Source organism: Zalophus californianus, chromosome 12 (genome assembly GCF_009762305.2).
Source record: "Zalophus californianus isolate mZalCal1 chromosome 12, mZalCal1.pri.v2, whole genome shotgun sequence".
NCBI classification, from domain to species: Eukaryota; Metazoa; Chordata; class Mammalia; order Carnivora; family Otariidae; genus Zalophus; species Zalophus californianus.
Window position 1 is genome coordinate 95,051,768 of NC_045606.1, and position 72,089 is coordinate 95,123,856.

General features: G+C 38.4%; 4 protein-coding genes across 4 annotated transcripts; all 4 read left to right on the forward strand.

The window, feature by feature from the left end:
• Positions 1-4,106: 4,106 nt before the first annotated feature.
• Positions 4,107-5,060, forward strand: LOC113911546 (olfactory receptor-like protein OLF3). Its single transcript, XM_027574268.2, has one exon. The coding sequence runs from the start codon at positions 4,107-4,109 to the stop codon at positions 5,058-5,060; it is 954 nt and encodes a 317-aa protein (XP_027430069.2).
• Positions 5,061-18,684: 13,624 nt separating this feature from the next.
• LOC113911832 (olfactory receptor-like protein OLF3) lies at positions 18,685-19,740 on the forward strand. Its single transcript, XM_027574702.2, is given in 1 exon segment — positions 18,685-19,740. A coding segment is annotated over 1 exon segment (1,056 nt).
• Positions 19,741-51,866: 32,126 nt separating this feature from the next.
• Positions 51,867-52,802, forward strand: LOC113911549 (olfactory receptor-like protein OLF3). The gene has a single exon (XM_027574271.2). It carries the CDS (start codon positions 51,867-51,869, stop codon positions 52,800-52,802), a length of 936 nt encoding a protein of 311 aa, XP_027430072.2.
• A 12,658-nt stretch (positions 52,803-65,460) lies between these two features.
• LOC113911548 (olfactory receptor-like protein OLF3) lies at positions 65,461-66,402 on the forward strand. The gene has a single exon (XM_027574270.2). It carries the CDS (start codon positions 65,461-65,463, stop codon positions 66,400-66,402), a length of 942 nt encoding a protein of 313 aa, XP_027430071.2.
• Positions 66,403-72,089: the final 5,687 nt, after the last annotated feature.

The following is a 72,089-nucleotide window of genomic DNA, read 5'->3' on the forward strand; positions in this document are numbered from 1 at the left end:
AGACAAATGGAACAAATATTCCCACATTTTCCCTTTGTTTTTTGACCTCAGTGAAAAATACACATTCAGAAAGAGCTACAGATCCTACAAATTAGTTAGATCTGAGAAGCCCAAGCTCTGGCTTTCTGATAGGAGTGGTGAGATTTCATCTGGCACTGAGTCCATTTTCCACCCTAGGCCAGAATAGGAACCCAGCTAAATTTAAATGGAGCTGCTCCCAAAGTAATAAGGTGATGGTATTAACTGCAGGGCATGCTAAAAGCATCTGATGAACACGTTTCCTCCTGCATTTGCCTTTCCAAAGGCCGATCTCTTTTCTTTATCTACCCTGAGTCCCAAAAATGACTCTATGAGTGTGGACAAAAGGTGTAATTGGATATTAATGATTTTGAACTAAGGCAGTGGTCTTTGGAAATGAATAGCAGCCTCGGTGGGTTAAAAATAATCAGCTAACGTATCACGGAACGTCACTTGAGTATTAACAGCTTATTTTAGTAAAATACTTTGCTGTAAAACACACAGTATGATAATAAATGCTAGAGATAATAAAATAAAAGTTAGAAATAGAACAGGACCAGACCGAAGATTGTGTGGAAATTCTTCTGTGCAGGAAAACCTTAATTCTGTGTACATGGAGACCTCATAGATCTGTTTGTGTGGGGAAGTGATGGGGAAACACTTGTATCTCCTGATGAACTTGGAGGGAGCATGTAGGAGTGTGGAGTGGGTGGAGGTGGCATCAGGGAAATTTACAAGGACACCTTGCACTCTATGGCATGGGGTGATGAGGGCAAGTGTAAGTGTGAATGATGCTGCGGGGAGATGGGGAATACGCAGTAAAGGAAATGAAGAAAGAGGATTTATTCCAGAGGAGGGGAAAGTCAAACACGAAGTGTTGGGAGAATAGGAGAATTTTTGTCGCATTGACAGAAATGAAGGAGTCAGGAGGGACCCCATGTGTGGGGAGGTGAGTGGAGGCCTTGGTGAGACATTTATGAGATGGACATTCATTGTGGTGTTGGGGAAAGCATCTGGGCCTTCAGAGGGAAGTCCAGGAGACAAATGTAGACTTGAGGGTGAGCTGCACACAGTTGATTACAGTTTTTGTCGTTAGAAATTACAAGCCCTTCAAGGGGGAAAACCACAGAAGAGTACAGTTGGTCAGTACAGAACTGACCAGATGTTCACAGCAGTGGAGAGGGAGGGTTTGGAGAAATCCCTCACGAATACAGATAAGGAATAACAGATCAGAGGCTAGTCAGAACAGAAGCACAGGAGAGAGTCAAGGGTTTGAAGGAGTAACTACTTGACGCTACTAAAAGTTAAACAGTGAAAGTCAAATGAAAGCCTGTGCATTCGATATGAGAAAGTCACCAGGGATCATTAAGAGTATAATGTCCGTGATTTAGTGAAAGTAAAAACCACAGTTTTCTGGCTCAAAGGATGAATGCTATGAGGAAATAATTCCAGCAGGTAGACACCAATCATTTGAGAACTCTTGATGTGAAAGAGGAAATAATTAGAATGATAAATAGCAAAGATTCCTCTCCCCATATTGAGAGGTTGTCTATATTTTTTTAATGAGGGAAAAGTGGTCAATGAGAGATGAGAGAAACACAAGGGTGGCAAAAAGAGGGAATAAGTGAAAGAATAACATCCTTATTGAAAGAAATAGATGAAAAAGATGATGAAAGAGATAGAGAGTATGAAATCAAAGGTTTAGGTCAATTATCATCACCAAATAATGGATACCGGCCCTGATTCTGTCATTGGCATAGGAAGGTTAGATCTTCAACTCCTTAATTTCAGCAATGGCCCTTTTAGTTGGCCAATATTATCCACATTGTGCCATTGAAAAACTAGAGACAGGGCTGGCTGGGTGACTTGCTTCAGTCCCAGGAAGCGGAAGAGAATGGATTCAGAGCACAGACTGTTAAGTTTTGAAGCTTGCACCTACAGTGAGATGTGATACTGTTGTTCATTTGTCATGAGACAAGGACTGTAGTAGAGTGATGTGGGGGGTGGGCAGGAAGACTAGAGTGAGTCGTGGGCTGGCTTGTTCTCCAGGCAGCTTGTACGTGCAACAGGGGGACAGTGATAGGATGACAGTCTGTTCTGTGTCTTTTTCATCCACGTGAACTCTAAGTGTAGGGAAGTGTAATATTTACTTTGAAATCTTAGCATCTAGCAGCAATGGCACTTCATGGATGTTTGCCAAATGAGTGGAAAAAGAAATGTCTACTTTCTGTTGCAGATTTGTTAAAATTCAGTAACAGTTAACAGATTTTTTTTTCTTGAGGTTTTAGAATTAAATTTGAATGTCATCTTTGAGGCATTTGATCTGACCATGATTGAAGAAAAGCCAAGTGAGGGGTGGTGGTGGGAGGTTTATGATAGAGCCAAAGAGGCGTAACAGTTGAAAGGGGAGGTCAGTTAAGAGAAGGGCACCAGCAGAGTTTATGAAAATGTATGTGGCTGAACCATGAAAGAGATGGGCATTTAGGGGAACTGCTTGCTTTGTTTCAGCCTTTATCAGGTAAGAGAGTAGAGGCATAGACAGTCTTACCTTTCTGCTCACAGACCCTAGCAAGACCCCTTTGGATTCTAGGACAAGCAGCTCTGTTCCTGTCCTCAAGCCCCCTTACTGCCTTTATCCTTTACTTTAAAAATTTTTTAAAAATTTGAACAGTTTCTGTTTAGTGTTCAACATTGATATTGTAACGTACAGTTCTACTTAAGAAGCCTTTCTGGGATGAAAGAAAACACAGAAGAAACTCCATTCCAGCATACATCTACATACATTCATACACATATTGTACTCTGCCTTGGTCAATGATGAAGGTTCCTTAAACAATTGTTTCCCTTCCTCTTTTTTTTTTTTTAAGATTTTATTTATTTATTTGAGAGAGAGAGAATGAGAGATAGAGAGCATGAGAGGGAAGAGGGTCAGAGGGAGAAGCAGACTTCCCACCGAGCAGGGAGCCTGATGTGGGACTCGATCCCGGGACTCCAGGATCATGACCTGGGCCGAAAGCAGTCGCTTAACCAACTGAGCCAGCCAGGCTCCCTTCCCTTCCTCTTTTGTAAATAGAAAGTCAAACATCCATACTGTCATTTCCTTTATTTTGAGCCCATATGCAAAGGATAGATTCTTAAGAACATCAAGTTGAGAAGAAAAATAAAAAGAACAAGGTATGATCACAGTTCCCTTTCCCTTCTGATACCACTGAAGGCTGAAGAGATCAGGGCTATAAAAAAGACAAATGATCCCCAGGTCCTCAAGGTGACCAGTCATCCTGAATCCCTCAGTTCTATTATAGAATGCCTCCATTTCATTTATATCTGAGTTTGTGGAGGTTATACATGGGAAAATCCTTTGCTATTCTAACTACTCCAAAGCAGAAGTCATGTTACTACTAATACTCAGACTAGTATAGTACTATTATTACTAGTACATTCTATTATAAAGTACTTTCTCCAAAGTTACCTACATTTCAGCTTGAAAGTATTTGTGAATTGTATAATACTGTCTTGTTTCATATATAAAAGTTTGTCACTAAACCACAGCTACTAAACAAAATCAGATTTCAAACCTGGCTTCCCTGATTCTAGAACTTTCCACAAGGCCCTGCTTCTTCCCAAAGAGTGAGTGCCTGCCTCTTGTAATAGATTTATCCATTTTATCATGATGAGGCTAGTTGGCAAAATTAAGGTAGTTTTTATAACTTTCCAATGAGATTTTTTTCATTGTTTGTCATTTTACCTGCTACTATCACCTATGAAGCTCCCCTCACTCTCAATCTGAGGTAAGTTGGTAAAGATGTGAGCTCCTGAAATTGCACTGCATTATTGGCAGCCTTTAACTGGGTTATCCTGACCACCTCATGTCCTTATAAAAGTGCTGGCCTGACTCTGATGCAGAATAGATGTAATACATGTTGGGATAAAGCCTATCAGCTTGGCCAGTAAATGGTCTGAAACATCTGGTTAAGGCTGGCCAATTGTATACAATAGATATTCATAAAAATTATTTTTATAATTCTTTGATTCAACAGTTTCTATTGTTTCTGACTTTCTCTGCAGATTAATAATCTTCAGTTATTTTAATGGGAACGGGTAACCAGACTTGGGTGAGAGAGTTTATTCTCCTTGGCCTTTCCAGTGATTGGGACATGCGGGTTTTCCTCTTTGTCCTCTTCTTGATCACATACATGGTGACAGTGCTGGGGAACTTGCTCATCGTTCTCCTCATCAGACTGGACAGCCGACTCCACACTCCCATGTACTTCTTTCTCACCAACCTCTCCCTCGTTGATGTCTCTTATGCCACAAGCATCATTCCTCAGATGCTGGCAAATTTTCTTGCGGCACATAAAGCAATCCCATTTGTGAGCTGTGCAGCCCAGTTATTTTTCTCCCTGGGCTTGGGTGGGATTGAGTTTGTTCTACTGGCAGTGATGGCCTATGACCGCTATGTGGCTGTGTGTGACCCTCTGCGATACTCAGTCATCATGCATGGAGGCCTCTGTACTAGGTTGGCCATCACATCCTGGGTCAGTGGTTCTATCAACTCCTTCATACAGACCGCCATCGCCTTTCAGCTGCCCATGTGCACAAACAAGTATATTGATCACATATCCTGTGAACTCCTAGCTGTGGTCAGACTGGCTTGTGTGGACATCTCCACCAATGAGATCGCAATCATGGTTTCTAGCATTGCTCTGCTGATGACACCTTTCTGCCTGGTTCTCCTGTCCTACATCCAGATCATCTCCACCATCCTCAAGATCCGGTCCACAGAGGGAAGAAAGAAAGCCTTCCACACCTGTGCCTCTCACCTTACAGTGGTTGTCCTGTGCTACGGCATGGCCATTTTCACTTATATCCAGCCCCACTCCAGCCCCTCTGTTCTTCAGGAGAAGTTGATCTCTCTCTTCTATGCTGTGTTGACACCCGTGCTGAACCCCATGATTTATAGTGTAAGGAATAAGGAGGTAAAGGGGGCCTGGCAGAAACTATTAGGGCAATTTTCTGGAATAACTTCAAAACTGGCAACTTGATGAATCCTGAGCATCACTTAGAGAAAGGAATTTTGCCTGTGTTTTCTCCCACTTAACTCAGATATGGCAGGCATCACCTGCATTGCCCTGGCAACCAGGAAGGAGATGACGACACATGTCCTGGTGATGCTGGGTAGGAGGCTGGAGGTTGGTTTGGGGTGTGGGTGTATTTTTATGTCACAGCAGTATGTTCAGTGGAGTTGAGCACTGCTGTAATAGAACTTCCCACACTTTCTCTATCTCCATTCATATGGCCTGAGAGTAATGAGAAGAAAAACACACTGTTTTGATTTGTCACATTGTAATCATGGACCTATTTGTGGATCTTATTTTCGACCACTGGTTCTTATTCATCCAAATTTTGTACAAAGTAATTATGTTTCCACTGGGAACTGAAACATTTTCATATTTTACACTCACTTATAATAATGTGTGATGTATGAAGCCACATCCAGTAACTGTGTGAGTCACTGTTCTGAGAGAGATGCTAGGGGGGCTGTTAAGACATCCTTGTGCTGGACCACTAACTGTGCACGTAGCATCTTGTCTGAGTGCTGAAGGTACCTCAGGAAAGGAGCATCAACTAAAGGTCTTATTTTATAGATAGGAATATAACTAAAGGTGTTTGTTTAAGGCTCCTACTGACCAAGGAAAAACCATGTCTGGGGCACTACTTGACAGCATATAAGCAATTGGAGAGGAATTTTACTGCATATGTATGAGTACCATTTAAATGTTAAATCTGTCCAATTTCTGAAAAATCCATAGCCTCTTTTCTGAGACTTTAGAAACAATAAGCACATAAAATATGAATTAATATATAAAATATAAGAGGTATAGTTAATCTGAGAAAGGACAGATTCCTGAGCCAAAGCCACTGAAAGATAAGACAATTTCAATGTGTCTTTTGGGAATCAGGAGAGTTGGATCAGCTGTGCAGTGTTTCCCTCTAGTCTCTGTCTGAACACCTTCTCCCATCCCTCCTCCCCCACACAACAGGGCTCTGGCTGATCTTTGTAAATTAGTGAAATTGAATGTGTGCGACTGGGTCTCATCTCTGAGAAAACACCTAAGTAAGGAACAAAAGGAGGAAGGAATATTGTACAATAGGCACAGAAGGGGAAAGAGGAGAAAGAATGGATAGTAGCTCATCTTCTCACTCCCTTGGAAAAAAATCTCAAAGTCCTTTCTCCCTTTTTTAAAGATTTTATTTTATTTTTTGACAGAGAGAGAGACAGTGAGAGAAGGACACAAGTAGGGGGAGCGGGAGAGGGAGAAGCAGGCTTCCCGCCGAGCAGGGAGCCCGATGTGGAGCTCGATCCCAGGACCCTGGGATCATGACCGGAGCCAAAGGCAGACGCTTAATAGCTGAGCCACCCAGGCGCCCCTCAAAGTCCTTTCTTCCTGTGTCTTGTGTAAGTCAGGGGATTCACAGTTCTTCCATTTGTGAACATGTTATCACACATTCTCAGTGTTTAAGCAGAGTTGAAGTTTCATATAATCCAAAGTTCATTTGACATTTTAAATCTACCTAAAAATAATCAATCCTAAATTTTTCAAAATTGGCATGTGTCTCAATAGATGTCAGTGGTACTGGGCTAAAATTCTCCTTAGGTATTCAGATATCAGTGGAATATCTGTGTTATCAGTGACAGTGAATTGTTGAGACACAATAGTCGATATGAATCAGTCCTGACAATATAATGGCATAGCAAGGATGACAGTAAAGCAATTAAAATGTAGGGGTAAGAAGAGTCACAGAGAGTAAGACTTTGTGGGTGATTGCAGAAGTCTTCCTGTATGGAAGGACCAGAAAATATCTTGTAGGAGGCCAGGAAAATGATTGCGAGTGATCCAGGTAACAAGGAACTCAAGCAAAGGAGCACCTTGCGAAGTGTGCTGAGCTGGAAGAGAGAATAAAAATTCAAAAATATCCAAAGCTGGACTTATGGGGCAGAGAGGATGAGGAACTAGTGAAGATAAGGCAGGTGGTAGACAGGGGCCAGGTCTTGGAGGGCACTGAATGCCAAATTCAAACCAGTATATGTTTTTAAGTCAGTGGTAGCTTGATAAAATTTACATTCTTGAGGTATCATTTTGGCAAACAAGTCAGAGGAAGAAAAGATTGGAGCAGAGGAGACTAGCTAGGGAGCTGTTCCATAATCACTATTGAGACATTAGAGGAACCTGAATTAAGATAGTGGCAATAGAGAAAAAAAATGAAGTCTTGTGATTTAAAAGTTATTTCAGAGGAATACTTCACCTGCTCTCAGTTTGGAATTCCCATGTGGATCTCATTTGTCTTCTAAAATATTAATATCCTGTCTAAATATTCTGTAAATTGTGGAGTCAACTGAAAAACTGACCACTATGAACACATCCTATATACAATGTAGGAGAAAGATAGAAAAGAAGGAAATTAGTCAAATATATACAGGACACTTCAAGGAGGAGAATATGTGAAGGTGCTGCACCTCATTTCTGTGACTGATGTGTGGTCCCAGTGTGACTTTTCTCCATCTCCCATCCCATGATCCCCTGGCTTTCACCCAGCAACTTAGCTTGTTTGGGTTCTCCTGAAAGGTTTTCCAGATCTGCATTTCTCAGGAAGCAGAAATGTTGAGAGTGGGCTTCAGATATGTAGAAACAGATGAGTGTCATTTTATATTCCATGCATTAAATTTCTACTTTCATCTTTTTCATATTATAGACTTTTTTTTCCAGGACTGCCTTTTCTCAGAAATTTAAATTTTAATTAATTAATATACGTGAATACCTTGAGACAACTGGCATTCCTCATTAATAGCTGTTTGCGAATGACATTCTCAGTATAAGGGAGGAAAGTACTATTGATTCAGGGGCAAAATAAGATGATTTTCTAAAACATTAAAGCCATTAAATATAACTCCTTAAAAATATTGGGCACTGAAAAATATTTGAAAATTAAAATCTTGTTCGTTATTTAATAACCATAAAAATATCACAGGTGTTTTGTAAGAAACAAAAAACCTGATATATATAAAAGTTACAATTTGTTCAAATAAGAATCCAAATAAAATCCATATATTACCATTGTCTCCTATGTCTCTGAAGACCTGCTTAATGTATAGGTTCACCTTCAGTTTCCTTTTTTCCCCTCGGAATTATTTGTTGAATAAAACAGGATTGTTTTTCCCAGTTGGATTCCCATGCAGCTTGGATTTTTTGATGACATCCCTGGAGTGTAGTTTTGCATGTTCCATTGACCCTGTAGCTCCTTTTAGATCTGGAGGCTTGATCAGATTTAAATATATTTTCTTTTTTGGCAAGATTTTTCAGATGGTGGCATGTACTTCTATCAAGAGGCACAGAGTGTTCAGTTTCTCTTCTCTAGGGTTTATTATGGTTATTGCATTGCGTAGGGTTTCTCAACAGCAGCCAATGTCTATTGACATTTAGGGCTAGATAGTTGTTTCTTCTTCAATCTTCTGCACATTGTAGGGTATTTTTCAACATTCCTGACCTCTACCCACTAAATGGCAATTGTGTCCCCTCCCCACCTCCTTCCAGTTTTGACAATCAGAAAAGTCTCCAGATACTACCAAATGTCCCTGGGGATAGCAAAATCACCCCTGGTAGAAAACTACTAACCTAGATCCATTAATTTATTAGGGGTTGCAAGGTGGGGATATTCTATTGTCCCTTTCTCTTTAGTATTTGAAATGTATTTATAAGTAGAAACTTCCTCCTCACCACCTTTTTATCTTCCTGAGGTATAGTTAATAGAGGAAAGGCAGGATAAATGTTTTATTTTTTCCCTTTCTTTACCACTTTTTAAAAAATTCAACAAAAGAGATGTTTTAAAAAAAAATCATGATGAGCTCATCAATGTAAACATATTTGCTGTATTTTTATTTGTTGCAGCTATTGTCTTTATTGATGTTCAAATTGTATTTATTGAGTGGGAGTCTATTTTAATTTCCTTTTGGTGCTATAACAAGTTTTGTGGCTTAAAACAACACAAAATGATTATCTTACAGTTTTGGAGCCCAGAAGTCTGAAATGGGCTTCACTAGGCCAAAATCCAGATGTCCACAGGCTGTATCCCTTTCTGGAAGGCTAGGGAAGAATCTGATTTCTTGCTTGCCCCAGCTTTCTAAGGGAGCTTCCACTCCTTGGCTCATGCCCCTTTCTTCCACCCTGAAGGTTAGCACAGCTCCTTCATACCTCTCTCTGACTCTGATTCTGCTTCCAATCTCATATCTCTTTTTCTCCTGACCCTGAGCCTTTCTCCTTGCTCCTATACAGACCCTTGTCTGGGATCACACAGATTATCCAGGAAAATCTCTCCGTCTCTCTTGAAGATCCTTAATATAAATGCATCTACAGGTTCCTTTTAACAAATGTATGGCAGGTTCTGGATATGAATATGAATAACATATTCATAGGTTCTGGAGATTAGGACATGGGCATCTTTAAGGGGTCATTACTCTGGCTACCAAAGAGCCTATTCAAATTGGCTACTTAGGTTTTTGTTTTTGTTTTTCCCCACATGATCCTAGTATCTTCAGTAGCTCCCTTGCTTTCTGGTGTGATACAACGTTACAGTCTTTTATCTTTTATCTTTCTAGCCTTATAATTGGAATTATTTCTCCAAGAAGCACTGATTCCTTCTGATGGAAAATGGAATTTGAGAACACAGTCTGAGTACTGTATTCTACTGGCTGTTGGTAAGATGGATAGTCAGTAATGGTTGTAATTGAACTAGTATTGGCTAAATGAAATCCAATATTTTGAACCCATAGATAGTCACCGTCATCACCATGACCACTGGTGTGCTTGGGAAATGAGGCTGATTGACTTCTGAGTATGCCAGTATTCTTGTCCACATGGAAACCGAGAACCTCCTTTGTCATGAGAAATCCTATGGAACACACATGAATTTACTCCTCTTTCTTATTTAAAGCTCTGTGGCCCAATCCTCTAAATATTTTCTTTTATATCAAGGTAAAAGATTATGTGTGGCCTTTAAATCAGTTCATATCATGGCTTCCAATGATTTTCCTTCCATGCAAAGTTATGGTGAAATGTACTGTATAAAATTCTCCTCTTTAGGAAGAACACTTTCTCCATGGTCTTTCTGGACCATTAACCTTCTCAGTTAAATAGTCATAGAAACTACGTAGGAGACCATATTATGGGTTGACGATTCAATGGCAGGATGACAGGAACAGACATGATGGAAGTATAAATCAACTATTTATGACAGTTGTTTGAGTCTTTAGGATCTGCTCAGGCCTAGTCTCACATATACTACTTTATGATTTGTTCCTCAAAGCAGGTTTTGATGGACAGCTCCAGGTTCATGGTGATCTGGTTTCCCATGGCCAGGCATTCCCATGGCCTACTGGGCCCAATAGCAAGTAAAAGTTGTTTCTCAAAACATCAGGTAACTTGACAAAGGCATTTTCCCCCCAAAACCCTATGGACCAGCACTTTGATTCTTTAATCAAATCTTCCCATAGGGTCTATTCAGCATTTCAATCTGCCATAGATATTTCAAGGATCAGTGAGAACATGGGGTCATAAGGAGCAAGGAGAAGATTGTTTGCACTGCAGATGAACCAACTGGAGAGTTTCTTTTGCACTGTTCTTGAAACTGGCATACATGGCACCCTAACCTGGTTGGCCTTCTAATGGTAAACCCAAAATGGACAAATATGGAAAAAACTGAGTCTTGAAGAAAACAGATGCAGATAAAGAATAAACAATAAATTGCACTGGTATTACCACAATAGAAGCTTCCAGGCTGGATATTCAGATATTAGGCCTCAATGACATAGTTCATTGATTAGAGAAGTTATTTCCTTGTGTGGTACAATGTTGTAGATATTGATTTGATGTTCCACTGAATGGGATGCAGGGATCACTGTCTTACAATGAGTTTCTATATGGAATATAACCTGTTCTCCACCTGCTTCTACAAGTATTCTCTAGGAGTACCTGGGTGGCTCAGCTGGTTAAGCATCCAAGTCTTGATTTTGGCTCAGGTCATAATCTCAAGGTCGTGAGATTGAGCCCTCCGTGCTAGGTGTGGAGCCTGCTTAGGATTCTCTCTCTTTTTCTCCCTCTGTGCCCCCCCCCCCATTCTCACTTGCTTGAACTCTCTCTCTCTCAAAAAAAATAATAAAATAAAAAAAATATTCTTTTACTACTTATTTCTTGGATCAGAGCAAACCAGCTTTAGAAGCAGACTGGATCTCCAATCTGGGTCAGATTCGTTGGTCTGGTCTGTGGAGACTGAAAACCACATGCTGCTACTGGGTCCTTCTCCTGAGAGACACTGAGGGGAGGAAATGATCAAGCTATATGTTCCTTAGTGCATACTCATTAGCATAATTCCAGACTTCTTACTATCAAGGGCTTTCTTCTATGGGGTTTGAATATTCTAAATATCCCTTTAAAATTGTAGAGTTCTGGAAGTAAACAGGGATCTCAAATGTAGTCTAATCAAGTCAGAGTCCAATGCATGTGGCTGAAACTGGCTAGCTGCTCATAAAACATTTCCTCTACTTCACAGTGAGGTGAACCATGGAACCAAGTTCTAACTTCTGAAAATGTAGATGCGAAGTAAGACAATATGCCACTTCCAGGCCTGGCCTGTTGAAATCTCCCAGCCAGCAGGCTCCATTAATCATTGTTTCACTCTGAAGTCACCCATACACAGGGGATCCAGCACAAGACTCTGGGGGGCTCAGAGGGTAGAGGAGGCTGGATCCTGAGTCACTGACTGGAGAGGAAAGGGCAATTTTAGAGCATGGACTACTTTACTGGAGGGCAGACCTTGGTATAGGGAGTTAGAGATGGCATGAAAGTATTTGTCTATAGATGAAGGGTTAGAAGGTAGACTCAGATAGAGGGAGTCAGGAATAAGCTAAGGCTAAATTTTATCTACTCCATGGAGATAAAGGCCAATACTGATTTTAACATCAGCAAGTGCCATTGTCTGAATTTTCCCTCTTCATCTTCTTCAGGTGACATATACTTTTATCTGAAGGTGTTATCAGGTTGTAGGAAATTAAAACAACAGGAAAAATAATTGTGGTTCAATTTATGGAGATAGAATAGGCTGAAAAATAACATTTACTCTGTTTACAATCTCAATTTTTATAATACAGAAATGTAACATTTCCATAAGATCAATGGATGGATTTGCTTTACTTAAAAAAAGATCATAATGATTGACTAAAATTTAACTTTTAAGTTAGGTGTATTGTGTCATGTAAAAGAAGGCTTTTTTGAGAAATCTCAACACCTATTTTTTTTAATTTAAATTCAATTAGCCAACATACAGTACATCTTTAGTTTTTGATGTAGTGTTCAATAATTCATTGCGTATAACAACCAGTGCTCATCACATCATGTACCCTCCTTAATGCCTATCACCTACTTATCCCATCCCCCTGCCCACCTCCCTTTCCACAACCCTCAGTTTATTTCCCAGAGTCAAGAGTCTCTCATGGTTTGTCTCCCTCTCTGATTTCTTTCCGTTCAGTTTTCCCTCCATTCCCCTATAATCTTCTGCACTATTCCTTATATTCCACATATGAGTGAAACCATATGTTAATTGTCTTTCTCTGATTGACTTATTTCACTTAGCATAATCCCCTCCAGTTCCATCCATCTTGATGTAAATGGTAGGTATTCATCCTTTCTGATGGCTGAGTAATATTCCGTTGTATATCTGAACCACATCTTCTTTATCCATTCATCTGTTGAAGGATATCTTGGCTTCTTCCACAGTTTGGCTATTGTGGACATTGCTGCTATGAACTGCTATGAACTGCTGCTATTGGGGTGCAGGTGCCCCTTCTTTTCACTACATCTGTATCTTTGGGGTAAATACCTACTAGCACAATTGCTGGGTCTTAGGGTAGCTCTGTTTTTAACTTCTTGAGGAACCTCCATCCTGTTTTCTAGCGTGGCTGTACCAGCTTGCATTCACACCAACAGTGCAAGAGGCTTCCCTTTTCTCCACATCCTCACCAACATTTGTTGTTCCCTGACTTGTTAATTTTAGCCATTCTGACTGGTGTAAGGTGGTATCTCATTGTGGTTTTGATTTGTATTTCCCTGATGGCAAGTGATGTGGAGCATTTTTTTCATGTATCTGTTGGCCATTTGTATGTCTTCTTTGGAGAAGTGTCTGTTCATGTCTTCTGCCCATTTCTAGACTGGATTATTTGTTTTTTGGATGTTGAGTTTGATAAGTTCTTTACAAATCTTGGATACCAGCCCTTTATCTGTTATGTCATTTGCAAATATCCCATTCCATAGGTTGCTGTTTAGTTTTGTTGATTATTTCCTTTGCCGTGCAGAGCTTTTTATTTTGATGAAGTCCCAATAGTTAATTTTTGCTTTTGTTTCCCTTGCCTTTAGAGACGTGTCTTGAAAGAAGTTGCTGTGGCTGATATCAAAGAGGTTACTCGCTGTGTTCTCCTCTAAGATCTTGATGGATTCCTGTCTCACATTTAGGTCTTTCATCCATTTTAAGTTTATCTTTGTGTACGATATAAGAGAATGGTCCAGTTTCATTCTTCTGCATGTGGCTGTCCAATTTTCCCAGCACCATTTATTGAAGAGATTGTCTTTCTTCCATTGGGTGTTCTTTCCTGCTTTGTTGAAGATTAGTTGACCATACAGTTGAGGGTCCATTTCTGGGCCCTCTATTCTGTTCCATTGATCTATGTATCTGTTTTTCTGTCATTACCACGCTGTCTTGGTGATCACAGCTTTGTAATAGAGCTTGAAGTCAGGCATTGTGATGCCCCCAGCTTTGGCTTTCTTTTTCAACATTCCCCTGGCTATTTAGGGTCTTTTGTGGTTCCATACAAATTTTAGGATTGTTTGTTCCAACTCTGTGAAAAATGTCGATGATCGATGATATTTTGATAGGGATTGTATTGAATGTTTAGATTGCTCTGGGTAGTGTAGACATTTTAACAATGTTTATTATTCCAATCCATGAGCATGGAATGGTTTTCCATCTCTTTGTGCCTTCCTCAACTTCTTTCATAAGTGTTCTATGGTTTCTAGAGTACAGATCCTTTACCTCTTTTGTTAGGTTTATTCCTAAGTATCTTAATGGTTTTTGGTGCAATTGTAAATGGGATTGATTCCTTAATTTCTCTTTCTTCAGTCACATTGTTAGTGTATAGAAATGCAACTACCTACTTTTTGTTTTTATTTCTTTGTCATAGTGATAAGAACATTTCTATCCTGATATCTGCAGTAACTAATAATTACTGGAAATTATGAGAAGATAAATGAAGCTACTTTTAGCTAGAGTCCAACAATGATAATATTTTATTTGTTTATTTATTTATTTACTTTTAAAGATTTATTTATTTATTTTAAAGAGAGAGAAAGTGGAGGAAGGAGCAGAGGGAGAGAAACTCATGCTGACTCCGTGCTGAGAATGGATACCGACCCTCAGATCATGACCTGAGCCCAGATCAAGAGTTGGATTCTTAACTGACTGAGCCACCCAGGTGCTCCCAACAATGATAATATTTTACATAAAAAAAGTTTTTCTTCACACTCCAGACCTAACTTTGCTTGCAACTTCAGGGTCATTCATGAAACTTACCATTTTCTACCCCTTTTAAAAAAAATTATTTATTTATTTATTTGACGGGTAGGGGCAAGTGGGAAAGAGAGGCAGAAGGAGAGGGAGAAGCAGGCTCCCTGCTGAGCAAGGGGCCCAACGCGGGGCTTGATCTTAGGACCCTGAGATCATGACCTGAGCCAAAGGCAGATGCTTAACTGACTGAACCACCCAGGTGTCCTGGATTTTCTACTCTTACATGACTTATTTTTAAGAGTCAGTGTAAGCGGGTACACTAGTTTACAAGATTAGGTACTTCATACAAAACTCCCATTTAATATCATTTCATTTTAAAAATATTATTTCATTTTAGATCATTTCATCAAAAGGACAGGGATCAATATAACACTAATAGATTTCAGGCATTACTGACAGTGCTTTAAGGAGTTAATTTTTCTTGGACTATTTCAATGATATCTATTATATCACATATTGTGTTTTATTTGTTATGGCCCAAGTAATTACCCTACATCTACGACAATTCATAAAATACAAACATGAGGAATTTCTTCCTTCATGGTGCTCTTGTCCAAAGAGGAATCACAGGGGTATAAAATTGTTTAATATGATGTTCTGAGTAGGCAGCATGGATTATTTGTTTTTGAGTAGACAAATAAAGCTCAAAACATATATAGGGAGCTGTCACTTGAGTTTTGATGAGTATGAGTGTGATATGACACAAAAATGTAAAGTAGGATTTATTTTCTGTCTGCCTGTCTTATTAAAATAAAAATCATATTTAAGCTGTACAACATGAAGATTTTATATACATATACATAGTGAAATGATTACTATCGTAGGGGCAATTAACATATTCTCTCACATAGTTACCTTTTCTGTGTGTGTGACGAATACCTAAGATCAATTCTCTTAGCAGATTTCCAATATAAGTATTACTACCTATAGTCATCATGATGTACATTAGATCTTAAGACTTATTCATCCTAAATAACTGCAACTTTGTACCCTGTAATCAACATCTTCCCATTTCCTCTGCTCTTGGTAACTACCTTTCTACTCTCTTGTTCTATGTATTTGACATTTTAGATTCCACATATAAGTGAGATCATGTAGGGTTTTTTTTCTGTATCTGGCTCATTTCATTTAGCATAATGTCCTCCAAGTTCATTCATGTTGTTGCAAATGGCAGGACCTTTTTTTTAAGGCTGAAAAACATTCCATTGTATGTATATATATCATAATTTCTTTATCCATTCAACAGATATTAATTTGTTTCCACATCTTGGCTGTTCTGAATAATGCTGCAATGAATATGGGAGTGCAGATATCTCTTCAAGGTACTGAGTTCATTTCCCTTGGGTATATACCAGAAGTGATCACATGAGGGTTCTATTTTCAAATTTTTTAGGAAATGCCATTTTTTTTCCATATTGGCTGCACCAATTTACATTTTACCAACATGTACAAGGGTTCCCTTTTCTCTACATCCTGCCAACATTTGTTTGTTTGCTTGTTTGTTTATTTTTTGATAATAGCCATCCTAACGTGTGAGGTGGTATCTCATTATGGGTTTGATTTGTAATTCCCTGATGATTGGTGTTGCTGAGATATCTTTTCATATACCTGTTAGCCATCTGTATGTCTTCTTGAAAAAAATGTCTGTCCAGGGCTTTGCCAGTTTTCAAAATCTGGTTGTTTGTTGTTTTTGTTATTGAGTTGTATGCATTCTTTATATAGTTTGGATATTAACCCTTTATCAGATATATAGTTTGCAAATGTTTTCTTCCAGTCCCTAGGTTGCCCTTTCATTTTGTTGATTATTTCGTTTGCTGTGAAAAAGCTTATAGTTGATATAGTCCCACTTGTTTATTTTTGCTTTTGTTGTTTGAGCTTTTGATATTAGTATAAAAAAAAAAATCACTGCATAGACCAATGTCAAGGATGTTTTCCCCCTGATTTCTTCTCAGAGTTTTCATGTCTTACAGTTTAGTCTTTAATTCACTTTTGAGTTTATTTTAATGTATATGTAAGATAAGTGTCTATTTTCTATGGACCTGGGAGACTCTAGAATGCTGAGCCCTGTTGGGTCAGAGAGCTATGGAGTCTTTCCCTCAGGTGACAGCCATAAAAGTTAGGGTGCTGGATATGCAGTCCAATTACTTTATTCTCAGAGAGAAGCTGGGAGTTGTGGGTTCTCTCCCAGTTACAATTGTGTTAGTAGTGGGGATTGTGCCACTAGTGTGTCTCAGCATCTTCAACCTGTTTCAATGTGGGTATTTTCTCAATCATCCTATGTGTAGGAGTTGCTCAACTACTTTTTGGATTTCTCTTAGAGGGATTTGATCTGTATATCGGTGTTTATTTGGTGCATCAATGAGAGGAGAGAGTCAGGAGCCTCCTATTCTGCCATCTTGCTGACCTCCTTTCCCAGATTTCATTGTACACTAAAGGAGAATTTGGTACCTAGCAAAAAGGTAAAGTAGCCAAAGTTGTAACAAATACTGAGAAGAGACCACAAACAAATTTATATAGAGGGAAAGCTAAACAGGATCGACTCTTAACTGTGCTGATTGATCAACACTGGTTTTGAGGCAAATAAATGTTTTCTCAGACTAATCATGATTAAAGAAAAGCAAAGTGAAGGGTGGTGGTGGAAATATCGTGATAGAACAGGAAAGAAGAACTGTTGAAAGAACAGATCAGGTTTTGAGAAGGAAATTAAAGAAATTTATAAAAATATATGTGTCTGACTCATGAATGAGAAAGGCATTTCTGGAATGACTTGTTCTGTTTTATTGTTTAAGAGATAAGAGAGTTGAAGCATAGAGTCTTCATTTTTCTGCTCAATGACTCTAACCTGATACCTGTATGGGTTCTGGGATTGGCAGGTAGCTCTGTTTCTGTCCTCAGTCCCTCTTGCTGCCTTTAGCACCTATTTTCCCTTATTTTGCACACTGCAAGAAAAGGAAAGTTAGTGAAAAGACAGGGATTCAAATATTTTTTTAAATTTTAATTATTCTTGTTTAATGTTCAAAACAGATATAATAACAAATTAGGTCTATGGAAAAGGCACTTCCTGAGTGGAGAAACAGGAGGAAACTCCATTCCAGTGTACATCTACATGAATTCATACTTTCTTCTCTGCCAAGGACAATGAAGAAGGGCCCTTAAACATTTGTGTTTCCTTCCTCTTTTGTATCAAGTCTTCCTTGCTTTCTTTTGAGCTCATATATGAAGGGTAGATTATTAATAGTAGTAAATTGAGAAAAATAAGAACAAGATACCATTACAATACCTTTCCCTTTGTGATCCCACCGAAGGCTGAGAGACCAGACGCCAAGAGGATCAAAGGCAATCAAAAAGCAGAAAGTCTTCAAAGCCTCCCACACATTCCTAAACCCTTAGTCCTCAGGAAGATTGCCTCCAATTTTATTTATGTTCTAATTTGTGGAGGGGGTGCATGAAGAAAATCATGTTTGCTACCTTATCTACCCCAAGGCAGAGGTCATGTTACTAATACCCCTACTACTATAGTACAACTACCAGTATTGGTTCACAAAGTACTTTCCCTGTAAGTTATCTACAGGTGAGCTTAAATGTACTTGTGAATTATATGATATTCCTCTGTTTTCTATATAAAGCTTGTCACCTAGCCCAAATCACATAGCTATAAATAAATAATAAATAAAATCATTTTTGAAATTTAGGTTCTCTGATTCCTGTTCTTTCCACAAGGACCTCTTTCTAATATTTCCTTTTGTAATGTATTTCCCCTTTTCATTATGATGGGTCTAGTTGACATATGTAAGGTAGCTTTTTAAAAACTTTCCAACCAAGTTGTCTTCATTGTTTATCATTTTACCTACCATTATCACTTACCAAACTCTCCTTGCCCTGGAATCTGAGGGTAAAATGTGAGCTCCTAGAACTGCACTGCATTATCTATAAATGGTTCTTTGTTTCAACATCTTCTGTTATCTCTGACTCTTTGCAGATTAATGATTCTCACATTTTTAAATGGGAACAGATAATGAGACATGGGTGAGAGAATTTTTTCTCCTTGGCCTGTCCAGTGACTGGGACATGCAGGTCTTCCTCTTTGTCCTGTTCTTAGTTATGTACATGGTGACAGTGCTGGGGAACTTCCTCATCATTCTCCTCATCAGACTGGACAGCCAACTCCACACTCCCATGTACTTCTTTCTCACCAAACTCTCCCTCGTTGATGTCTCTTATGCCACAAGCATCATTCCTCAGATGCTGGCAAATTTTCTTGCAGCAGATAAAGCAGTCCCATTTGTGAGCTGTGCAGCCCAGTTATTTTTCTCCCTGGGCTTGGGTGGGATTGAGTTTGTTCTACTGGCTGTGATGGCCTGTGACCGCTATGTGGCTGTGTGTGACCCCCTGTGATACTCAGTCATCATGCATGGAGGCCTCTGTACTAGGTTGACCATCACATCCTGGGTCAGTGGTTCTGTCAACTCTCTCATCCATACTGCCATCACGTTTCAACTGCCCACATGCAAAAACAAGTATATCGATCACATATCATGTGAAATTTTAGCTGTGGTCAGACTAGCCTGTGTGGACACCTCTTCCAACAAGATCATAATCATGGTTTCTAGCATTGCTCTGCTGATGACACCTTTCTGCCTGGTTCTCCTGTCCTACATCCAGATCATCTCCACCATCCTCAAGATCCGGTCCACAGAGGGAAGAAAGAAAGCCTTCCACACCTGTGCCTCTCACCTTACAGTGGTTGTCCTGTGCTACGGCATGGCCATTTTCACTTATATCCAGCCCCACTCCAGCCCCTCTGTTCTTCAGGAGAAGTTGATCTCTCTCTTCTATGCTGTGTTGACACCCATGCTGAACCCCATGATTTATAGTGTAAGGAATAAGGAGGTAAAGGGGGCCTGGCAGAAAATATTAGGGCAGTTTTCTGGAATAACTTCAAAACTTGATGAATCTGGAGCATCACTTAGAGAAAGGAGCTTTGCCTGTGTTTTCTCCCACTTAACTCAGATATGGCAGGCATCACCTGCATTGCCCTGGCAACCAGGAAGGAGATGACGACACATGTCCTGGTGATGCTGGGTAGGAGGCTGGAGGTTGGGTTGGGGTATAGGGTGTGGATATATTTTTATATCACAGTGGCATGTTCAGTGGAGTTGAACTGCTGTAATAGAACTTCTCATTTTTGGCGAACTGTAAGAGACTCTTAATCATAGGAAACAAACTGAGGGTTGCTGGAGGGGACGGGGGTAGGTGGATGGGGCAACTGGGTGATGGACTTTAAGTAGGGATGTGATGTAATGAGCATTGAGTATTATCTAAGACTGATGAATCACTGAACTCTACCTCTGAAACTTATAATACACTGTATGTTAGTTAATTGAATTTAAATAAAAAATAATAAATTCTAAAAAAAGGAAAAAAAAAAGAACTTCTCACTCTTATTCAATTTTCTTTCATATGGCCTGAGAGTAATTGAAGACAATACCATTTACTCTTTTTATTTGTCACATTGTTTGTAATTATGGACCTATTCATGAATTTTACCTTGGAACACAGTTTTTTATTCATCCACAGTTTGTAAAAGGTTATCATGTTTCCACTGGGAACAAAATCATTTTCAATTTGAAGACTCACTTAAAATGTGTGGTATATGTAGCCATATTCAGTAACTGTGTGAGTCACTATTCTGAGAAGAATGTTGCTGTCAAGGCTGATGAAGATATTTATTTGTGCTACATTCACCACTACATGTGGATATAAAGACTATTTTGAGTAATGGAAATAATTAGGTGGAGAAATATCAACTAAAATTCTTGTGTTACCCTAGTGAGGATATAACCAAGGATTGTTTGTACACAATGACATTATTGGCTAAGGCAGATCTGAGATCCAGATACTGCTAATTTATTGTGTATACGTGGGCATTCATTCAAAGGCAAAAATTCTCAAATTCTGAAAATTGAACAACCTTTTTCTCTGAAACTTTAGAAATAAAGTAAGCAAATAAGCCATGAGATAAATGTGTAAGATATCAAAGATGTAGTTAGTGTAAGAAAAGCACTTTCCTTAGGCAATCGAAAGATAAATGCAGCTCTGATGTGGAGTTTGGGTTATGGAGATAGGTCAGTCTGCTGTGCAAATGTTACTTGCAAGTCTCCATATTATGAGCCTTCTTGTATCCCCCCACCCCAACACGCACCCACGAGGCCCTACTCAACTTTTGTAAATATAGTAAGCTAGTATCATTTGTGAGTGTACCTCACCTCTGACAATAAACCTAAAAAAGGTAAAAGAGGGAAGAAATGATTAAACAAGCATATGTAGGAGATGGAAGAAAAATAATATATAATAATAATAATTATATATAATATATTATTAATAATAATTGTGGGTCTTCTCACTTTTTTCAAGAACTTCAGAATGGTGCCCTCTTTCTGTCCCTTTGTCTCTCCATTGAGTCTGTTAATTCTCATTTGGTTGATTTGTATTTGGGAGTTAGTGATCAGGAGTTGAAGGGCTTCCACGGGCACCTGTTTTCCCTGTGAAACAATAGGAGATGTCCGTTGCTGAGAGTGCAGAGGAGGAAAGGCAGGAGGTGTGGGAATGGTGAAGGTCAAAAGCCCATTTGGGGTCTAGGATAATGTGACCCATTAGCTGTGGATGCCACTGTTCGACATTTCATGTAGTATCAATTACAAGGCCATAGTGGTCAAACTTTCCCTCTGATACGAACAACTTTATTCTTAGCCTTTTCTAAAATAAAGTCACAGATGATCATTTTGTGGGCATCAGCTTTGTTAAAGACACTGCTACAGGCATTGTGGGGTAGCAAAGTTGTGTTTAGATATGGCCACTGCCTCTGGAAATTTTTAGTCTCCTAGGGCAGGGGTTGGGAAACTTTCTGTAACTGGCTGGATTACAAATGCTTTAGGCTTTTGGGGCCATATAGTCCTTCACAGCTACTCTGCCATTGCAGCACTAAAAGTCATAGACAACACATAAAAGAATGAGTGGGGCTAGTACAAATAAATCCCAGTTTATGAACACTGAAATTTGAATTTTATGTTATTAAAATATTATTCTTCTTTGATTTTTTTCAACCATTTAAAATGTAAAACACATCTTTTTCTTGTGGGACATACAAAAACAGGCAGCAGGCCAAATTTGGCCTCTGGGCTGCAGTTTTCTCTAGTATTATAGAGGAACTGTATAAAAATGTAAAATTATAACACAAGGTATGCACAGAAAGAGCTCCGGAAATTCAAAGAGAGAGAGGATTGTGTTTTTCTGGATGTGGAATGAGGATCATATAGGAGAAGGTTTCTAAGAGAAGATGAAGTAATTCTCATTTCAGTTTCCATTTCATAATGCATCTCATTTCTCATAGTCATTTAGGTTCAATTACCCAAGATCTAAGGACTCCACACTAATGGGTGAATGGAGGAGATGAATCATGCATTGAGCACCATCTTAGATATCTGCTGAATACTAACTGGATGATTTGCCTTACTTCTTTGTCCTTGAAATATTTAACAACAGTGGCAGGTCTGTAGTGAACACATTCTCTTATATTCAAGCCGAAGCTTTCATTCTACTGTCCCTTATCCTGATAAATGGGACCATCAGGTGTTCCCCCATTCCATTAAAATCCAGTATTTTAAGATCTAAACCTGCCCCTATTAAATATAGGTGCACACGACCAAGTCAGTGTCCATATGGTTTGGTTGTCCCTTCTGCTCCATCATTGGGTTGGGCTGCTCTCTGTGAAATCTGATCTTCAATATCATTTTCCCTCATCTTCTAGAACATTTCTTTTATCACTTGTATGCACGTTACTCCCTGACGCCTTTGAGCCTTCTATATCTTCCTCATCAAAGTGCAACAGCATATTAAACAATAAGCGCAATCCTGGACAAGTTACAAAACTTAAATAAGACTCAGCTTTATTTTCTACGGCATGAATAATAATAAACCCCTGATGAGAAGTCTGAGAGGATGGAATGAAATATTATTTGTAAAGCACTTAGTAAAATGCCTGACACACAAAAAGCACTTGATAACTGTTAGCTACTGTCATTGTTTTTTTCTAATAGAGCATCTTTCCCATTCCCTCCCCACCTCTTGCCCTCCCCGACCCTCTAAAAATGTTTTAGCCCTATTAGCTAGCCCACCCAAAGCAATGTAAAGAGTCTGACATAAGAGTAGATACCAGAAAAGTGTTTAGAAAACAGACCTCTGATTTTTGGCAACAAAAATCTAGTTCTGTCTCATGCATTCTTAATGGGAGGAATATTATCCTCAAGGGGGTGAAAATTGGTCCTCGTAGAGGGAATAAAAATATCTTAATTATTGTAATGATTTATGGTCCTTCAAAGGGCCATGGTACATAAACAGACATACACTATATCTCTGGTGTTAAAACTTCATGGGGTGAGTAGTTAAGAAAAAGATATCTAAAAACTTTCCTTCCTTAGGTGAACAATAGTGAATAAAAGATTGAGAAATGCTGCTCTATCTGTAGAGAACTATTTCTTGTTTGGGGCACAAATATTCGTGAGTTATAAGCGCAAAGGACAGAAGACAAATAGTCTAGGGTTAATTAACTATGGACTTGAAGATTGCCTCATCTGTATTTGCCTATTTTAGTTCCCATTCCTAGACCTTGCCTACTCTAAGCAAATTCTTCTGCCCAATTGGTTCCTCCACCTATTTTGGACTTTTATAATAACCTCATGGGTATGGACAATAGGATGTTGCTTAGTGAGTTCATCCTGCCTTAGCACCTGAGTCACTGGAGAGTCTGTTGTGTTCCCGGCCATGTGCCTGATGTCAGTGCTGTGATACTTCATCAAGCCCTTCCGAGCAGCCTAAACCTGGTCAGCTATTCCATAGATATATATTATATATATATTGCTATGTTTTGTGGGGTTCTATTATATGATAGCGCTGTTTCACACACATTTATTCACTTTTGGGATCCCAAATATCTAGGAAGTTTTATAGGGAGTGTTAGAATTCCCGTAAGTATATAATATAGGATTTAAGTCAGATTCATAAAAATTTGAAGGAATAGAGCAATCTTAGCTAGCACCTGTGCTGCACTTACAAATTATAAGTTTTAGAGGCCTCCTAAGTCTCATAAGTTTGTGTTGACACCTCTCCTCAAAATATGAATATTAGTATCCACACGGTACAGAGGAAGAGGTTGGGACTCACACATACATAACCTGTGCGAGTGTAGACAACTGGCAGTCTACACTTAGATCCTGGATTCAGTACAGATGTGACTTGTATGATTCCAAAGGCGTCATAAATTTCAACAAGGACACTCCTCTTGGGATATCAGCTGTTTGTGGATCATTGTTTAGCTGAAGATGTGAAAAAGCCACAGAGCCATAATGTTACTATTATAGCTAGGATGGTTACAGTTCCAAGTAATAAAATCCAAAACAAACTGATATATGCAAAATTAACAACTAAGTGTAATGAACTGGTATCTGAATAGTGAATCTAGAATCCAAAGTTTTTTGAAGTATGTCTATCTTTTTGTTTTCTCCTCTTAACTTTGCTTCTTTCTGTGGGCCTTATTCTATTCTATGGTTCATAGATTTCCTCCATGAGGTGGAAAAAGTAACTTGGAGGTCCCAGATATACATTATGACATGAGAAACAAAATCCTAACTTGGCCAGCTCCAACAGAAAAGCCACAGAAATGGGTTTGAATTGGCTTAGCCTGAATAATGTGGTCTTCCCTCATACAACTAAGCTCTCTGTCAGAGTTAGGAGGCACTTTGACCAGGGATTAACATATTTTGTTGACTTGAATCATTTTGACTTATGGAAACTTGTTTTATCTTATCATATACTCTATTTTGATAAATGTTCCATGTACTCTTGAAAAAATGTATTTTCTGTTATTGATTATTCTATAAATGTCAATCACATTGAGTTTCATAATGTTCAAGTTTTCTATTTCCTTACTGATTCCTTACTATTTCCTTCCTTATGCTTTTTCATCAGTTATTAAGAGACAAGTATTGAAATTTCTTACTATAATTGTGGAGTTGTCTATTTCTTCTTGCATTTCTATCAGTTTTTGCTTTATGTGTTTTGAAGCTCTGTTGCTAAGCATCTAAATATTTATACTTGTTCTGTATTCTCCATTGATTGAACCCATTATCATTAGGAAATGCCTTTCCTTGTCCCTGGTACTATTCTTTGCTCTGAAATCTACTTTGACTGATAATAACATCGAAACTCCAGGTTTCTTTTAATTAGTATTAAAATGGTATTTCTTTCTCGTATTTCAGGGATCACTGTGCTTCATTGCCTGATATCCAATGAAAATTGTTGTGTATATTTTGTCCTGATCTGTAGTTGTTCAGATGGAAGGGTAAATCCAGTCCCAGTTTCTCTGTCTTGGCTAGAAACAGAAGACTTTTCTTGGTTTTTAAAGCTTACTAAAACTAAATTTGTGTTTGTATTCTGGAGTCATTTTTCTTATTCTGACAAATATCATGAGGAAACATGTCTGTGAACTCAAAATACTTATCAAGATTCTTTCACTTTTCTCTGTTGGAACTCAGGTTATCTGGCTCTAGAGGTTGTGCTCTGAACCATTGTCCCACACTGCTTCTAAAATGTTTTATTATTTTTAGTGGTGAGAAGATAGAGGTCTCACAGGAGAACCTCTACCTTTCAGGGCTTCCTAGGCCAACCGCTTTCCAGAGATTTTTTTTTTTTTTTTTTTTTTTACCTTATCTGAAAGGTGAGGAAACTGGACTAGGAGGGAATCACTTCCATAAAGCTATGTTATTCTGTGAATTTGTGGGACTCCTATTTCCTGCAGAAGATTAATATATCAGATAAGTTTACCCTAAAAAGTTCACCATTACTTTTTGAAAAACAAATTCTGTTTGGCTTTGATTTTCTTAAGAATCAGAAGCTGTAACTGTAATAAAGAATATTTAAAAACACAAAAATTTGACTTGATTTTATTGTGATACAACAGAGAATTTTATGTAATAGTGGGTAAAGATACCATGTTGTTACTTGGGAATTTTTAATAAAGGTAGGCATTTTAAATATGCTTCTGTTGTTAATTAACAGTCATTAACAAAAAATAAAAATATTATTTTTAAAATAATGTGTTCTACAAAACCTACGATTCAAGAAAGAATGGTGATTCTGGAGCTGACTAGATCTAAATCCCTAAAAATCCCTGCATGATTAGGGGCAAGGTGTTCCATCTCTCTAAACTTTTGTACAGAAAACAACTTTTAAAAGAAAAATCAGTGCATATAGATATGGGTATCAGCATTATTTTTGTTACTGTTAATTTGGGCAATATTACGTTATGTTAGAGTTTTAATTTTTGAAGTGTTTTTTTTTTTGTAACTATCATCTCATTCTATTTTTTTATTAATTCCCTGTAAGGATTGCAATTACAGAGTACCACAAACTGGGTGGCTTAAAAAACAGAAATATACTTTCTTGCAATTTTGGATTCTAGAAGTCTGAGATCAAGATGTTGGCAGGGTTGGTTTCTTCTGAGGCTTCTGTCTTTCTGCAGGTGGGTTTCTTTTCCCTGTGTTTTCACATGGTCTTCCCTCCCTGCATGTCTGTTTCTTAATCTTTTCTTATAAGGACACCAGTCATATTGGATTAGGGCCCACCTTAATGATCTTATTTTAAGTTAATTACTTCTTTAAAGACCCTGCTTCCAAATACAGTCACATTCTGAGGTTTTGGGAATTAAGATTTCAACATATGAATTAGGAAGGGACCCAATTCAGCCCATAACATTCTCATATTCAACAAAGATTATTGCTATGGCGGTGATAGCCCCATTATTTATACTTTATCCACTAAAGTTAGGAGAGCTGGCATTATTATTCCCGCTCAAAATATGAGAAAACCTATATCAGGAGAGAATTTGGGAAGGCTACAAAGAATTTAATTTGATTGGTATTTTATTTTCTGTAAAATTACTGAGGCTAATTATAAGATAAGAAAGGTCTCTTAAAGATAAGAAAGGTCTTCTAGGTAAGAAAAAGTCTTTAAAATAAATTTCCATCACAGGCAATTTTACAGAGATGTGCTTCTGCTAAGAGCTATCAGTAGTACTAAGCACTATCTATTATTTAGGTATTTTTTTATTTTTTATTGTTATGTTAATCACCATATATTACATAATTTGTTTTGGTGTAGTGTTCCATGATTCATTGTTTGTTCATAACACCCAGTGCTCCATGCAGAATGTGCCCTCTTTAATACCCATCACCAGGCTAACCCATCCCCCTACCCTCCTCCCCTCTAGAAACCTCAGTTTGTTTTTCAGAGTCCATCGTCTCTCCTGGTTCATCTCCCCCTCTGACTTACTCCCCTTCATTCTTCCTCTCCTGCTATCTTCTTCTTTTTCTTTTTTTTTTCTTAAAATATGTTGCGTTATTTGTTTCAGAAGTACAGATCTGTGATTCAACAGTCTTACACAATTCACAGCACTCACCGTAGCACATATCTTCCCCAATGTCTGTCACCCAGCCACCCCATCCCTCCCACCCCCGACCACTCCAGCAACCCTCAGTTTGTTCCTGAGATTAAGAATTCCTCATATCAGTGAGGTCATATGATACATGTCTTTCTCTGATTGACTTATTTCATTCAGCATAACACCCTCCAGTTCCATCCACGTCGTTGCAAATGGCAAGATCTCATTCCTTTTGATGGCTGCATAATATTCCATTGTGTATATATACCACCTCTTCTTTATCCATTCATCTGTCGATGGACATCTTGGCTCTTTCCACAGTTTGGCTATTGTGGACATTGCTGCTATAAACATTGGGGTGCACGTACCCCTTCGGGTCCCTACATTTGTATCTTTGGGGTAAATACCGAGTAGTGCAATTGCTGGATCGAATGGTAGCTCTAATTTCAACTGTTTGAGGAACCTCCATACTGTTTTCCAGAGTGGTTGCACCAGCTTGCATTCCCACCAACAGTGTAGGAGGGTTCCCCTTTCTCCACAACCCCGCCAACATCTGTCGTTCCCTGACTTGTTAATTTTAGCCATTCGGACGGGTGTGAGGTGGTATCTCATTGAGGTTTTGATTTGGATTTCCCTGATGCTGAGCGATGTTGAGCACTTTTTCATGTGCCTGTTGGCCATTTGGATGTCTTCTTTGGAAAAATGTCTGTTCATGTCTTCTGCCCATTTCTTGATTGGATTATTTGTTCTTTGGGTGTTGAGTTTGATAAGTTCTTTATAGATTTTGGATACTAGCCCTTTATCTGATATGTCATTTGCAAATATCTTCTCCCATTCTGTCGGTTGTCTTTTGGTTTTTTGGACTATTTCTTTTGCTGTGCAAAAGCTTTTTATCTTGATGAAATCCAATAGTTCATTTTTGCCCTGGCTTCCTGTGCCTTTGGTGATGTTTCTAGGAAGAAGTTGCTGCGGCTGAGGTCGAAGAGGTTGCTACCTGTGTTCTCCTTTAGGATTTGGATGGACTCCTGTCTCACGTTTAGGTCTTTCAACCATTTGGAGTCTATTTTTGTGTGTGGTGTAAGGAAATGGTCCAGTTTCATTCTTCTGCATGTGGCTGTCCAATTTTCCCAACACCATTTGTTGAAGAGACTGTCTTTTTTCCACTGGACATTCTTTCCTGCTTTGTCAAAGATCAGTTGACCATAGAGTTGAGGGTCCATTTCTGGGCTCTCGATTCTGTTCCATTGATCTATGTGTCTGTTTTTGTGCCAGTACCATACTGTCTTGATGATGACAGCTTTGTAATAGAGCTGGAAGTCCGGAATTGTGATGCCGCCAGCTTTGCTTTTCTTTTTCAAGATTCCTCTGGCTATTCGGGGTCTCTTCTGGTTCCATACAAATTTTAGGATTATTTGTTCCATTTCTTTGAAAAAAGTGGATGGTATTTTGATGGGGATTGCATTGAATGTGTAGATTGCTCTAGGTAGCATTGACAGCTTCACAATGTTGATTCTTCCAATCCATGAGCATGGAACGTTTTTCCATTTCTTTGTGTCTTCTTCAATTTCTTTCATGAGTATTTTATAGTTTTCTGAGTACAGATCCTTTGCCGCTTTGGTTAAATTTATTCCTAGGTATCTTATGGTTTTGGGTGCAATTGTGAAAGGGATCGACTCCTTGATTTGTCTCTCTTCTGTCTTGTTGTTGGTGTATAGGAATGCCACTGATTTCTGTGCATTGATTTTATAGCCTGCTACTTGACTGAATTCCTGTATGAGTTCTAGCAGTTTTGGGGTGGAGTCTTTTGGGTTTTCCACATACAGTATCATATCATCTGCAAAGAGTGAGAGTTTGACTTCCTCTTTGCCGATTTGGATGCCTTTGATTTCTTTTTGTTGTCTGATTGCTGTGGCTAGGACTTCTAATACTGTGTTGAATAGCAGTGGTGAGAGTGGACATCCCTGCCGCGTTCCTGACCTTTGGGGAAAAGCTCTCAGCTTTTCCCCATTGAGAATGATATTCGCTGTAGGTTTTTCGTAGATGGCTTTTATGATATTGAGGTATGTACCCTCTATCCCTATACTCTGAAGAGTTTTGATCAAGAAAGGATGCTGTACTTTGTCAAATGCTTTTTCTGCATCTATTGAGAGGATCCTATGATTCTTGTTCTTTCTTTTGTTAATGAATTGTATCACGTTGATTGATTTGCGGATGTTGAACCAGCCTTGCAGCCCAGGGTTAAATCCCACTTGGTCGTGGTGAATAATCCTTTTAATGTACTGTTGGATCCTGTTGGTTAGTATTTTGGTGAGAATTTTTGCATCCATGTTCATCAAGGATATGGGTCTGTAATTCTCCTTTTTGATGGGATCTTTGTCTGGTTTTGGGATCAAGGTAATGGTGGCCTCATAAAATGAATTTGGAAGTTTTCCTTCCATTTCTATTTTTTGGAACAGTTTCAGGAGAATAGGTATTAATTCTTCTTGAAATGTCTGATAGAATTCCCCTGGGAAGCCATCTGGCCCTGGGCTTTTGTTTCTTGGGAGATTTTTGATGACTGCTTCAATTTCCTTAGTGGTTATAGGTCTGTTCAGGTTTTCTATTTCTTCCTGGTTCAGTTTTGGTAGTTGATACATCTCTAGGAATGCACCCATTTCTTCCAGGTTATCTAATTTGCTGGCATAGAGTTGCTCATAATATGTTCTTATAATTGTTTGTATTTCTTTGGTGTTGGTTGTGATCTCTCCTCTTTCATTCATGATTTTGTTGATTTGGGTCATTTCTCTTTTCTTTTGGATCAGTCTGGCCAGGGGTTTATCAATCTTGTGAATTCTTTCAAAGAACCAGCTCCTAGTTTCGTTGATCTGTTCTACTGTTCTTTTGGTTTCTATTTCATTGATTTCTGCTCTGATCTTTATTATTTCTCTTCTCCTGCTGGGTTTAGGCTTTATTTGCTGTTCTTTCTCCAGCTCCTTTAGGTGTAGGGTTAGGTTGTGTATTTGAGACCTTTCTTGTTTCTTGAGAAAGGCTTGTATTGCTATATACTTTCCTCTCAGGACTGCCTTTGCTGTATCCCAAAGATTTTGGACAGTTGTGTTTTCATTTTCATTGGTTTCCATGAATTTTTTTAATTCTTCTTTAATTTCCTGGTTGACCCATTCATTCTTTAATAGGATGCTCTTCAGCCTCCATGTATTTGTGTTCTTTCCGACTTTCCTCTTGTGATTGAGTTCTAGTTTCAAAGCATTGTGGTCTGAAAATATGCAGGGAATGATCCCAATCTTTTGGTACCGGTTGAGACCTGATTTGTGACCTAGGATGTGATCAATTCTGGAGAATGTTCCACGAGCACTAGAGAAGAATGTGTATTCCGTTGCTTTGGGATGGAATGTTTTGAATATGTCTGTGAAGTCCATTTGGTCCAGTGTGTCATTTAAAGTCTTTATTTCCTTGTTGATCTTTTGCTTAGATGATCTGTCCATTTTAGTCAGGGGGGTGTTAAAGTCCCCCACTATTATTGTATTGTTGTCAATGTGTTTCTTTGCTTTTGTTATTAATTGCCTCATATAATTGGCTGCTCCCATGTTCGGGGCATAGATATTTACAATTGTTAGATCTTCTTGTTGGATAGACCCTTTAAGTAGGATATAGTGTCCTTCCTCATCTCTTATTACAGTCTTTGTTTTAAAATCTAGTTTGTCTGATATAAGGATTGCCACCCCAGCTTTCTTTTGGTGTCCATTAGCATGGTAAATGGATTTCCACCCCCTCACTTTCAATCTGGGGGTGTCTTTGGGTCTAAAATGAGTCTCTTGCAGACAGCATATGGATGGGTCTTGTTTTTTAATCCAATCTGATAGCCTGTGTCTTTTGATTGGGGCATTGAGCCCATTTACATTCAGGGTAACTATTGAAAGGTATGAGTTTAGTGCCATTGTATTGCCTGTAAGGTGACTGTTACTGTGTATTGTCTGTGTTCCTTTCTGATCTTTGCTGCTTTTAGGCTCTCTCTTTGCTTAGAGGACCCCTTTCAATATTTCTTGGAGAGCTGGTTTCGTGTTTGCAAATTCCTTTAGTTTTTGTTTGTTCTGGAAGCTTTTTATCTCTCCTTCTATTTTCAATGACAGCCTAGCTGGATATAGTATTCTTGGCTGCATATTTTTCTCGTTTAGTGCTCTGAAGATATCTTGCCAGTCCTTTCTGCCCTGCCAGGTCTCTGTGGATAGGTCTGTTGCCAATCTAATATTTTTACCATTGTAGGTTACATATCTCTTCTCTCGAGCTGCTTTCAGGATTTTCTCTTTGTCTCTGAGACTCGTAAGTTTTACTATTAGATGTCGGGGTGTTGACGTATTTTTATTGATTTTGAGAGGGGTTCTCTGTGCCTCCTGGATTTTGATGCCTGTTTCCTTCCTCACATTAGGGAAGTTCTCTTCTATTATTTGCTCCAATATACCTTCTGCCCCTCTCTCTCTTTCTTCTTCTTCTGGGATCCCAATTATTCTAATGTTGTTTCGTCTTATCGAATCACTTATCTCTCGAATTCTGCCCTCGTGATCCTGTAGTTGTTTCTCCCTCTTTTTCTCAGCCTCTTTATTTTCCATCATTTGGTCTTCTATATCACTGATTCTCTCTTCTGCCTCATTTATCCTAGCATTTAGTGCCCCCATTTTTGATTGCACCTCATCAATAGCCTTTTTGATTTCGATTTGGTTAGATTTTCGTTCTTTTATTTCTCCAGAAAGGGTTTCTCTAATAACTTCCACGCTTTTTTCAAGCCCAGCTAGTATCTTTAAAGTCATGATTCTGAACTCTAGGTCTGACATCGTACTAATGTCCGTATTGAGTAGGTCCCTGGCTGACGGTACTACCTCTTGTTCTTTTTGCTGAGGTGAATTTTTTCATCTTGTCATTTTGTCCAGAGGAGAACAGATGAATGAGAGAACAAAATGCTAACAGGTTTACAACGTCCCCAGCAAATATACTGTATACAAATCAGAAAAGACCTGAAACCAGGGGAAAAGAAAGGGAAAGAAAGAAAAAAGAAAGAGAAAAAAAAAAAGAAAAGAAAAAAAGATAAAAACAAAGCAGAACAATACAAAAAAAGCAGAATGTGATCAAATATGATCAGGCTAGTACATAGATCAGTGCCACACACTAGATTTTGGGTGTATTTTGGTTTGTTAGAAGAAAGTGCCTCCTAAAATTTTAAAGGAAGAAAGACATATATGTACAAAATAAGGGTTGATGCAATGAAGGGATGGAAGATGACTGTAAAGATGAAAATTATAAAAGATTTTATAAAAGGACTTGATAAGATAAGAAGTTGTTTGAAAAAAGAAAGAAGATTTAAAAAAAAAAGAAAAAAGGGAGAGAATGTGATCAGGCAGGAGACTAGAACAGAACCATACACTAGTGATTTAGGGTATATTTTTATCTGTTAGAAGAAACTGTATCTCAAAATTTTAAAGAGAGAACTACTTATATATATATATATGCCAAAAATAAGGGTAACTACTATGAAGGGATAAAATATGACTCTAAAAATGAAAAATAAAAAATGTTTTTTTTTAAAGAGATTGATAAGATGTTGTTTGAAAAAGGGAAAAAGAAAAAGAAAAAAACAGTTAACAAAAATTAACTTTGATGAACTAATGAATCATGGTAAAAAAAAGCCATGAATTCTATGTGCAGTATTCCCCTAGCGCTGGAGTTCTCCCGTTCTCCTTGATCGGTAAACTTGGTCTTGGCTTGCTGGCTGTTCGTGCTGATCTTCTGGGGGAGGGGCCTGTTGCTGTGGTTTCCAAATGTCTTTGCCGGAGGCTGAATTGCCCCGCCCTTGTCGGTCCGGGCTAAGCAAGCTGCTCGGGTTTGCTCTCAGGAGCTTTTGTTCCCTGCAAGCGCTCCGTACAGCCTTGGAGGACCAGGGCAAAAATGGTGGCCTCCCAATCTCCGCCCGGAGGAGCTGAGAACTCGGGGCCCCGCTCCTCAGTGCGCCCCCAGAGAAAAGCAGTCACTCCCTTGTCCCTGGTCTCTGGCCGCTCTCCGTGCTCACCTGGCCTGTGACCAAGTGTTTGTATCTCTGGCACCCGACACCGTGTGGAGTCTCCAAACCCAGCAGATCCTTGCGGTGCGTTCCCGCGCCGCTCCTCCCCGGGAAGGAAGGGGAGTCTCCCCGGATCTGCCGCTTGTTGGGTCCCTGCTGGAGGAGCCGTGCCCCGACTGGGCCGTGGATCACAGTTTATAGCAACCCCGAGCTGAGAGCCCGCGCCTCGGCTCCGTCTCTGCAGCCGGCTTCCCCGCTCCGATACCTGGGAGCTCTGCCGCACTCAGGCACCCCCGGTTTTTCTGTGACCCCGAGGGTCCTGAGACCACACTGTCCCGCGAGGGTTCCACCCCCGCTTAGCCACTGGAGCGACGTCCCTCAGCGGAGCCGACTTCTAAAAGGTCTGATTTTGTGCTCAGCGGCTCTAGCACTTGCCAGAAGCGGCCGGCGGAGGCCCCTCCCCCACCGTCTACCCTCCCGAATATCGCCTGGGATTCACTTCTCCGCACGTCCTACCTTCCAGTAAGTGGTCGCTTCTCTGTTCAGAGAGTTGTTGCTACTCTCCTCTTCGATCTCCTGTTGAGTTCGTAGGTGTTCCTTATTTAGGTATTTTATAAGTACTATATAAGAACTCTCTATGTGCACTTACTAAATGCTAAGTACTATTACCAGAGGTCAAGTGAAAGTCAGATTTGTGATAATCTGTGAGCACTTAGAGAGCCATAAGACACTTAAGAGGAAGGAGACAGTGTGACTGAACAAGTCCCCTACACTTCTTGATTTTTCTTATATTTTTTTAAAGGAAAGGGCATGATTGAAAGGTACATGCGTATAGAAATTAGGAAGAAGAGCCAGTTTGTGCAAAGATGATAATTTGATAGTCATAAACTTATGTGTTGTAGACGTGGAATAAATGTAGACATCATGTGACCCGACTTCCTACTGTTGGTAGAAGGTTGATAACAGGGCTTATAGGTTCATAAGACAACACGGTCTTTGTTCCAAGTAGAAAAAGGCATCCCTTCAGGATAAAAAGTCCCATGTCAGCACATCCATTACCAAGCCAAACATGGGTTTGATTATATTTTCTTACTACCTTGTGTCTCTATGTTTGTGTAATGCACAACTACATACTTCAGCTCGAGGGTGCAGTACGATCAAAATGATTCTGTTGCATGGAAGTTTGATGGAACATACCCACATAGCTTATCTTTGAGGGAATACTTTTAATATAGATTTTACTTCTCTAAGGCTTTAGGATTTTTTTCAGGATATTTTATATTCCATCAGCTTTTGGTAAGTTATATTTTAACAGAAATTTGTCCTTTAAGTTTTCAAATTTATTGGCATCAATATGTTCATAGTTTTGCTTATTGTCCTTTGAATGTCTACTGAGTTTGTGTTTATATCCTTTTTCCATTCTACTATTATTTTATTTGTCATTTATCATTTTCCTTTCTTAAAATCATGTTTATTGATGTATAGTTTACATGCAGCAAAATTCATTATTTTAAAGTATATAATTACATAATTTTTGTCAAATGTTTATAACCCCCATAAACAAGATATAGAATATTTCTAAAAGTTTCCTTTTTCTAGTTTGTGGTCAATGCCCTCTTCTTACCCCAGCCCCAGGAAACTGCTTATCTCATTTCTATGCTTATAATTTTGCCTTTTCCAGTATGTTAAAGTAAATGGAATCACATTGATGAAGCCTTTTGTGCCTGCCTTCTTTCACTTGTAATATTACCATCAAGACTCATGCATACTGCTGTATATAGCAGAATTTTTTTTTTTTTAAAGATTTTATTTATTTATTTGAGAGAGAGAGAATGAATGAGCGTGTGCCATTGGGGATAGGGGAAGAGGGAGAGAGAGAATCTCAAGCAGACTCCAAGCTGGGTGCAGAGCCTGACATGTGGCTCAATCTCATGACCCTGATTATCATGACCTGAGCCAAAATCAAGAGTTTGATGCTCAACTGACTGAGCCACCCAGGTGCCCCTGATTTCTTTTTATTGCCAAGTGGTGTCCCATTATGCAGATGCACCACAATCTGTTTATTCATTCACCAGTTGATAGATATTTGTGTTATTTACAGATTTTGGCAATTATGAATTAAACTGATATATGTAAAGGTCTCTTTGTGGACACATACTTTTAATTTTTCTTTGGTAAATTCCTAGATATGGGTCTTGTTTTTTATCCATTCCGATACCCTATGTCTTTTGACTGGAGCGTTTAGTCCTTTTACATTCAAAGTAATCATTGATAGATATGTATTTGTTGCCATTTTATTGCTTGTTTTGTGGTTGTTTCTGGAGATTTTCTCTGATCCTTTCTTATATTTCTCTCTTTCATGTTTTGCCTGTTTTCTTTAGTGATGTATTTGGATTTCCTCCTCTTTATTCTTTGCATGTTTATTAGTTTTTGATATGTGGTTGCTATTAGGTTTGTATATATGGTTGCCATTAGGTTTGTATATAATCTCTTCTGCAAATATCTGCCTATATTAAGTGGATGGTCATTTAAGTTTGAACCCATTCTTTTCTCCTCTTCTCCCCATATTCTACGTATGTGTCATTATATTTTATATCCTTTTTGTGTGTGTGAGGTCCTTGACTGATTTTTAAAAGAAATATTCATTTTTACTGCTTTTGTGTTTCCTACTTTTATACTGTTACTTTTGGTTTCTCCTTTCCACTCAAAGAGTCCCCTTCAACCAACCTACCTACCTACCTACCTACCTACCTTCCTTCCTCCCTCCCTCCCTTCTTTCTTTCTTTTCTTTCTTCTTTCTCTCTCTCTCTCTCTAAAGAGAGAGTATGTGCAGGGGGTCAGGGGCAGAGGGAAAGAGAGAGACTCTTAAGCAGACTCCATACTCAGGTCACAGCCCAACATAGGGCTTGATCTCACAACCCTGAGATCATTAGCTGAGCTGAAAACAAGAGTCAGATGCCTAACTGACTGAGCCACCCAGGTGCCCCTCCCCTTCAATATTTTTTGCAGGGCTCGTTTAGTGGTTATGAACTCCTTTCATTTTTGTTTGTTTGAGAAACTCTTTATCTCTCTTTCTAGTCTGAATGCCAGCCTTGCCAGATAGAGTATTCTTGGCTGCAGATTTTTCCCATTCAGCTCTTTGAATATATCATGCCACTCTCTACTGTCTTGCCAAGTTTCTGTTGAAAAATCTCTAGCTATCCTTATGAATTTTTCCCTTGTAAATTAATGACTTCTTTTGTCTTGCTGCTTTTAAGATTTTTTCTTTATCACTATATTTTGCAAATTTAATTACAATATGTCTTGGTATAGGCCTGCTTTTGTTGATTTTAATGGAAGTTCTTTGTGCCTCATGGATGTCTGTTTCCTTCCCCACATTAGGGAAGTTTTCAGGTATTATTTCTTCAAATAAATTTTCTGCCCCCTTTTCTCTCTCTTCTTTTTCTGAGACTCCTATAATATAAATGTTATTACATTTGATGGAGTCACTTAATTCCCTAAGTCTAATCTTGTTTTGCATAATTCTTTCTCTTTTGTTCAGCATTGCTTTCCATTATATTGTCTTCTAGGTCATCAATTCATTCCTCTGCTTCTTCCATCCTGCTGTTCATTGCATCAATTGTATTTCTAATCTCGTTTATTGTACTCTTCATCTCTGATTGATTTTATAACTCTTTTATCTCTGTGGTAAGGGTCTCACTGATATCTTCCGTTCTTTTCTCAAGTCCAGTGAGTATCCTTATGGTCATTACTTTCAATTCTCCATCAGGCACTTACATCTGTTTTGCTTAGATCTCTGTCTGTGGCCTTACCTTGTTCTTTCATTTGGGATAGATTCCTCTGTCTTGTCATTTTGTCTAAGTCTCTGCCTATTTCTCTGTGTTAGAAAAGCCAGTTATTTCTCCTGTTCCTGAAAGTAATGGCCTTATGAAGAAGAGGTGATGTAGTGCCCAGGGCCTGAGGCTTCAGGGAGTATCTCCTGTGTGTGCTGCATATGTTCTGCTGTTGTGTTCTGGCTGCTCTATCCTTCAGGCCCATTGTCTTCAGAAGCTCTCCTTTCCTGCTTTGGGTAATGTTTGGTCCCTGGCCTGCATGTGGTGAGTTTTAACTAGGTGTGCTGTGTTCTGCTTGTGAAATGAGACTCATCACTACCTCCCCTGTAACTGAGGCCCTGAAAAGCTCTCTGACTGGGAGATGTGGTGTGGGTAGGGTTTGTGCTGGTCTTCTGGGGGAAGGGCTCCCCAAACTGGGACTGAGGCAAGTATAACTGAGAAGGGCATTTCCACCAAACTGCAGCAGGGTGGGGCTTAGTGTAAGCAAGTTAGGAAGCACTGCTTCCTGCATATGGCTCTGTGTTTATGCTGAGGGGTGGTAGAGGGAAATGGCACCAGCCAGCTCCTTTGTTCTCAGAGAGGTCTTTCTGTGAATGCTGCCTCTCTGGGGCATGCTTCTAGAAGGGCAGATAATCTCCATACTGTGTGCCCCAGGTACTGTTTAGATCACTGCTTCCATGCTGTCTGCCACCAGGTTGTTTGCCTGCTTTCTCTCCACAAGCAGTGCAATGCCCTCAGGGCTTTATCCCAGCCAAGCCTACAGACCTCTAAAACTCCAGGCTTTCAGCCCCACTGTGAGAACTCATAAAATTCAGCTCCTCTTGTTTTCAAAGCCAATAGCTATGGGGAAGTGTTCTTGTGCATTCCCCTGTGTCCTTCTGTGTGTGTGTGTGTGTGTGTGTGTGTGTGTGTGTGTGTGTGTGTCTCTCTCCCCTCTCTTCTCTGAGTCCATGGCTCCCTCCCCTCTGCAGCAGCTGTAATCTGTTTCTCTTCTAAGCCCTGTCTCCACACTTCCTACCTTTTTCGATGTGGCCTCTTCTCTCCCTTTAGCTGTAGAGTTTGTTTTGCCAGTTTTCAGGTCGATTTCTCAGGTATTTAGGATGATTTGATAGTTATCTAGTTATATTCATGGGATGAGGCAAGCCTATGATCCTCCTACTCTGCTGCCATCTTTCTCAAGAGCCTTCTATTTATTTTTTTTTATATAGCTGGATACATTTTGCTAATATTTTAAAAAGTATTTTTGTATCCATGATCATGAGTGATTTTGATCTATAGTTTTTTTAATTTGTGATGTTTTTGTCTTGCTTTGTTATCAGTGTAATGCTTAGATAATTAATTGGGGAAAGTTACTTCTGTTTCACTTTTCTAGAATATTTCTTCCTTAAAAGTTTGGTACAGTTCACCAGTGAAGCCATTGGCCTATTGTTTTATTTGTGGGGAGGTTTAAATTGTTTTTGTTCTTTTGATGTGTTTAAGATCAGTGGTGATGTCACCAATTTCATTTTCTATATTGATAATTTGTATCTTCTTTCTTGATCAGTCTGGATAGAAGTTTATCAATTTTGTTGATATTTTCCAAAAAAAAAACCAGCTTTGTTTCCTTTTTTTTTAGCTTTTGTTTTCTTTGATTTTCTCAATTATTTTTGTTTTCTATTGATTTTTAATTATCTTTATTATTATTTTTCTTAGGTTTATGTCCTTAATTTTGCTTGAAATGCTTTGTCTACTGACTATAAATACTTTTATCATGTACATGATGAATACATCTTTATTTACTTTCATTTTTTGAAATTTTTTTCTTCTTTTTTTTTATTTTCACTGGCATAGAATTCTTGGCTAACATTTTTTTCTTCCAGTTCTTCTGTTAATCTTATCTTTTGTTCTCTGTATGTAGTGCATAATTTTTTCTACAATTTCTTTAATAATTTTCTTTTTATTGTTGCTTTATTAGATATAGTACTTTAGTATTTTTTTAAATAATTGGGGTTTGTTAAGCCACTTGAATATGTAGATTCATTCTTTTCATCATATTTGGAAGTTTGAGGTTAATATTTTTAAAATATTGGTTATGTCTTTCCATATACCTCATCTTCCCCTTTTCCTTTTGGGACTTTGATTTCATGTTTGTTATTTCTCATAGCTTACTGAAATATTATTCAATTTTTTCAGTCTTGTTTTTTTCTCTCTTCCATTTTGGGTGGGTTGTATTACTATGTCTATAAGTCTTCCAAATTCTTCTGCAGTGTCTAGTCTGCTATTCATTGCATCCAGTCTATTTTTCGTTTTAGATATATATTTTATCTCCTTATAGTTTAAATTGTTTTTACATCCTTGGTTTCTTTTCTCATTGTGCTTGGGTTTTCCTCTGTCTTCTTGAACATGGAAAGTATATTTGTAATGGCTATTGCAATGTGCTTGTATCCTAATTCTATCATCTGTATCATTTCTGTATGTGTTTCCATTGACTGATTTTTCTCTTCATTATGATTTGTTTGGGTTCCCTTTCTTTGTGCTATGATCTGGAAACTCTCCTGCCTCTTTGCATGTCTGGAATTATTTTTATGAATTACAAACATAGTGAGTTTTATGTTTTGGGGCTTTGGGTAGTTTTGCTTTCCTTTAAATATTTCTGCACTTTGTCCTGGGAAGCAGTTCAGTTGCTGAGAATTTGTTTGATCTTTTGAGGCTTTCTTTTAATTGTTGTTAGGTTGGCTCCAGAACAGGCTGAAGTGCAGTTTGTACCATTACCAAGATTATATTTTTCTGAAGACTCTACTCAATGTCTTGTGTGTTAGACGTCTTTCCATTTGGCTAGTGAGTACTTTTCTGGGCTTTGTGTCACCTCTAGAGATCGTTCTGTTTACTTCTTTCTGGTGGTTCTTTCCTTGGCCCTTGTAGGTTTCTCACATTCATACAAAGATCAATAATCAGCAAAATATTTAAGGATACCGATTTTCAGATAACACAAGTTCTCTCTCTTTGCAGCTTTCTCCTCTTTAGTACTCTGTCCCAAAGTATGAACTGTCTTTTCAATTTAGGATGACCACAGCTATGCTTCGGTTCCCTCTCCTCATCCTGTGGCCTGCAAACTCTCTAGGCAATGAGCAGGGGTACCTGTAGCTCACCTTACTTGTTCTTTTCTCTTGGGCATCTCTGTCTTGCACTACCTGTTGTCCAATCTATGAAAACCATTGCTTCATATGTTTTGTTCAGTTTTCTACCCTATACCATCCCTATTATTCCCTTATCACTGGAAACTAAATTCACAATGACTTTTGACATTGATTTATTTAATCTAAAAACTGCCTAATTATTAATTGTAATAATTTATAGATTTTTTGGATGCTTTACATAGAAAATTATATAATCTGCAAATAAAATAATAGAATCATTACTTCTTTTCAATCCTCATAGTATTATATTTTTCCCACTATCTTCTTGCATTGTTTAGGACCACCAGTATAATGTTAAATAGAGATAAGTATAAGTAGCATTATTTTTTTGTTTCTGAACTTACAAGGAATACTTTGAAAATAATCACAATAAGTATGTTTACTCTATATGAATTTTATCAGATTAGTAAGTTCTCTATTTTTTTAAAATCATGAGTTGATGTTACATTTAAAATTATTTTCTATATCCACTAATATCATATGATATTTTTCTTCTCTTAATTTATTAATGAAGTTAATAACATCAATTGTTTTCTTATATGAAACCAACATTTCCTTCTTGAATAAAACTGACTTTGTTATGATGCAGTTTTATAGATTGATAGATGTAGTTTGCTATTATTTTATTTGAGAACTTTCTATCTGTTTTCTTGAGTCTGCTCAAAGTGTAATTTTCCTTTACTTTCCCAGTCAACATTTGCTATGATGGCCATCCTAACCTTGTACAATAAGTTAAAGCATGATCTCTTATTTTTCTCGTCTCTGGAAAGTCTTGTGCAAATTTGAAAGTATATGTTCTTTTAATATTTGATAGAATTTCCAGTAAAGCCATAAAATACATTGCTGAAGTCAAATCCTTTTCAGTGGTCCAGAATTCCTCTTGATAAAGAAGGTAAGGTCAATTTGATATATATTTTTTTCTTAGCACATGTATTTCTCTCTGGTTTTGAAATTTAGAATATTTTCCTACTTTCAGTGTAAGTGATCTTATTTGTAAGATTTCTTAAAATTCTTAGAAATGGCCCTCATATAATAGCTATGATTCTTTTAGTGTCCTAATAATTTTCTGTCCTATACCAAAAATAGCTCAGAGGAGCTATGTATTCTCTTATTCTCTTCATATATATTTTGGGATAATTTTTTTAAAGATTTTATTTATTTGAGAGAGAGAGAGACAGAGATAGAGAGAAGAGAGCTTGAATGGGGAGGAGAGGGAGAAGCAGGGTCCTGCTGAGCAGGGAGCCTGGTGCAGGGCTCGATCCCACGACCCTGGAATCATGACCTGAGCCGAAGGCAGACACTTGACTGACTGAGCCACCCAGGCGCCCCTATTTTGGGATAATTTTTAATGATGTTTAATTTCTTTTATACCCTTAAGATTTATCTTCATAAAGGAGGAAATATTTGTCTTTTACCAATTAACTATTAAATGATGTTTTCGAAGGGATGGGACTGCCCTCTTCTTTCTTGCTTTCCTTAAATGCAAAATGATATTAAAAATATTTTATAGCAAACACAACATATCACCAAGACTAATAAAAAAAGAGAGAGAAATGAAGGAATAAATAATGCCAGGAAAGAAAAAGAGACATTACAGATTCTATATACATTAAAAATATGTAAGAAGATATTAACAAACTTAGGCTGTAAATTTTATTTTGTTTTTTAAAAAGAAGTTATTTAGTTATTTGAGAGAAAGAGTGTGTGTGTGCACATGTGTGCATGAGCAGAGGGAAGGACAGAGGGAGAGGAAGAGAGAATCTCAAGCAGAATCTGTGCTGAGTGTGGAACCCAACCTGGGGCTCCATTTCAACACCATATCATGACCTGAGCCAAAATCAAGTGTTGGACACTTAACTGACTGGGCCATCCAGGTGCCCCTATTTTATTGTATTTTTTTATTTCAGGTTTTTATTTAAATTCTAGTTAGTTAACAAATATGGGTTGGCTAGTAAATTTTAGAAATAAATATTTAGATGAAATACACCAATTCCTAGGAAAAATAAACTTACCCAAATGGACACATGAATAAAAAGAATAGTCCTATATACTAAAAACTTTAAATCTATATTTAAGAATTTTCCACCAAACCACTTGGAGTGAATTCTACCAAATATATAATGAAGAAATGACACCATTCATAAAGTAATTTCATGTATACATATTTAATATATAAAAGCCAATTATACTTTTACATAATTTAAAAGATACTAATTAAAGTAGCTTTCAAAGCTTCACACTGGACATAAATCTAATCAGAGATATGCACACTGCTACATAGAAAAAAATTAATAGATATTAAATAAATGGAAGAATATATCTTTTCATGGATTGAAATACTCAAGAACATAGAGAAGTCACTTCTCATTTATTTTTAAAAAAATTTTTTTTTAAGATTTTATTTTTAATAGTAACCTTACAGGCAATACAATGGCACTAAATTCATATCTTTCAGTAGTTACCCTGAATGTAAATGGGCTAAATGCCCCAATCAAAAGATACAGGCTAGTAGATTGGATTAAAAAACAAGACCCATTGCTATGCTGTCTTTAAGAGACTCATTTTAGACCCAAAGACAACCCCAGATTGAAAGTGAGGGGATACATAACCATTTACCATGCTGATGGACACCAAAGAAAGCTGAGGTGGCAATCCTTATATCAGACAAATTAGATTTTAAACCAAGACTGTAATAAGAGATGAGGAAAGACACTATATCCTGCTTAAAGGGTCTATCCAACAAGAAAATCTAACAATTGTAAATATCTATGCCCCTAACATGGGAGCAGCCAATTAAAAACAAAACCAAAGAAACACATTGACAACAATACAATAATAGTGGGAGACTTTAACACCCCCCTGACTGAAATGGACAGATCATCTAAGCAAAAGATCAACAAGGAAATAAAGACTTTAAATGACATGCTGGACCAAATGGACTTCACAGATATATTCAGAACATTCTATCCCAAAGCAACAGAATACACATTCTTCTCTAGTGCCCATGGCACATTCTCCAGAATTGATCACATCCTAGGTCACAAATCAGGTCTCAACTGGTACCAAAAGATTGGGATCACTCCCTGCATATCTTCAGACCACAATGCTTTGAAACTAGAACTCAATCACAAGAGGAAAGTCTGAAAGAACTCAAATACATGGAGGCTAAAGAGCATCCTACTAAAGAATGAATAGGTCAACCAGGAAATTAAAGAAGAATTAAAAAAATTCATGGAAACCAATGAAAATGAAAACACAACTGTTCAAAATCTTTGGGATTCAGCAAAGGCAGTCCTAAGAGGAAAGTATATAGCAATACAAGCCTTTCTCAAGAAACAAGAAAGGTCTCAAATACACAACCTAACCCTACACCTAAAGGAGCTAGAGAAAAAACAGCAAATAAAGCCTAAATCCAGCAGGAGAAGAGAAATAATAAAGATCAGAGCAGAAATCAATGAAATAGAAACCAAAAGAACAGTAGAACAGGTCAACGAAACTAGGAGCTGGTTCTTTGAAAGAATTAACAAGATTGATAAACCCCTGGCCAGACTGATCAAAAAGAAAAGAGAAATGACCCAAATCAACAAAATCATGAATGAAAGAGGAGAGATCACAACCAACACCAAAGAAATACAAATAATTATAAGAACATATTATGAGCAACTCTATGCCAGCATATTAGATAATCTGGAAGAAATGGATGCATTCCTAGAGATGTATCACCTACCAAAATTGAACCAGGAAGAAATAGAAAACATGAACGGACCTATATCCACTAAGGAAATTGAAGCAGTAATCAAAAATGTCCCAACAAGCAAAAGCCCAGGGCCAGATGGCTTCCCAGGGGAATTCTACCAAACATTTCAAGAAGAATTAATACCTATTCTTCTGAAGCTGTTCCAAAAAATAGAAATGGGAGGAAAACTTCCAAACTCATTTTATGAGGCCACCATTACCTTGATCCCAAAACCAGACAAAGACCCCATCAGAAAGGAGAATCACAGACCCATATCCTTGATGAACATGGATGCAAAAATTCTCACCAAAATACTAGCCAATAGGATCCAACCACACATTAAAACTATTATCCACCACGACCAAGTGTGATTTATCCCTGGGCTCAAGGTTGGTTCAACATCCTCAAATCAATCAATGTGATACAATACATTAATGAAAGAAAGAACAAGAATCATATGATCCTCTCAAATGATGCAGAAAAAGCATTTGACAAAGTACAGCATCCTTTCTTGATCAAAACTCTTCAGAGTATAGGGATAGAGGATATATACCTCAATATCACAAAAGCCATCTATGAAAAACCCACAGTAAATATCATTTTCAATGGAGAGAAACTGAGAACTTTCCCCCTAAGGTCAGGAACGCGGCAGGGATGTCCACAATCACCACTGCTATTCAGCATAGTATTAGAAGTCCTAGTCACAGCAATCAGACAACAAAAAGAAATCAAAGGCATCTGAATTGGCAAAGAAGAAGTCAAACTCTCACTCTTTGCAGATGATATGACACTTTATGTGGAAAACCCAAATGACTCCACCCCAAAACTGCTAGAACTAATACAGGAATTCAGTAAAGTGGCAGGATATAAAACCAATGCACAGAAATCAGTGGCATTCCTATACACCAACAACACGACAGAAGAAAGAGAAATTAAGGAGTCGATCCCATTTACAATTACACCCAAAACCATAAGATACCTAGGAATAAATCTAACCAAAGAGGCAAAGAATCTGTACTCAGAAAACTATAAAATACTCATGAAAGAAATTGAGAAAGACACAAAGAAATGGAAAAACGTTCCATGCTCATGGATTGGAAGAACATATATTGTGAAGATGTCAATGCTACCTAGAGCAATCTACATTTTTAATGCTATCCCTATCAAAATACTTTTTTCAAAGAAATGGAACAAATAATCCTAAAATTTGTATGGAACCAGAAAAGATCCTGAATAGGCAGAGGAATATTGAAAAAGAAAAGCAAAGCTGGAGGCATCACAATTCCAGACTTCCAGCTCTATTACAAAGCTGTCATCATCCAGACAGTATGGTACTGGCACAAAAACAGACACATAGATCAATGGAACAGAATAGAGAGCCCAGAAATGGACCCTCAGCTCTATGGCCAACTAATCTTCAGCAAAGCAGGAAAGAATGTCCAATGGAAAAAAGACAGTCTCTTCAACAAATGCTGTTGGGAAAATTGGACAGCCACATGCAGAAGAATGAAATTGGACCATTTCCTTACACCACACCCACAAATAGACTCCAAATGGTTGAAAGACCTCAATGTGAGACAGGAGTCCATCAAAATCCTAAAGGAGAGCACAGGCAGCAACCTCTTCAAACTCAGCTGCAGCAACTTCTTCCTAGAAACATTGCCAAAGGCAAGGGAAGCCAGGGCAAAAATGAACTATTGGGACTTCATCAAGATAAAAAGCTTTTGCACAGCCAAAGAAACAGTCCACAAAACCAAAAGACAACTGACAGAATGGGAGAAAATATTTGCAAATGACATATCAGATAAAGGGCTAGTATTCAAAATCTATAAAGAACTTCTTAAACTCAACACCCAAATAACAAATGATCCAATCAAGAAATGAGCAGAAGACATGAACAGACATTTTTGCAAAGAAGACATCCAAATGGCCAAAAGACACATGAAAAAGTGCTCAACATTGCTCGGCATCAGGGAAATCAAAATCAAAACCTAAATGAGATATCACCTCACACCAATCAGAATGGCTAAAATTAACAAGTCAGGAAACCACAGATGTTGGCAGGGATGCAGAGAAAGGGGAACCGTCCTACACTGTTGGGAATGCAAGCTGGTGTAGCCACTCTGGCAAACAGTATGGAGTCTCCTCAAAAAGTTGAAAATAGAGCTACCATATGACCCAGCAATTACACTACTGGGTATTTACCCTAAAGATAAAAATGTAGTGATCTGAAGGGGTACGTGCACCCTGATGTTTTTAACAGCAATGATCACAATAGCCAAACTATGCAAAGAGCCAAGATGTCCATTGAGAGACGAATGGATAAAGAAGTAGTATATATATATATATATACACAATGGAATATTATGTAGCCATCAAAAGGAATGAAATCATGCCATTTGCAATGATGTGGATGGAATTGGAGGGTATTATGCTGAGTGAAGTAAGTCAATAAGAGAAAGACATGAATCATATGATCTCACTGATATGAGGAATTCTTAATCTCAGGAAATAAAGTGTGGGTTGCTGGAGTGGTGAGGGGTGGGAGGGATGGGGTGGCTGGGTGATAGACATTGGGGAGGGTATGTGCTATGGTGAGTGCTGTGAATTGTGTAATACTGTTGAATCATAGATCTGTACCTGTGAAACAAGTGATACATTATATGTTAAAAAAAAGAAGGAGAAGATAGCAGGAATGGAAAAATGAAGGGGGAGAAATCAGAGGGAGAGATGAACCATGAGAATCTATGGACTGTGAGAAACAAACTGAGGGTTCTAGAGGGGAGGGTGTGGGGGGATGGGTTAGCCTGGTGATGGGTATTAAAGACAGCACGTACTGAATGGAGCACTGGGAGTTATATGCAAACAATGAATCATGGAACACTACATGAAAAACTAATGATGTAATGTATGATGATTAACATAATAAAATAAAAAATAAAAACTAATGATGTAATGTATGATGATTAACATAATAAAATAAAAAATAAAAAATAAAATAAAAAATAAAAAATAAAAAAAAAGATTTTATTTTTAAGTAATTTTGACACCCAACATGGGGCTTGAACTCACAACCCTGAGATTAAGAGCCACATGCTCTACTGACTGATCCAGCCAGGTGCCCCTCCCTAAATTTATTTTTAGGATAAATGCCAACTAAAATTTCAGCACATTTTTTTTCCTAAAATTTTCAAGATAGTTTTAGATTCAGATTGAAAATTCAAATGGCCAAGAATAGCCACACCCCGCCCCCCAAAAGAAAGAAAATGTAGAATCAAGTTGGAGGATTTACACTATAATAAAAACAGGCTTTATTATAAAGCTACAGTATTAAGGCAATGTAATATTTTTATAACAACAGACAAATAGACCAATGGGTCAGAAAAAAGAGTCTAGAAATCAGCCTACACACATAAATCAAAAATTGATTTATGGCAACACAGGAGAACAGTGAGGAAAGAATGGTCTCTTGATAAAATTGGATATCCACATAGAAAAACAATAAATTTGGGCTCCTATCTCATAAAATACCCAGACATAAATTCCAGATATATTGTTGTTTTCAATGTGAAAAGTAAAGTATTAAAGCTCTGAAAGATTACATTGAAGAATAACTTTGTGATTTGGGAGAGACAAAGATTTCTCACTCAAGACACAAAAAAGCAATAACTATATGAAAAACAATAAATAGAACTACATTAAAATTGAGGGCATCCCTTCATCAAAGGCACCATTATGAGAATGAAAAAGCCACAATGTGGGAGAAAATATCTGTGATCCATATAAACAACAGACTCATATTAAAAATACACAAAGAACTAAAATCAATAAGAAAAAGAGAGATAACCCAATAGAAAAACAGGCAAGAAACTGAACACACACCTCAGAAAATGGAATCTTCAATGACCAATAAGTATTTAAAAATATGCACAACGTCATCAGTCATCAGAGAAATGTAGGATATAATCACAATGAGGTACTATACGCCCATTGGAACGGCTACAATGACAAAGACTGACAATCCGAGGATAAAGTCTAGAGCAAAAGCAGTCCTCATACAAATGTAGTTTGTGGGGATATAATCAGTACAACTGTTTTGACAAACTGACAATATTAGCTGAAGACAGACCTGCACATGATGTGATGCAGCTATTCCACTCTAGGTAACAGAAATGGATATATATGACAAAAGGTTGAGTGTGAGTGTGTGTGTGTGTGTGTGTGTGTGTGTGTGTGTGTGTGTGAGAGAGAGAGTGTGTGTGTGAGAGAGAGAGAGAGGAAGAGGCAAGGCAAGGTGAGGGGAGGATGTTCACAGCAGTATTGTTTTTGATGGCCACAAACTGGAAACAATCTAAATGTCTATCAATAGAATTAATATGTAATTTGAGATACTCAAAGTGGCTCATGAATTTGTCATATTTACAGAATATGAGGGCAGACATCTAGCTACAAAAATAGTTAAATAATTTGATAGTGCCCAACTGAAAGCCTTCCAATAGTGAGACAAAATGGGGAAAAGTCTCACCAAATAGCTGTATCAGTTGTGAAGAGAATATCTGACTATAGCTCACTTCAGAATCATGTTACAGGGGATGTTGTTTGAAGGGCCACCAGGTGATCCCTGAGTAATTGGGCACTTTGGGTTAAATGGTCTCAGTCTTGAGTACATGGACAGAAAGCCATGGGCAAGTTGTAATTTCTCAAACAGAAACTTCAGTAAAGGCAGGAGAATGTCTCCAAGGGAAACTGGGGCTTTGGTTTCTCTTCTCACGTTTCTGGGTCAGGAAAAACTAAATTCTGATTCGTAAATTCTTTTAAAAAATAGGTAAGAGTTTCAGGTGAGGTAATCACTCTTCGGAGAAGAAGTAACAGAAGCCTAATAAGCACAGCATAATTGGCCTGTAGAGATTGTCTCTCTGAGGGAAAAGAAAGTTACTTCTTCCAAATCCCCCATCTTGGCCATCTCTGCTCTTCCTGGGGCAATGATGACCTCCCATCCCAGAGTGTCTTACACTCATGCTCAGAGGTGTTCCCCTGGGTTCTTAGGACCAGCATCAGGAAGCCAGGGTTTCCTTCACACACAACTTCTTCCTTGGCTCATGTGGCAATTGGATTGAATCTGGCTACTGGAGAGATAAATGTCCCATTTTGGCAGTTGGTTTAAAGAAAACATATATATTTTAATTTTATTACATTTTAAAAAAAATATTAAGTTTTTAATTTAAATTCCAGTATAGTTAACGTACAGTATTATGTTAAAAGAAAACATATTTGGGGTAGCCAAACTGGGGAGAAAGTTCTTTCCGGTACCTCTGAGAAATGCAGCACCTAGCACAGGGCTTTGGCTGCAACTGTAGGAAGCACTGGGCTTAGCTACTGCAGGTCATGTCCCCTCCACCACTCTGTCCTCCTCAGCGCCTGCCCACTCCTGGAAATCTGCACCAGCGGACAGGTTTGTGCTGACAAACATTCTTAAATGATGACGGTCGGAAGGTGATATCATCTGGATAGCTGGCTTCAAACTTTCTGTTGACCTAAGCAGTATAGGTATGCATAGGGAAGTGGGGATGGGGTGGAGAGAGCAAGTTAGCCAATTAACAACTTCTGGGAAATATCACACTTTCCAGGTGCTTCTTTTTTGAGAAGAATACTTGTGATGTGTAATTTCAGGGAGCTTGAACCACAATTCCAGGAAGTAAAGGTGATGCACGCTTGCTGTTTAATAGGTTACAACACCTCCAACCTTACTTTTGAATTCCCTTTAAACTTTTATTTACATATCAAATGTTCAAAACTGTTTTAAACTTTTATTTTTAACCTCTTTTTTAACCTTCCTTTTCTTATTGATTTTATGTACTTATTCCACCCTTGTCTCTATCTCCCTCCCTCCAGTGAATTAGGATAAACCTGAATGTATGATTCCTTTAGACAGATGAAGAAACTAGGTAATGAGAATTGGACTGGGGAATGCATGTTTATTGGCAAAGCAGTTCATTCATTCCCAGAGAGAGGCACTTTAAAAACCATGATGATGATGATACAGAAATATGATATGCTAACAATGTTTCTTTTTTTTTAAGATTTTATTTATTTATTTGAGAGATACCATGAGCAGGAGAGAGAGGGAGAAGCAGACTCCCTGCTGAGCAGGGAGCTTGCCACAGGGGCATCTCAGGCACCCTATTGATCTGTGGTTAGCTGCCCTTACTCTCATGAATGCCCTCAACACAAATTGGGATTTTCATAACATATTCAATGGCACTATCTGATCACAGACAGCAAGCAGATAATATCTCCTTGGGACAGCTGTGAATGAATTTCACTTTCTCCATCCAAAGGGCAGAGTAATTAGAGGATGTGGGAAGTTGAGAGTGGACTTTGTTTAGTCCATGAGTTTTTTAGAAATCACTTGTGATTGTTTTTTTTTTAAATTTTTTAAATTATGTTATGTTAATCACCATACATTACATTATTAGTTTTTGATGTAGTGCTCCATGATTCATTGTTTGCGTATAACACCCAGTGCTCCACTCAGTACATGCCCTCCTTAATACCCATCACCAGGCTAACCCATCTCCCCACCCCCTCCCCTCTAGAACCCTTAGTTTGTTTCTCAGAGTCCATAGTCTCTCATGGTTCGTCTCCCCCTCCAATTCCCCTCCCTTCACTTGTGATTTGACTTAAGGTGCAAATAAGATTACTAAGAATTCTAAAGAGAATTTCTGAATACTAGAGCCTTTGAACTTTCTGAAATACTAATACATCAGCAGGATTAGAAAATTTAGAGATGTTATTGAGCAGACTAAGGTATCACCTTCTGCTCATGTAAGTTATGGTAGAGGGAGCATTAACACAAGGATGGACTATGACAGTTTCCTAAGATGGGAAAATAGTCAAATATTTCAGATGGAGATAAAAGTAAGAGGAGATCAAAGGTAAAGATAATCAACAGTCTTTTCACTGAGTTAATTCCAGTTAATGATGTTCCATCACACTATCATCTCCAAACCATAACTTTCACTACCCAGGATACATACAGAGTCAGCAAACGTGCAGCCAGTTTTCCATTTTGTCTTAGTTAATAGGCAAATATGTGTGGCAAGTATCTGAGCTCCTATCATTTATTAGGGAAGCCAGTTAATGCATCTTTGACTTTGATTTCTTTCTTCACAGACATACCCTGCCTATCAGTGCTATGCTCCTCTTCCAAAGGAGGATGAAAATAACATTACAGATTCTTTCCTCTTACCCTCTCCACTGATAAAAGACAAGCAGGTGAAGATTTTTCAGAACAGAGGCTGATCGCCCCATGTCTTCATTCTTTACTTCCCTGACCCTGAAATGTAATTTTGACAATTTGTTCCTATTGAAAAATCTATTTTATATTTGCTACCGTCTAACTTGCAACCTAAAATTTCTGATTTTAAAAGGATGGAAATTTAGTATTTCATTTTCATAGAGACTCCAGAAGTAAAATAGTAAAAAAAAAACAACAACCAAAAAACAGTTAATACCTGTTAGGCTCCATTCAATATGGATTTTGAGGCTGGAAGAGGGAAATACTTGCATCCAACAAAGAAGTAAACAAACTCCATGCCTTGGATCTGGCCCTAGATAGGAGAAGCATGTTTTACAGTTAATCATTTCATCTCAACTGTCTAAGCGTTTTCATAAAACCTTTCCTATTTAAGGAAGGAGAAGAGTTTTCTCCTTCCTTGAATCTGAGCCATATCAATGGGTTCTATTGTGGTCCCAAACCCTGAAGGAGACATATAATCTGGGAAAGCGCACAGTGCGATGTTGCATGGCTGTTTGGTCGGAATGACCTCGTCAGGCCCCCTGCCACCTTAAGTATCTGGTGTTCATTGATTTATAACTTGGATTTGGTCCTCAGAGTCTCATGGGCAGAGAAAACCAGACATGGATGAGTGAGTTCATTCTGCTGGGGCTGTCCAGCTGCTGGGACACTCAGCTCTCCCTATTTGTCCTTTTCCTGGTCATGTATCTGGTGACCGTGCTGGGGAACTTCCTCATCATCCTCCTCATCAGACTGGACAGCAGGCTACACAAACCAATGTACATTTTCCTCAGTGTCTTGTCATTTGTGGACATCTGTTATACCAACAGCACTGTCCCACAGATGCTTGTTCACTTCCTGTCAGCCTGGAAGTCCATCCCATTCCACAGCTGTGTGTTCCAGCTCTTTATCTCCCTGGCGATGGGCAGCTCCGAGTTCTTCCTGCTGGGAGCCATGGCTTATGACCGCTATGTGGCGGTATGCCATCCGCTGCACTACACGGTCATCATGCATGGAGGGCTGTGCCTGGGGCTGGCTGCCGGCTGCTTGGGGGCTGGTTTCATGAATTCAGTGGTGCAGACAATCATCATCTTTCGGCTACCTTTGTGCCATAATGTTATTAATCACTTTGCTTGTGAGATGTTGGCTGTGCTGAGGCTGACCTGTGTGGACATCTCCTTCAACAAGGTCATGGTGGCCATCTCAGGATTTCTGGGGATCATGCTTCCCTGTTTCCTGGTTCTGTTCTCTTATGGTCGTATAGTTACTGCCATTCTGCATGTTCGCTCTGCCGAAGGACGCTGCAAAGCTTTTGAGACCTGTGCTTCCCACCTCACTGTGGTTTCCATGTGCTTTGGAACAGCCATCTTCACATACTTGAGACCCACTGCTGGTTCCTCAGCAGAGCAAGAGAAGATGGTTGCCCTGTTCTATGCTGTGGTGACACCAATGCTGAATCCCTTAATCTACAGCTTAAGGAACAAGGAGGTAATGAGTGCCCTGAGGAGACTGTTGGGAAAACTTAGTGAAAAAAGGTAAAGATTCAAAAAATTTCTCCTTCCTTCCAGTAGCCCAAATAACAATATTTCAAACAAAGAGGAAATGATTGACATGCCCTTTTCCCTGGATTAACCAATAAGGTGGATCATGGTGAGCACATTTTTGAAGACCAACTTTTCACATTAGTCCAGATTTTCACTATGTATTACTGCCCTACTATACCTATGGTAAAAAAAAAAAAAAAGCCTTCAATTATTAAGCTTGGGCCTGCTGGGTTAGCTGTCCTTCTAGAGCTCACATTCCCCCTTCTCCTTTCTTATTCCTCCTGCATTTGCCCCTAGGAAATGCAGTGTGAACAGTGAAAGTTTCAGAGTGAGGACAGCCATGCTTTACATGTTGACCCACCCCTCACCAGCACTGTGGCTTTGACAGATGTGTTTAATATCTCTGACCTCCAGTTTCCTCAAATATAAGAAGTAATAATATTCAGTATGTGCGATTGTTTTGAATATTATAGATAATCTATGTAGAATACTTGGTAGACTGGTGGTATAGATAGTCAACTATATTTAAAAATAGTTTTTAGGACACCATTATAGGGCCAACCATTATGCAAACTTTTCTCTATATACGATTATTAAAAATGAACTTTTTTTTTTTTTTGGAGAGAGAGAGAGAGTATGTGTGTGAGTGGGGAGGGGCAGAGGGAGAAGGAGAGAGAATCTTAAGCAGGCTCACTCAGGGCTTGATCTCAGGATGCTGAGATCATGGCCTGAGTGGAAATCAAGAGTCGGATACTTAACTGACTGAGTCACCCAGGCTCCTGGAAAGTGAATTTTTTTTCTCTATTCCATGGCTTTAGTAGATCCCTGTACTATGTCTGCTCTAGGGTATCACCTTACCTAGAACCACGACATCTATCTATAGATCTCTGTCTCTCTGCCAGTCTCTGATCTTTCAATATCTCAATCTCCATCTGTTATATATTTTTTGCTCCAAGACAGACGAGACCTTTCTCATAAGTTCCAAGCACATATATCCAGTTGCTTGCTTAATACCTTCACTCATATCACCTGATTTGCATTCTTAACAATAGAATGATTTTACCTGCTTCCTCTATCCTAAGCTACTCCTTTCCTCTTGCTCTAATACACCTTCACTATAGTAGCAAAAGGAACCACATACACTCAGAATAATTCTTGATTCCTTTCTTTTATACCCGTTCTGTCAATAGAATCCATTAGCCTTATCAACAAGATATATCATCAATCTGGTCTTTCTGCACCTCTGCTTTCTACATTTTGTTCTTCATACAACAGTGTACTTAAAACTTTTTTTAACTTTATGTTGTAAAATAAAACACAGAGGCAGAAAAGCACACTACACAAATGTGTAGCTGAGTGAACTATGATAAGACAACCCTTCTTATATAAACCATTTGAGTAAAAAAACAGAGCTGCAAGCTACTGAGGAAGTCCCTCCATGTGTCCCATCCCAAGCACAACACCTTTTCCCCCAAAGTAACTGCTATCCTCACCACTGCAGCAATCACTTTCCTGCATTACTGATGACTTTGTGACCCAAGCAAACATCCCTAGTCGCTGTAGTTTGGTTTTGCCCATTTTTCTTCAACTTGCTATGTCTTTAAGTCTCTTTAATCTGTAATTCTGTCCAACTCTTTCTTTATCCTGCAATTTATTTGAGTGGCCCAGGTCATTTGACCTGCAGAAGGTGCCTTTGCTTAGAAAATATATCTGGTCACATCTTTATCCTGCTTAGGATAAAGTCCAGCTGCACATATGTAGCCGGACATGGTCCAGCTGCTTCTGCAGAGATAATTGGTAAATAATATTCCTTAGTAGATGGAACATTATCACCTGCAGAAGGACCCTGTTATTAATTGTTAAACAATTAATTCTCTGCAGCCACTGTGGAAAACGGTATGGAAGTTCCTCAAAAAATTAAAAATAGTACTACCATACGATCCAGTAATTCTGCTACTGGGCATTTACCCAAAGAATATGAAAACACTAATTTGAAAGTTTATATGCACCCCTATGTTTATTGCAGCTTTATTTATAATAGCCAAACCATGGAAGCAAGTGTCCATCGATAGATGACTGGATAAAGATGTGTATATATACATATACAGCCCTAAAAAAGAGTGGAATCTTGCCATTTGCCACAACATGGATGGATCTGGAGGGCATAATGCTAAATGAAATAAGTCAGTCAGAGAAAGACAAATGCCATATGATTTCACTCATGTGTGGAATTAAAGAAACAAAATGAACAAACAAAGAAAAAAGAGACAAACCAAAAAACAGACTCAACTCTAGAGAAGAAACAGATAGTTACCAGAGGAGAGGTGGGTGGGGGGATGGGTGAAATAGGTGAAGGGGATTAAGAGTCCACTCGTCATGATGAGCACTGAGTAATGTATAGAGTTGTTGAATCACTATATAGTACACTTGGAACTAATATAACCATGTATGTTAATTATATTGCAATTAAAATTTTAAAAAAATTCTCTTTTATCTCAGTCTTTATTACTTCCTTGCTGTGTGGACAACTATTCTAATATGTTAACTTTATTCATGGAGTCCTTTGTTGAACAAAAACCCTTCATTTTTATATGATCCGATTCATCATATTTTTGTTCTATGATCCATGCTTATGAACTTTTTCTAAAAAAAATTCCTGCAATCAGAGTCATAAAATATTTTCCTATTTAATCCAGTTTTCTACTTTTACCTTTCACGGTTATTTCTTTAGTTTATCTGACATTCTTTTCTGCATATATTGTCAAATATGGATCTGGTGGGTGTTCTTCCATGTTGTGGTCCATTTATTAAACAGTCTATCTTTTAGCCATTGATCTGCATTAACTTTTATGTACATTGAGCTTACCCATTTACGGATCTGTTTTTGAACTCTGTTCTTTTCTCTTTGTTCATTTGTTTGCCCTCCCATCATGTAATTCTATTATTCTCTTTTTAAAAGTCATTTTGGCTTGTAATAAGTCTTCATTTGTCATGTGTAGTTTATCAAATAAGATGAGCAAACTCATCTTCTTTTTCAAAGTTATTAAATATATAGTCAAAGTGGCCAGCTAGTCTATTTATATTTATTGACCTATTTTATTTATAGTCAATATAAAATAGTCAGCTATTTATAAAGTGATGTATTCCAAATAAATTTTTGAGTAATTTTATTAAGTTCCCAAAAAGTTCATCTAAAATTTTGATTAGGTTTGCATTGAATATATAGATTCATTTTGGAGCGTTGACATCTTTATAATACATTGTCTCATCTGAAGAATGTCTTTGAGGTTATTCAGATAATCTTTAATGTGCTAAAGTTTTAATATTTTCTCCATATTTGTTTAACAAATATTTGTTAAACATATTCTATGGCAGACACTTTTCCAGGTATTGTGGATACAACAATGAAAAGCAAGCAAAAGTCTCTGCCTTCATGGAGATTACATTCTACTCAAGGGAAATAAACAATAAATATAAGAAACAATGTATATAGTATATTATAGGTATTAATTGCTACAGAGGAAAGTGGGAAAAGAAGAGGAAGAATATTGGAAGGACTAAAAGTTTTGGCAAAGACTCCATAGAAATCATGTATTCTCTCTGCCGAGAAATTCCTAAATACTTTATAATTTATGTTGCTATTATAAATAGAATTTTATTTTTTTCATTGGTTATTGCTGGTGTATAGAAACACTACTGATTTCTGTGAGGTGATCTCATATGTAGTTCTTTCTTATTAAATCTAATTGTTGGAAAAATTTTTTCAGATATATAATATCATCTATAAAAAATGATAGTTTTCCTTATAATCTTTGTATGTCTCAATCTATTTCTTTTCTCATATCGTAGCTCAGGACCTCTAACGTCAGGTCAAACAATAGCTGTGATAGCAGGTATCCTTCTGGTTCCTGATCCAAGGAAAGCATCTACAGATTCTCTGTTAGGTATAATGTTTGTAGTGGATTTAGGGCATTTAACTTTTATTAAATTTAGTTTTTAAGAAAGAAGTGTAATAAAGTGAGAGAGTACCTGCCCTCATATACATCAAAGCAGATTATATGTAAGTACAATTAAAACTGTAGTATTGTTGTAGAAAAATTCATGAGCCAAAATACAATCCCAAAAGAAACTTTTACATATATGACTTTAGTATATCACAGATGTATAATTTCAAGGTAATATAGGAAAATATGTACTACTAAATAAATGATGTTGGGACACATGACTATACTAACAGGACAAAGAAATGTCATCTTTCCTATTAATAAGCCATGAGAAATTCCAAATATCTAAAGGTGGGGAAGTGATTTTACAAATGAGTTTATATTTGCTCCCTCCTAAAAATGTACTAAATTAAATAATGGTAAAAGGATAAGAAAAAAGATAATAAATCCATAAAGCAAAGAGGACAATAAATTTAAAAAATATATTTTATGAGAAATGCCAACAACATTTTGGAAGCTAGAAAGCAACATTTTTTCTCTTCTTTTGTCTTTTTAGGGTCCAGAGCTAACAGGCTCTACTACATTTGCCCTCCCAACTCCAGCACTCACATAGGCAGCGCTCTGCAGGCACATTATTTTGTTTAGAAAGTGGGTCTCAGGGGCACCCAGGTGGCTCAGTTGGTTGAGCTTCTGACTCTTGATTGTAAGATTGGCTCAGGTCATGATCTCAGGGTTCTGGGATGGAGCCCCACGTTGGACTCTGCACTCAGTGGGGAGTCTGCTTGAGGATTCTCTCTCCCTCTGTCCCTCCCCCTGCTTGCTCTCGCTCTATCTCAAATAAGTAAATAAATCTTAAAGAAAAATAAAGAAAGTGGGTCTCAGACCATTGGCTGGGAGAAGATGCTATTGTCAAAGCTCCATTCTCCCCAACTTATTGGGGAGAATGAATCAGAATAAGTTGGGGAGAATGAATCACAAGCCCATTCCTGGGGCAATGCCATGTAGCTGAGCAGAGGGTGAGAGCAGCCTAGTCACACTCACAGGGACAAGGCACACGAGTGGAAATCTCCCTCACTTTTGGAGAAGGGAATACACTGGGCTTCTATAGGTTTCACTACACAGTGTTTAACATCCTCACTCAAGTTTCCCCACACAGGATGGCTGCACTTTTATTAAAGATTCTGAATACTGAAAATCTCTAAGTATAAACCAGGGTATGGAAGATTATCTCCCTTAAAGGAAAAGTGAAAAGTCTAAGAAGTTTACAGGATGGGGTGGTAGAATTCCAAACCTAGAGAGCAGCCCCACCCTAGGCTGCATCTGTCTAGGGACTGGCATAAATAGGTCTCTCTGCCCACACCCAGAGCAGACAGTGAAGCACAAAGCATCCCATTGCCCCCCTGTGTTGCCTGGCTGGGGGCTATTGTTCAAAGGAATGTGGGGATAGGTGAACTGCAGTGAGGAATTTGAGATGTAATCACATTTTCATGCTCATAAAGTGGAATAGAAATTTCCACCATGTAAAGGTGGTGTCACTGAAGACTCAGATGCACCCCATCCCCTTGAGAAATTAAAGTTTGGAGAGCTCCTTCTCATGCTCTGGGGACAAGGAAACAAAACTTGGGAGTTGTAAAGTTGAAATGTAGGTTAGACTGTTTGATGCAGAAGTGACCAGACAGAGGGGGAGGGAAAATAAAATAAATCTAACAAACAAAGCATAATTGGCCCCTTGAGATTTCATCACTAAAGTTAGAGAAAGTTACCTCTTTCTATTGCACTTGCTTCAAATTTCACAACTTGCCCACCTCTGCCATCGCACAGGATGGCTTCTTCCACGCTCCAGAGGTGAGTCAGCCATTGTCAGTCCCTTTTTAACACATATTTAGCAACATGAATTATGAAACCAGGTTCCTGTAATCCGTAGTCCCTCCTGTATTCTTCAAGCCTAAGAGCATGGCAGCTTGACATAGTTGTCCTCTCCTGGAGATTTGTCCAAAGAACATGTGTTCTGGCTATTCGAATTAAGAAGCCAGAATTTTCAGTGATTTAAGGGTCCCCCACCTGTGGTGGCCTGAGCCTGCTAACAAGTTGGCACCAGTCTTCATCTCTGCTTTTCACCCATCGACTCCTGGAAAGAGGGTCCAGGTGCCAGGTCTGTGCTGATGGGCCTTTTCTTTGCTGATGCCAGTAGAAAGATGACTCCCCCAGAGACTAGCTCTTTCCCCTCCACACGAAATTTCTGTTTGGAGAACAAGTCTTTAGAGTAACATCCTTGTCTGAAATGCTTCCCACAACTGCCCATCTGGGGCTTGTCAGAAATCTAATACGGCTTTGCTACGTCTCACTGTCCACACTTGCATGCTGAATAGACTGCTTAACTGATGCATGTTGTTAAAATAGTAATTTTCAAGTTTATTTCCATTTGTTTATTAATTTAATAAAGCATTTTATTATGTTTTTTATTGCTGGATGACTATGTGTATATTCCTCCAGGAAAGGCATAGTTTATGCCATTATCTTTATTTTACAGATATGAAAACTGATGTGCTAGGATTTTAGAGGAATATATGCTTTTCCATAATTCTTCATTCCAGTGGAAGGGGTCTTTCAAAATGAAAATCAAATGTTCAAGCTGCATGAAAATGATCCAAAGATGCAGAGCTGTTGGTAATGATAAATGCAGCTATTCTGCTTGAAATAAAAATTTGTGTGGGTTACTCGCCATGCCTGGTTCTAGCTTTTTTTTTTTTTTAAGATTTTATTTATTTATGTGAGAGAGAGAGCACGCATGAGAGGGGGAAGGGTCAGAGGGAGAAGCAGACTCCCTGCTCAGCAGGGAGCCTGGTGTGGGACATCAGGATCATGACCTGAGCCGAAAGCAGTCGCCCAACCAACTGAGCCACCCAGGCACCTGCCTGGTTCTAGCTTAAAGCTCATTCTCTAAGTAGTCTGGGGCAAGGTAGAGAAAACAGTGTAACATTGGAGCAGGGCTAGATGGGAGGTGAACAGAGGGGAGGGGAGGGGAGGTGAAGGGAAGGGAGGGGAGAGGAGTCCTTACTTGTAGGAGGCAGCCGACCCAGGAGTCCTACCTTCTCCTGCTCAAATCTGTGCCATCCCCCTTCTTTCTTTCCTTTTACTTCACCTTTTCTTTGCCCCGTGTCCCTCTCCTTTCCAAACTATACTAAAAACTCAGAGGAAAGGGATATGGGTTTCTGATCATCTCCGGTGTGCTTTGGCAATGCCGATATGACTCTGGTAAAGTATTTGCTCCTCTTTGCAAAGCAGATTATGATAAAGTGGCTGAAGAACAGAAAGAATTCAATAATGCCTTAGCTAAGTGTCTTTGAGTCTTCTATCTTTTGGCGAGGAATTTGGGGTTTTTCAATAATGTAACCGAGGAAAAATTTGTCCTAAAGAGGTGTGTGTGTGGGGGGGGGGGGAGGGGTGGGTGGTGGGAGGATTGTCCTGAAAGATCTCACTGTTCATATTTTCTGAGAATTCATCAATTTCTCCGGTAAATGTATTTTGAGCAGGATTTCTACCATGATAGAACCAAATTCTAGAAAATTTCACTGCAAAGGACTAAAAATGACACTCTGGGATTGAACACCAAGATAAATAAAATATGGGAAGCTCTGGTATATAAAATATTGGATAATTTTAGCAATGTGTTAATTGATTAAATGTCAAGAAAAGGACATCAATAAATATTTATTTTTTCTTTTCTCCCATTTTCATTGTTCCATTTCTTCTTCATTTGATTTCATTTCAATTTCCTTGGCTTCTTCGCTGTACTCTTTTATTAATTTTGTCTTCCTTTCTGGTTTCTTTTTTCCTTTCTGACCATTAATTCTCTCTCTGACTTTTTTCCCTTTTTCCCTAGATAGCTTGTCAATGACTTTGCTCCTTTACTTATTCTTATTTGTATCTCAGTATCCTCTCCTCTTCCTCTGCTTACCTTTTGCATACCTTTCTCCTTCAGATATTTATTTACTACTTGTTTGTTTAAGTTTGGGCTAGTTTTAATTTTTTTAAAGAAGGTATTTAATGAAAGACATTCAATGAAGATTTTTTAAATTGGGTTATAATTCATATCACACAAAATTAAGCATTTGTAGTGCATAATTCAGTGTCAGTACATCCCAGAGTTGTGATTTTATGTTGTGAAGGTACAACTAAGTAGTTATGAAAGAACTGTGAACAGCTTGGGCATGAGAGCGTGTATTTGTGCGTGGGACCGCAAGGGGGCACTCTGGAAGCATTCCTCTGACTGGAAAGAACTGCACCTCTTCACCTGTATAATGACTTGGGCTTACCTACATGGACACTCAACATTTTACCTTTCTGCCTTGGGTGTGATTACCAAGTGACCTGGAAACGTAGCCCACTTTTTATGTTACTGTGACAGTAACTATTTACACAAACAGAGGGGGGAATATGTTGGCACTATTTATAAGCACTCACCACTAAGGAGAATAGAGTCCAAATTACTTGTGGGATGCAGATCAGAAAGGACAAATCTCCCAACCAGACAAGACTCATCCCCACAGTCCAGGATCCTTTGTCATGACTCATCTTTTCCTTGTTAGGGATAGTCCTTTGGCTAGACAAAATTATACTTAGGTTTAATCATCTTTTGCAAGCTGGTTTTAAAAAATTAGCACATACCTTCATCCATTTCTGATATTAGGTCATTTTTGTGTGCATTATTGTCCATAATCATAGCCCTTCATTTTTCCTAAGGGAGGAAGAAAGGACTCCCTGCCATGGACCCATCTTGTAGTCATCACCATATGAGACACAAAGTAGAAGCATGATCACCTTTCCAAGTCTGTAAAAGAGGCCAGTGAATCATGTTCTGCAAGAAGAAGAGAGTTTCTAAATGAGGGAGATGTGGTTTGTTTCTCCTTGTCCTGTTGGCGAGGACTGAAAGCCAGACTTCAACTTCCCAGGTAAGCGGGAGGCACCTACTCTGTTCCACCAGGACTCAGAGGTGAATGGAATCAAAAGTAGGAACTCAGTCCTCTTGACATGTCTTGATTTTTTTTTTAAGATTTTATTTATTTGTCAGAGAGAGAGAGAGAGAACACAGGCAGGGGGAATGGCAGGCAGAGGGAGAAACAGGTTCCCCGCTGAGGAAGGAGCCCAATGAGGGACTTGATCCCAGGACCCTGGGATCATGACCTGAGCCGAAGGCAGACGCTTAACCGACTGAGCCCCCCAGGCATCCCAGTATGTCTCCTGCTTTTATGTTAGGTGAATCCATAGCCTTTAAGCAGTGACTATCACTGTGCCCCACATGCGTTATGTTGTGCATAGAAGCACTAGGGATGTGCCCCAGGTTATCAGGTAACCCTGTTTACCTGGTCACTCCTCCTCTGTCTAGTCTCTTCATCTCCTTTGATGCCTGCAAATAATAGGCCAAATTTCAGGGTGGTGTTGTCAAGATTATTACATTACTTATTAGATATATAAAGTATTTAGTATAATTTGGTACGGAGTAAGGAATAAATAAAATGTTTGTTTATATCTACTTGATATAGAAACAAGTACAGTTACAGTTTTTAATTCTTCTCATAACATTTTTCCCACCCAGGGAATTTTTGCACTCTGGGTGGGCAAGAGTGTTTCAGGAGCTTGTTTTCTTCCCAACATCTGCCCCCAAAAGAACAGATAAGATTAAGATTTTCTAAAACTGAACTGACTATTCTGCGATTCACAGGGCAGTTGATTTGGGTAAGTCATTTGAAACAATTTTACAAAGAAACAGGATTTACTTTGACTTTAACACATCACTTTTTTTTTAACACACCACTTTTTAAAAATATCAAATATATTTTATTTAAAAAAACAAAATCACTCACATAAATTATATATCACTTAGAGATGACTACGTTACTGAGCAAGCATAACATGGCTGTAATAAAAAATGCCCCCCCTTTTGGATATGTTTTTGGAGACAGGTAGGAAAACACTACTTGTTTTGTTATTGTTTGTTTGATTTGTTAAAGCTGACATTTGAGTCCTGGTTATAGAAGCGCAAAGAGTGTAAATGGATCTACCATGACCCATCACCTTTGCATTTCCACCACCTGTGTGCACATACACACCTTCTGATATAACTTGGAAAAGTGGCTGCATCACAGTTATATTTGAGCCCTCATCAGACAGGACTGAAGAGAGGTTGTCTGGAGTAAGTCTTACATACAATGTGGTACAAATCACTGGCATTGCTTTTAAAGAACAGGTTACAATAGAAATACACCTTGGAAACAATTCATCCCACTTTGGTATATTTCAGGTTTGTTTGTTTGTTTTTAAGATTTTATTTTTATTTATTTGACAGAGATAGACACAGTGAGAGCGGGAACACAGCAGGGGGAGTGGGAGAGGGAGAAGCAGGCTTCCCGCGGAGCAGAGAGCCCGATGTGGGGCTCCATCCCAGGACCCTGAGATCATGACCTGAGCTGAAGGCAGACGCTTAACAACTGAGCCACCTGGGTGCCCTGGTATATTTCAGGTTTTATTAAGTGTGATTTATACAGTTGTTTGGTTTGTTTCATGAAATCCTAACACAAAGCAGTAAGCATGAAATACTTTTTTCAACATCTACCTTTTCAGCAATTCTTGACATATATATGTATATGTATGTATACATGGGTAGAAAGAGATAATTCTCTTCAAAAACTGCAGATTTGTGGATGTCAGAGAGAGACCTGTGTTTTCTAGTGTGATCTCCTTAGCTATTGGTGAATCTCTAAAAAGCATTGGAGCGCTAAAAATACATTTACATAAGGATAGGAAAGCACTATAAACATATCAGTCCGTATTTTTATCAGGGTTTTCATGACTAGGAAATTTTCTAACCAGTATAATGACAATATTTTTTATTCAATGTAAAAGATGACAAAATGAAAAGAAGCTGATGTACATATAGGTATAGTGCAACAGAAATTACAAGCAAGGGAACACAAAAGAATTAAGACTATGCTATTGGTTTCTAGCCATGAGGCTAAACAACCTATTAATTTTCAACATTCTGGAAAAATGTAACTCTTGAACTACCTATGTGTCATGAAGATTTTGAATTCTGTATCTTATTACACAGTGAGGAACTTTCCTTACACTTTAAGAGTTGTGAATCTCTTTGCCAATCTTGTAGCTAAGTATCTTGTTCCAGTTAATTCTGGTGTGAATGACTGGAAGCTTCCAGTGCAAGGTCTTGAATGGGTTTCTGATATTGTTTGATCGTTTGCACTATTTTTTGTGTAACACCCAGTTTCCGAAAGCTCAGTTTTTAATAAATTCCTTGGCATTTTGGATATTATTCAAAACAATACTAAATCCTGAATATTTAATGACTAATGGTCTGAATATTGCTCTTTTCATGACAATGAATTTTAATCTTAAGTCCCACAACCCCTTATGTTAGAAGAAGTATGACCTCTAACAACTATTCTAAGTTTTTAGGCTGAAAGTGGAAGTTTTTGATAAAGGCAGTTATAGTCTGCTGTCCGTCAATAATTATAGCATGAGTATAGCTTAGGCGCCGTTGGAGTAATAATCTTTTTTTTTTTTTTTTTAGTTTTTATTTAAATTTCAGGTAGTTAACATACAGTGTAAAAGTAATACTCTTTTACATAGATCTTTCATGTACCATCACTAAAATCGTCTCTAAGACTTCAGACTCCTATCTGTATACTTCAGTTATGGATCACTTCTTTCTTTCTGTAGGTGAGCAAAAGAAAGAAAAAAACAAAAGAAATTTTGTTTTTGGGTCAAAGAATTACTGCTTATGTCATCATGTTCTATAATTAACACCTGATCTTCTATCCTATCTTCACTGGTGAGGACTGATCAATGTTGTATTGAGAAATGAATGAACTGTTCCTTCCTTGAGAAAGCATCATTGTAAAGTAATAACCTCACATCATTAAACACTTTATGAAACTCCCCTTGAGGGGCACAGGAGATGAATTTTAGCAGCTATGTATACTTTCTCTTCATGCAACACCCAATTCTTGAAGTTGGCTATCTTGGGTTGATCACACCCCGTGCAGCCACTGGTGTGACTGACATGGGTAGAGAGGAGACCTTCTACTTGACCGTCTCAAAATGACAAGTTACAGCAAATACATTCAAAATCATTTATTAATAAAAAAAAAAGAATATTATTTAAAATATCCAGGGTTTCATGGATGCATTCCACTGAGGAGTGGTAAGTAGGGTTGTGTCTGAGATATCTAGAGGGGAAATCCAATAAGCAAAAGGAAGTTAAATAGGACTGGACATCATTCAGGATTCAGAAAAATATCTTTCATGTGAACCAAAAACTTTTTCACCCAAAAGACATGAATTCTCTATAATAACTACTAAATTGAGTAGGATTTAAGTCTAAATACTTCATTAATTTCCTTCCTCCATTTAAGAGCAGATGTTTCAGAAAAGAAATTATGATGTAATAAACTGAATTATAAGAATGTAACTTCTTTACTCCTTGATTTCCAGCTGCACAGCTGGGTCCCATTGTGCTCCTCCTCTATGGATATGTTCAAGCAGGGTTTGGATGATGATTTGGCTAAGATGTTCTAGAAGAACTTTGGTTCAGATGTGTAGGCTCTCTCTATATGGTCTAAAAGTCACCCTTCTAATCCCGAGTTTTCGTGATTTCTCTTTTCAACATCTTTAGAGTTTGGTCCTCAGAAACTCATGGGCCAGGAAAATAAAACCCAGACATGGGTGAGTGAGTTCATTCTGCTGGGGTTGTCCAGTGACCCGGAAACTCAAATCTTCCTCTTTGTCCTGGTCCTGACCATGTACTTGGTGACTCTTGTGGGAAATATCCTCATTCTTCTTCTGATCAGACTGGACAGCAGATTTCATAACCCCATGTACTTCTTCCTTAGTGTTTTATCCTTTGTGGACCTTTGTTATGCAAACAGTTTTGCCCCACAAATGCTGGCCCTCCAGCTCTCAGGCCAGAAGTCCATCCCATTCTATAGCTGTGTGTTCCAGCTCTACATCTCCCTGGCATTGGGTGGGTCTGAGTTCTTCCTGCTGGGAGCCATGGCTTATGACCGCTATGTGGCAGTATGCCATCCGCTGCACTACACGGTCATCATGCATGGAGGACTGTGCCTGGGCCTGACTGCTGGCTGCTTGGCGGCTGGTTTCATGAATTCATTGATGGAAACAATCATTACCTTCCGGCTTCCCCTGTGTCACAATGTTATTAATCACTTTGCCTGTGAGACCCTAGCAGTGCTACGGTTAGCCTGTGTGGACATCTCCTTCAACAAGGTCATGGTGGCCATCTCAGGATTTCTGGTGATCATGCTTCCCTGTTTCCTGGTTCTGTTTTCCTATGGTCATATAGTTACTGCCATTCTGCAAATTCGTTCTGCCCAGGGACGTAGCAAAGCCTTTGGGACTTGTGCTTCCCACCTCACTGTGGTTTGCATGTGCTTTGGGGCTACCATCTTCACCTACCTGGGTCCACGGTCAGGCTCCTCAGTGGAAATGGAGAAAATTGTTGCTCTATTCTATGCTTTGGTGGCACCTATGTTGAATCCCTTGATCTACAGCTTAAGGAATAAGGAAGTTATCGCTGCTTTTCAAAAGGTTCTAGAGAAATTCAGAGATAAAGAGTAAAGACTGTTACTAATGATGATGATAGTAACTTCTTGTTAGCTATCATCAAAACAAAAAGGGAGATTGGCTGAGGGTATACAGGACTCCCTTACTTACACTAAGGAAGACAAACATGGCCTTGCATATGGATAAAGCATCCCTCCACCTGATTAATGAATTTCCTCATGTAGGCCAGTGCAAGATAAGTCACATGTCAGTGATCCATGAGAGGGCCTCTTCTTAGATCATCTTCTCTTAGATATCCAGTGGTATTTAGACTTCATCTGCCTATTTTTAAAATTTTATTAGCATATCAGTGTATAAAGAAATGATCTGCAGCTTTGTCCAGCAGACCTGGTATGGAATGAATGGAGAGATGAATTCCACCAATTAGGTCTGCTTTTACCTGGTGGAGCAGAATGGAGAATGTATTTTCCTCTTTCTATATGACAATGCTCCACTTATTTGTAGAACAACCTTATTTCCTCCGGGATAAACACAAATGGTTTCTTTAACTCTTTCTCAAATGATGGTAGTTGTAGAACTTCCAACACCATTTGTGCTTTAGTCTAGAGTGTGATATCATATTCTGAAATAAATAATATATGATTCTATATTTGTTCACCCCAGTATGTTGGTTCTCATTTTCTTTTTTTTTTTTTTAAGATTTTTATTTATTCATTTGAGACAGAGAGATACAGAGAGAGAAGAGCATGAACAGGGGGAGAGGCAGAGGGAGAGGGAGAACCAGATTCCACGCTGAGCAGGGAGCCTGACGTGGGGCTCCATCCCAGGACCCGGAGATCATGACCTGAGCCAAAGGCAGATGCTTAACCATCTGAGCCACCCAGGTGCCCCTCTTATGCTTTTCAAGGATCAAATTTGTTTGTAATATGCAAAATATCTGTGGCTTCACTATAGTCTCTTTTTTGTTGTAGCAATATATATATAAAACATTAAAATTTGCCAATTTAGCCATTTTAAGGGTACAATTTGGTGACATTAATTACTTTCTCAATGTTGTACAAACATTACCATTATTTTCAAAATTATTCATAACTGTAGTTTTTTATTTAACTAATTTCCCAAGACCTATAAACTGTTCACAAAATCTCCATACCCACGGCATTCTTATTTTGTTAAAGCTTAAATGAAGACACTTGTATTTAGCTCTGCTAATTTTTCTTATTGATTTTCATGCATTACACCAACCCACCAAAAGTATTTTGTTTTTGTTTTTTTATATGATTTTTTTATTATGTTAATCACCATATATTACATCATTAGTTTTTGATGTAGTGTTCCATGATTCATTATTTGTGTATAACACCTAGTGCTCCATGCAGAACGTGCCCTCTTTAATACCCATCACCAGGCTAACCCATCCTCCCACGCCCCACCCCTCTAGAACCCTCAGTTTGTTTTTCAGAGTCCATCGTCTTTCATGGTTCATCTCCCCCTCCGATTTCCCCCCCTTTCATTTTTCCCCTCCTGCTATCTTCTTCTTTTTTTTTTTTTTGACATATACTGTATTATTTGTTTCAGAGGTACAGATCTGTGATTCAACAGTCCTGCGCAATTCACAGTGCTCACCATAGCACATACCCTCCCCAACGTCTATCACCCAGCCACCCCATTCCTCCTACCCCCCACCGCTCCAGCAACCCTCAGTTAGTTTCCTGAGATTAAGAATTCCTCACATCAGTGAGGTCGTATGATACATGTCTTTCTCTGATTGACTTATTTCGCTCAGCATAACACTGTCTAGTTCCATCCACATTGTTGCAAATGGCAAGATTTCATTCCTTTTGATGGCTGCATAATATTCCATTGTATATATATATACCACTTCTTCTTTATCCATTCGTCTCTCGATGGACATCTTGGCTCTTTGCATATTTTGACTATTGTGGACATTGCTGCTATAAACATCAGGGTGCACGTACCCCTTCGGATCCCTACATTTGTATCTTTGGGGTAAATACCTAGTAGTGCAATTGCTGGATCGTATAGTAGCTCTATTTTCAACTTTTTGAAGAACCTCCCTACTGTTTTCCAGAGTGGCTGCACCAGCTTGCATTCTCACCAACAGTGTAGGAGGGTTCCCCTTGCTCCACATCCCCACCAACATCTGTCGTTTCCTGATTTATTAATTTTAGCCATTCTGATTGCTGTGAGGTGATATCTCATTGAGGTTTTGATTTGGATTTCCCTGATGCCGAGCAATGTTGAGCACTTTTTCACATGTCTTTTGGCCATTTTGATTTGCAAAAATGTCTTTTCATGTCTTCTGCCCATTTCTTGATTGGATCATTTGTTCTTTGGGTGTTGAGTTTAAGAAGTTCTTTATAGATTTTGGATACCAGCCCTTTATCTGATATGTCATTTGCAAATATCTTCTCCCATTCTCTTGGTTGTCTTTTGGTTTTGTTGACTGTTTCTTTGGCTGTGCAAAAGCCTTTTATCTTGATGAAGTCCCAATAGTTCATTTTTGCCCTTGCTTCCCTTGCCTTTGGCGATGTTTCTAGGAAGAAGTTGCTGTGGCTGAGGTCAAAGAGGTTGCTGCCTGTGTTCTCCTTTAGGATTTTGATGGACTCCTGTCTCACATTGAGGTCTTTCAACCATTTGGAGTCTATTTGTGTGTGTGGTGTAAGGAAATGGTCCAATTTCATTCTTCTGCATGTGGCTGCCCAATTTTCCCAACAGCATTTGTTGAAGAGACTGTCTTTTTTCCATTGGACATTCTTTCCTGCTTTGCTGAACATTAGTTGACCATAGAGTTGAGGGTCCATTTCTGGGCTCTCGATTCTGTTCCATAGATCTATGTGTCTGTTTTTGTGCCAGTACCATACTATCTGGATGATGACAGCTTTGTAATAGAGCTTGAAGTCCGGAATTGTGACGCCTCCAGCTTTGCTTTTCTTTTTCAACGTTCCTCTGCCTATTCGGGATCTGTTCTGGTTCCATACAAATTTTAGGATTATTTGTTCCATTTCTTTGAAAAAAGTGGTTGGTATTTTGATGGGGATTGCATTGAATGTGTAGATTGCTCTAGGTAGCATTGACATCTTCACAATATTTGTTCTTCCAATCCATGAACATGGAACGTTTTTCCATTTCTTTGTGTCTTTCTCAATTTCTTTCATGAGTATTTTATGGTTTTTCGGAGTACAGATTCTTTGCCTCTTTGGTTAGATTTATTCCTAGGTATCTTATGGTTTTGGGTGCAATTGTAAATGGGACTGACTCCTTAATTTCTCTTTCTTCTGTCGTGTTGTTGGTGTATAGGAATGCCACTGATTTCTGTGCATTGATTTTATATCCTGCCACTTTCCCGAATTCCTGTATGAGTTCTAGCAGTTTTGGGGTGGAGTCTTTTGGGTTTTTCACATAAAGTATCATATCTACAAAGAGTGAGAGTTTGACTTCTTTGCCGATTTGGATGCCCTTGATTTCTTTTTGTTGTCTGATTGCTGTGGCTAGGACTTCTAATACTATGTTGAATAGCAGTGGTGATCGTGGACATCCCTGCTGTGTTCGTGACCTTAGGGGGAAAGCTCTCAGCTTTTCCCCATTGAGAATGATATTCGCTGTGGGTTTTTCATAGATGGCTTTTATGATATTGAGGTATGTACCCTCTATCCCTACACTATGGAGAGTTTTGATCCAGAAAGGAAGCTGTACTTTGTCAAACACTTTTTCTGCATCTATTGAGAGGATCATATGGTTCTTGTTCTTTCTTTTGTTAATGTATTGTATCATGTTGATTGATTTGTGGATGTTGAACCAACCTTGCAGCCCAGGGATAAATCCCAGTTGGTCATGGTGGATAATAGTTTTAATGTACGGTTGGATCCTTTGGCTAGTATTTTGGTGAGAATTTTCGCATCCATGTTCATCAAGGATATTGGTCTGTGATTCTCCTTTTTGATGGGGTCTTTGTCTGGTTTTGGGATCAAGGTAATGGTGGCCTCATAAAACGAGTTTGGAAGTTTTCCTCCCATTTCTATTTTTTGGAACAGTTTCAGGAGAATAGGTATCAATTCTTCCTGAAATGTTTGGTAGAATTCCCCTGGGAAGCCATCTGGCCCTGGGCTTTTGTTGGTTGGGAGATTTTTGATGACTGCTTCACTTTCCTTAGTGGTTATAGGTCTGTTCAGGTTTTCTATTTCTTCCTGGTTCAGTTTTGGTAGTTGGTACATTTCTAGGAATGCATACATTTCTTCCAGATTATCTAATTTGCTGGCATACAGTTGCTCATAATATGTTCTTATAATTATTTGTATTTCTTTGGTGTTGGTTGTGATCTCTCCTCTTTCATTCATGATTTTGTTGATTTGGGTCATTTCTCTTTTCTTTTGGATCAGTCTGGCCAGGGGTTTATCAATCTTGTTAATTCTTTCAAAGAACCAGCTCCTAGTTTCATTGATCTGTTCTACTGTTCTTTGGTCTCTATTTCATTGATTTCTGCTCTGATCTTTATTATTTCTCTTCTCCTGCTGGGTTTAGGCTTTATTTGCTGTTCTTTCTCCAGCTCCTTTAGGTATAGGGTTAGGTTGTATGTTTGAGACCTTTCTTGTTTCTTGAGAAAGGCTTGTATTGCTATATACTTTACTCTTAGGACTGCCTTTGCTGCATCCCTAAGATTTTGGACAGTTGTGTTTTCATTTTCATTGGTTTCCATGAATTTTTTTAATTCTTCTTTAATTTCCTGGTTGACCTCTTCATTCTTTAGTAGGATGCTCTTTAGCTTCCATGTATTTGAGTTCTTTCCGACTTTCCTCTTGTGATTGAGTTCTAGTTTCAAAGTACTGTGGTCTGAAAATATGCAGGGAATGATCCCAGTCTTTTGGTACCGGTTGAGACCTGATTTGGTACCTAGGATGTGATCAATTCTGGAGAATGTTCCATGGGCACTAGAGAAAAATGTGTATTCTGTTGCTTTGGGATGGAATGTTCTGAATGTATCTGTGAAGTCCATTTGGTCCAGTGTGTCATTTAAAGTCTTTATTTCCTTGTTGATCTTTTGCTTAGATGATCTGTCCATTTCAGTGAGGGGGGTGTTAAAGTCTCCCACTATCATTGTATTGTTGTTGTGTTTCTTCACTTTTGTTATTAAATGCCTTATATAATTGGCTGCTCCCATGTTAGGGACATAGATATTTACAATTGTTAGATTTTCTTGTTGGATAGACCCTTTAAGCAGGATATAGTGTCTTTCCTCATCTCTTATTACAGTCTTGGTTTAAAATCTAATTTGTCTGATATAAGGATTGCCACCCCAGCTTTCTTTTGGTGTCCATTAGCATGATAAAGGGTTTTCCATGCCCTCACTTTCAATCTGGGGTTGTCTTTGGGTCTAAAATGAGTCTCTTGCAGACAGCATATCGATGGGTCTTGTTTTTTAATCCAATCTGATAGCCTGTATCTTTTGATTGGGGCATTTAGCCCATTTACATTCAGGGTAACTACTGAAAGATATGAATTTAGTGCCATTGTATTGCCTGTAAGGTGACTGTTACTGTATATTGTCTGTGTTCCTTTCTGGTCTATGTCATTTTAGGCTCTCTCTTTGCTTAGAGGACCCTTTTCAATATTTCTTGGAGGGCTGGTTTTGTGTTTGCAAATTCCTTTAGTTTTTGTTTGTCCTGGAAGCTTTTTATCTCTTCTTTAATTTTCAATGACCGCCTAGCTGGATATAGTATTCT

Excerpts from the sequence above, each read along its gene's own strand:
- LOC113911546 (XM_027574268.2), top strand. The coding sequence starts at position 4,107 with ATGGGAACGGGTAACCAGACTTGGGTGAGAGAGTTTATTCTCCTTGGC.
- LOC113911549 (XM_027574271.2), top strand. The coding sequence starts at position 51,867 with ATGGGCAGAGAAAACCAGACATGGATGAGTGAGTTCATTCTGCTGGGG.
- LOC113911548 (XM_027574270.2), top strand. The coding sequence starts at position 65,461 with ATGGGCCAGGAAAATAAAACCCAGACATGGGTGAGTGAGTTCATTCTG.